The 68,966-nt window shown below is 49.6% G+C and overlaps 6 protein-coding genes and 1 pseudogene across 6 annotated transcripts; 4 read left to right on the forward strand and 3 right to left on the reverse strand.

Annotated features, from left to right (window-relative positions):
• Window positions 1-2,520: 2,520 nt before the first annotated feature.
• On the reverse strand, window positions 2,521-4,004 carry LOC129076701 (interferon lambda-3-like). The gene is made up of 6 exons (XM_054580855.1): window positions 3,995-4,004; window positions 3,709-3,890; window positions 3,324-3,401; window positions 2,915-3,058; window positions 2,727-2,810; window positions 2,521-2,639 (listed from the first exon to the last, which is right to left on the reverse strand). The coding sequence occupies exons 1-6, from the start codon at window positions 4,002-4,004 to the stop codon at window positions 2,541-2,543; spliced, it is 597 nt and encodes a 198-aa protein (XP_054436830.1). The 3' UTR covers window positions 2,521-2,540.
• Window positions 4,005-6,950: 2,946 nt separating this feature from the next.
• On the reverse strand, window positions 6,951-8,772 carry LOC129076666 (interferon lambda-4-like). The gene is made up of 6 exons (XM_054580817.1): window positions 8,745-8,772; window positions 8,303-8,478; window positions 7,762-7,833; window positions 7,543-7,686; window positions 7,254-7,328; window positions 6,951-7,049 (listed from the first exon to the last, which is right to left on the reverse strand). The coding sequence occupies exons 1-6, from the start codon at window positions 8,770-8,772 to the stop codon at window positions 6,951-6,953; spliced, it is 594 nt and encodes a 197-aa protein (XP_054436792.1).
• Window positions 8,773-26,003: 17,231 nt separating this feature from the next.
• LOC129076667 (interferon lambda-4-like) lies at window positions 26,004-27,828 on the forward strand. The gene is made up of 6 exons (XM_054580818.1): window positions 26,004-26,031; window positions 26,298-26,473; window positions 26,945-27,016; window positions 27,092-27,235; window positions 27,450-27,524; window positions 27,730-27,828. The coding sequence occupies exons 1-6, from the start codon at window positions 26,004-26,006 to the stop codon at window positions 27,826-27,828; spliced, it is 594 nt and encodes a 197-aa protein (XP_054436793.1).
• Window positions 27,829-30,775: 2,947 nt separating this feature from the next.
• On the forward strand, window positions 30,776-32,267 carry LOC129076702 (interferon lambda-3-like). The gene is made up of 6 exons (XM_054580856.1): window positions 30,776-30,785; window positions 30,890-31,071; window positions 31,379-31,456; window positions 31,721-31,864; window positions 31,978-32,061; window positions 32,149-32,267. The coding sequence occupies exons 1-6, from the start codon at window positions 30,776-30,778 to the stop codon at window positions 32,245-32,247; spliced, it is 597 nt and encodes a 198-aa protein (XP_054436831.1). The 3' UTR covers window positions 32,248-32,267.
• Window positions 32,268-45,083: 12,816 nt separating this feature from the next.
• On the forward strand, window positions 45,084-49,390 carry LOC129076669 (interferon lambda-1-like; annotated as a pseudogene).
• Window positions 49,391-62,125: 12,735 nt separating this feature from the next.
• On the forward strand, window positions 62,126-63,537 carry LOC129076703 (syncollin-like). Its single transcript, XM_054580857.1, is given in 3 exon segments — window positions 62,126-62,173; window positions 62,175-62,521; window positions 63,426-63,537. Coding segments are annotated over 3 exon segments (405 nt in total). The 3' UTR covers window positions 63,436-63,537.
• A 1,294-nt stretch (window positions 63,538-64,831) lies between these two features.
• LOC129076670 (F-box only protein 50-like) lies at window positions 64,832-67,571 on the reverse strand. The gene is given in 7 exon segments (XM_054580820.1): window positions 64,832-64,972; window positions 65,096-65,234; window positions 65,768-65,863; window positions 66,500-66,551; window positions 66,636-66,675; window positions 66,677-66,699; window positions 67,565-67,571. Coding segments are annotated over 7 exon segments (498 nt in total).
• Window positions 67,572-68,966: the final 1,395 nt, after the last annotated feature.

Consider the following 68,966-nt stretch of genomic DNA (forward strand, 5'->3'; position numbering starts at 1 on the left):
GTGCAGAGCCTTAGGCATTTGCCAGGGTGGGGCAACCCAGGTCACTGTGTTGTGATGCCATGTGTGGGTGAGGGGTCGGAGGGGGAACAATGCCTCTTGCTCTGCTCTCAGCCGGCTTTCAGTCACTTCCCCTGCTATTCACAAACAAATTGTGCCCTTCTGGTGTTGATTCCCAGGTGGGAGGGTTTGTGTAGATTCTAGGACCCCATGGGTCTCTCCAGTGAACTCTCTTGTGAGGCTGGGAGTTTCTCCTTCATTCACACTCCCCACAGGTTTTTACCTCTAGAGGTTTTGAGGCTTTCTTTTCCCACACTGGAACCCTGGATTGAGAGATCTATCTCTCCCTCTAGCTATTCCTCATGATTTATCCTCACGAAAATGTGGGACTGCCTGGTCCTCCAGCTGCCAGCTTGGTGTGTGTCCTCTCTGCCCTGGCTGCCCATCTCTGGCCCTCCTACCGGTTCGGATGAATGTTTCTTCTTTAGTTCCTTGGTTGTGGGACTTCCATACAGTTCTATTTTCTGGAAGTTCTGGTTATCATTTGTTTTTAAATTTGTTTTTGTCCTTGTTTTGGTTGTGCAAAGAGGAAAGTATATCTACCTATGCCTCCATCTTGGCCAGAAGTTCTTTTCTTTGCTTTTTTTTAAGCCTAACGTCCAAGGACCCTTTTTTTTTTTTTTTGTCTCTGAACTTGTTTCCTAAGCCTATGCAGCCCAGCTAGCTCACATCTTCCACAACTGACTTCTTCTACCTCTGTGATCTTATAAACAAACATTTGCTTGTATTTGAGTCTTGCCTCTGATTTCTTTCTTAGCCAGAACTCAAGTACTAAGGTTACTGACCTGAGGTCCAGTCTAACTGCCAGAAACATTCTGGTGCCCTTTGCAGCTGACCTCATCATGCAGACAGTTGAATGGATGGATGGATGAATAAATAAACAAACTCTTCAAAGGGCACTGTTAACAAGTTATTTGCAAATGGAGAAAACTAAAATTTAGAAAGAGGCAAGTATAGCACTAAAAGTCTATGGGTAGATAAATGTCCCATCATTTTAACTCTGACTTCAAAGTCGGACCTCCACCACTTCAGGCTACATCAAAATGATTGCTTGCACTACTAGATGTTGCACCATTATATAAATTAACACCAGGAGAAATAGAGTATTGACACAAGTATACAGGTCTTACAACAATAGGGACACATAAGTAACAGGATCCCAAAATGATTCTAATACAGTTATGAGTGGCATGATGATCTTTCATTTAACAACAGACCACATATGCAATGTGGTCCCATCAGGTGATAATGGAGCTGGAAAATTTCTACCGCCTAGTGACACTGTAGCTGTTGTGACCTCCTAATTCAATACATTGCTCACATGTTTATGGTAATACTATTGTAAACAACCTAATGGGTTGCCAGTCATATAAAGCATACCACATACAGTAGTGTATAGTACATAATACTTGATAATAAATGACTACATTACTGTTTGACATATTTATTATACATTTTATCATTATTTTAGAGTGCACTCTTTCTACCTATATAAGAAAGTTTGTTGTGAGACAGTATGTGTATTACGCCAGCAGCAGCCTCATACATATTGTGTTTACCGTGTCTCTTGATTGAACCATTTTCTCTTGTACTTGATTTAATATAATGTTGTTTTATAAATTTAATGTAGCCTAAATATAAAGGGTTTATAAAGTCCATAGTAGTGAACACAAAGTCCGAGGCCTTCACATTCATTCACCACTCATTCACTGACTCACCCAGAGCAACTTCTAGTTTGGCAAGTTCCATTCATGGTAAGTGTCCTATACAGGTGTACCATGTTTTATTTTTTATGCCATATTTTTACTGCACCTTTTCTATGTTTAGATACACAAATACTTATCATTGTGTTATAATTTCCAATGGTATATAATATAGTTAAACCTGCTATATAGCTTTGTAGTTGAGGAGCAATAGGCTATACCATATAGCCTACATGTGTAGTGGGCTGTACCATCTAGATTAGTGTAAGTGCACTTTATGATGTTCACACAAACACAAATTCACCCAATGATGCATTTCTCAGAACATGCCCCTCTGGTTCAGTGGCAAGTGACTGTAACTGAGAACTTGAATTGGTGTTCCGCAAATCTCTTAGAAATTGGATCTTCTTAAGAGAGGAGATCAAAAAATCACAGATTCACAGAATGTTGAAGGAGGCATTCAGGGAAAATAAGGATGGTCGATGGTCCACGGGGTCAGCACCAAAGTGGAGGCAGGAATCAAATCTCTTCCAACCAACCATTGAAGATTGAATCCCCACAAACACACATATTTCCGACAGCCCAAATAACATCATTATTTCACTGATTATTAGCACAATTTTACAAAAAGTAAAAAAAATAAACAATTTATTGGCCGTGAGTTTGACAATTCACACAGATAAATACATAAATAGAGGGTGGCTGGCAATATATCCAAAAAAAGGGGCACGTGCATAAATAAAATCTAATGATCGGGCAGGTTGCGGGTGGGCGTCGGGCTCAGACACACAGGTCTCCCCTGGAGACACATCGCAGGTCACGGGTGAGGAGGCGGAAGAGGTTGAATGTGACAGAGGCTTCGAGGCAGCCAGCGGACTCCTGGGGGGAAGGCGGGACAGGTCGGTGGCTGCCCGCCATGCGGGCTCCCAGCTGACCCCAGACGCTGGTCACTCCCTGGTCACTCACCTTCTCCGGAGCCTCCTGGAGGCGGCGCAGCCAGTGGCGGAGGAGGCCCCGGGGCCGGGGGCCTGCTGGGGCCTGAGCTGGGGCCTGCGGGCAGAGGAGGGCGGTGTGTGAGGCAGGGCCTGGGGACAGAGGGGGACACACAGGGGGTCCGCGCCCGCAGACACGGCCTGGGAGCCCAGAGCACTCACGCAGGCCTGAAGCTTGGCGTGGATGTGGCGCAGCGTGTGAAGGGGCTGGTCCAGGATGTCCCCCAGCGTCGAGTTAGCCATGGGCCCCAGGGCCTTCAGGGTCAGGGCCAGCTCAGCCTCCAAGGCCATGGGGCGCTCCCACACCTGAGGACGGGAGACAGACAGGTGCGGGCTGCACGTGAGGGAGGAACAGGTGAGGAGGACGGAGGAAGCAACAGTACAGGTAAAAGGTCAGGGCAGGGGAGGTGAGAAAGCCAATGTGGGTATGTGAGAAGAAGAGGTTGGGGGGGCGGCTGGGCAGGAGGGCAAGGAGATGGGGACACGTGGGAGGAAGAGGTGAAGACCCAAGGAGCCAGAGGAGCAGAGCCCTCTGGGGAGGGCGGGGCTCGGCCTGACTCTCCCAACTCACCTGCAGCTGCCTCAGGTCCCGGGTCCTGGGGAATGGGCGGGAGCGGCAGCTGCGGTTCTTCAGCAAGAGCGACTCCTCCTGGAGAGCAAAGACACAGGTCAGCCCACGGCTGCAGGGCTGAGGTTAGACCCCTGCCGTGGGACAGGCAGACTGACGACGGGACGGAGGGCGGTTAACTTCCAGAAGGATGGTGGAGGCATCTCCACCGCGGAAGAACATGAGTCAGCCCAGCGCAGCAAGAGCAGGAGTCTGCCCACTCTGCAAAAGTGGAGGCTCGCCCAGGGAAGGGGCGGCACCGGCCCGCCCCGAGCCAAATGGAGCGTGGTAGCCCACAGAGGCAGGGCGGCGGTGAGCCCACAGCAGGTGGGGCAGTGGGGAGGCTCACCAACGCGTCCTTGGCCCTCCTGAAGGCCTTCATGTCTTGTGGGGACAGCGACGTGAACGGGGCCATGGCGCAGCCCCTCGCACCCGGGAGGGCACTGAGGGGCGTGGGGGCAGGAGCCGCTCCCGTCCTGGTCAGCGCCGTGGTCATCAGCATCAGCACCAGCATGCAACCCACAGCCGAGTCTGTGTTCCGGAAGGAGAGACCGAGAGGGCCCCGACAGCGTCAGGGGCTGCGGGGGGGGGGGGCTGGGGGGGCGGGGGGCGTGGGCACTGATGTGGGGGCTCACCCAGCTTCATCCTCGTCTCTGGCCTCTGGTCTCTGTCTGAAGGGGGATGCAAATGTCCGCTGAGAGGCTGTCGCCAGGGTCTCTCCCTCAGCCTTGCTGTGTGTCGGTGACCTCAGCCTCCTCTTCTGGGCCTCAGCCCGCTGCTCTGTCTGTGCCTCTGAACTTCCAGCTCTGCTGCGGTGGAGCGCCTGCCTGAGCTCCATCCATGGTACAGCTTTTAGCCTGGACACACGGGCAACCCCAGCTGATGTAGGAAAAGTGAAAACGCACCTGCCACTAGGGGAGGCCCCAGGCTGGGGAAGCCCGCGCAGGGCGGGGCCTTGAGCCAGGTGAGTAGCAGGAGCGAAAGAGAAACTGACACAGGTTCGGGTTCACCTACAGGAAGGTGGTGAGTTCCTAAGATGAGTCTCACAGGGGCGGCCCCAGCCCCGCAAAGACGGGTCACAGCGTCCTGACAGGGAGGGGACACAAAGACTTGCCTTTCTGAAGGCTACCGCGATACTGGGAGAGGAGGGGAAAGGCGCCTCCAGGGTGTGGCCAGGAAGAACCTGGCACTTTCGAGAGAGAGGTTACTCCAGACAAGGGAGAAGAGAAAGGGAGAAGGCTGCTCGGGGGTGTAAGGGAGTCAGAAAGGGGGAGCCGCCCCAGTTTCAGAGGGGAGACCAGCTCTTCCCTCCCTTCCACACCCCCTACTGGGAGGCAAAGAACGGGGAGGAGGGGAACCTCACTAACATCTTTAACTGTCCAGGCACCGAGGGGCCCAGGAGTGGGAGGCTCTGCTAGTGAGTTGGGGCGTGGCCACGGGCTTTTGGGAGCCGGCTCAGTTTGTGACAAAGGCCTTCATTCACGCACCAAGTACTCTTCAGCCCCCACTTTGTGCCGGGCACGGCTCAAGGTGCCCGATATAGGGCATTGGATAAAGAGCCTATAAATCAATCCTTCGAGGACCTTTTACCAGAGAGGAGTGACAGAGAGTAGCGGGGAGGGGTTGAGCCCACGGCGTGCATCACCTCGGGGGACGGAAAATGACAGAACTCCAGGTGGGTGAGCGCAGAGTGTAAGAGGGTGTTGCACTGAACGAGGCGCTGAAAGACCCCACTCGAACAGAGACTGAAAGACGTGAGGGAGGGGGCTCGTGAAGATCTGAGGGGCGAGCTGTTCAGGCAAAAGGGAACCAGGGATGCCCCGTTCTGTCGAGTGCTTTCTATTTCCCCTTCACAAAGGCTTTGCCACCTGCAGTATTGAACCCACAGTAACACCAAGGATATACTGAACATTCCCTACACTTTCTGTATATGGAGTAACGGTGGCAGAAGGGACAGAGGCTTAGTGCTGTGGCCTGTTCTAGATATAAAGTATCTTGAAACGATCTTAAAAATACATAAAACCAAGTAAATACTGAGTAAAACGCAGGGAATCAGAGATGTCAGGAGACCTGCCCGAGGTCCCAAAAGAAACAAGTGGTGAGGGCGGGATTTTAACTAAGTCTTTTTTCCTGACACCCCGACAGTAACCACGACACTCTCCAGTTACTGTGCAGCTAGAGCTCCTGAACACCATGAAAGGGAAATTGTAGCACAGAGGTGCCCAGTGCTCTTTGGCAACCGGCTCGCACCCCAAACCCTTTTTCCGTTATTCAAAATTACAGGGAGAGAGTGGACAGAATCCTTAGTTGGAAAAATGGAGCCTGATACACAGAAGTGTTCAAAGACGAGAATAGGGGGGAGCCCAGGTCACCTTCCAGTGCATTGGTCAGCTTGCGTCCATTGCAGGGGCCTTCACCCAGGGGAGGAGACATTGCATCAACAAAACTCTGAAAGACGACAAAGGGTCTCAAAACCCCTAGACTTCCTACTTTGTTTTTCGTAGAGCGAAGGTCACTGAGGTGATTAAGGGCACAGGCTATGGAGCCAAAGGGCCTGCGGTGCCAACCGGGCCCTGACCCTCACAGCTGTGTGACCTTGGCAAAGAGGCCTGCAGTTAGCAGCAAAGATCGCCAGCCCGCAGGCTTGGGCACAGAACAAGTGCAATTGCCTGTGCATTTCCGCGCCTGCTTATTTGGCAGAGACCGTTTATTAAGACCACCCCGTGGCCTCAGCTGGAAGCTTGAGAAACGCTGTTTCAATGTACGCCCCTCATTTGCAAGAAAGGGATAAGAACGCCTTGTATGGAGGAGGAAACTGAGGCTCAGAGAGAAGTAGTTGGCCCCGTGAGAGCGCAGTTGAGTGGCAGGGTCAGAATTGAAACTCATGTCACCTGATTTCCCTGGCTCAGCAGTTTTGACTGAAGAGTGCCCCTCAGAATGATCACAGGGGAACAACCAATGAAAATACAAGAATATTTAATAATAGCAGTAAATTGCTACCGCAAGACGGAATAGCAAATTGCATGGGGATTGCACAAATACACAAGTCACGTGGGTAACAGAATCCGAGATGCAGCAGTAACCTAAGGACTTCGGGCCCTTTCACCGCCAAGTCCCTTATTGGATGAGGCCTCCCCAGTGGGGAGATCCGAGTCACAGATTCATAGAATCTCAAAGCGGATACCGAAGGCTCAGATCCGGGCGCGGGACCCGTCATGGGAGACGGGGCTCTGGGCTTCCGGTAGGCAGAGCAGTAGAAACTGGCCCGCGGCTCCGGGCGCCGGAGACCCATAGGCATCGCGGACTCAAGTCTCTTGGTGACAGACGCGACCCCTGGAAGATCTTAGGGGAAGGCTTCTGATCGAAACGTCCTGGCTTCCAGGCGAGACACGTTCTGGTCCTTGGAAAAGCACCCGCCCCTCCTCGTCCACCCAGCCCAAGTGATGGCGGTCTGGGTCTGGGCGACGGCGGAGGAGTCCCCTGCGCTGCAGCGGCCCCCGGCGGGAGGCCGGCCTCCAGGAAAGGGCAGCACAGCGGAGCTCGCAGCCATCCGCCTGCAGAGCCGCGGGTCCCCCTGGAGGCGTCCCGGGGTCAGAGACAAGGTCCCGAGTGCGCCACCAGCCTCAGGTCCCACGTGAGCAGGCGGAGAAGGTTGAAGATGACGCTGGCTTCGTGGCATCGAGGCGAGTCCTGGCACCCGGGAAGGAGGCGAAGCGGGACTGAGGCAGGAATTTCCTCCTGAAAAGCTCTCCTCCATCCGTTCTCAAACCATCCCTCGGCTGGGGACAGAGCCCCTCCACACACGGACCCTGCTCGGCCCGCGCCGCCCCTCCACCCCGCCCCGCCCCCGCCCCCGCCCCCGACGCCACCAGCTTAGCTGCTGTCTCCACGCACAGCTCTCCGTGCTTTGGGGCGCCTCCTGGGGGGCCGGAGGGACTTCCTCGAGGAACTCGGCCGCACCAGCTCGAGCTGAAGGAGGGGGGCGTGGGGGGCCGGATGTAAACGAAGGAGTCGAAGGACCGAGTCTCCTACCGACTCCACCTGCGAGCCTCCCAGACCCAGACCAAGGGCAAATCTGGGGACGCCCAGAGGACGTGACTCGTGCCCGGACGGGTTTGGGGCTCAGGGGAACGAGTCGCGAAACCGGCGTCCTAGCGGCGGGGCCGGGCGCGGGGACACTCACGCAGGCCACCACGTCCCTCCGCGCGGCCGCCAGCAGGTCCAGGGTCCGGGCGACGCCGGGAAACAGCTCGGGGCTGGGCAGGCTGCTCAACACGGCCTGGGCGTCCGAGAGGTCCCGGGCCACCCGGCGGAGTCTGGCGCAGGACTGCAGGGACGCGGTGGAGTGAGAGACGGCCGCGGCCCCGGCCCCGCCACCCGCCCTGCAACCCGTACACCTCACCAAGGGCCGCGCGGGATCCCTCCTTGGGCGGAAGGGGCAGTTGCGTGGCCTCCAGCTCAGGGTCTCTTCCTCCTGGGGGCGGGGGGAGACGAGGGAGGGGTCAGGTGGGCGTCTTCGCCAGGCCCCCCGCGCCGCCCCTCCACCTCCCCCCGCCCCCCGCAACAAGCGCTGGGCCGTCGGGGATTCCTGGACGTGGACCGGGACTGGCAGACGCGGTCTTGCGTACCGTGCGCCGAGCCGCGGAGCTCTCGGAGGGCGTGAGCACGGCCTGAAATGCACGCCCCCCGCCCCGCGGCGAAGCGCTACACTCCGACGTGATGCGAAGCAGCCGAGGGGGCGCCCTTTTGAGACTGGCATGAAGGCACCCCCTGAGCTTGAGGTGCCCGCAGCCGGCACGGTCTCGTGGTCAGGATTCCGGACCTTCGGCTCTGAGATGCACCTGCCGGCCGGCAGGATGCTCGGGTCTCTCGGGGCAGGGACCCGCATCCCCGGCCCCGGCAGGCCCAGCGTCTCCCAGGATGGGGGTCTGGGCATCACTCACGTAGTGGTCCCTCAGCGCCTTGACCGCCGCCAGAGCCCTGGGCTCCAGCCAGCGGTAGTGCGAGAGGTGGCAGCGCCGGGGCTCAGCCGCGCCGGGGTCCGCCGCCACGCTCGCCGTCACCAAGACCCACAGCCCCAAGGACGCCGCGGCGGCGCCGCTTGGCCTCATCTCTGCTCCTGCAAAAAGCGAGGGACGTCAGGGAGGCCGAGGGGAACGCCCCGAGTCCAGCCCCTGCCTCTGGTGAGACGGGCAGAGGGACCGACCTCAGATCGCTGGCGCTCAGCACCCGCACGGGAGAGACGCGGCGGGCCCCGAGACCCCTGCCACCCTGAGCCGCCGCCCCTCCCGCCTCACCTGCACCTGCCGTGCGCCTGCCGTGCCTCGTGCCTGAGCGGGGTCTGCCTTGTACTGTCCCCTGCGAGGTGTCCACACTGGTGTCCACCTTCGCCAGCGGTGCCTGCCCCCTCCATGGCGGCTTTTATGTGCCCGGCCGAGAAATGGTGAGCGCCTGGGCTTCCCCGGTCGGGTTAAGTTTTCGGAACATCAGCGCTGGCCGCTGGCCCAGTGGGATGCTGGCCTCGGCGGGAGGACTTTGCCCGCCTGCCCCACGGTGCCAGCCGTGGCTCTGCCCCAGCTCTCTGTCACCGTTTCTCGTTTTGACCCTCCCTGTATCCAGTGTTTTCATCACCCCCTTGGTGTTTTCCTTTGTCTAATATAGTGACAAGCCCTTCTTAGGGCTGCTGAGGAGTGGGTACTGCTCCTAGATACATTCAGCTCATAGTTCGCAAAGAAGGGCACTTCCAGGGATGTGCTGTGAGTATTCCTGTTTATGGCTGGCGAAACTGACGCATGGGCAAATGGAAGAAAGCTCCCAAAGTCCCACTTAGTGTCAGAGGGAGGATATGAACCTACATGCTGCCCAGCTGCAAAGCTTGTTCTTTGCTGCATTTCCCCCTCATTATCTGGTTCAATTATCTCCATCTCTGTCTTCATTTCATTCCCTTCTTCTCTCTTCCCTCTGTATATGCTGCCACTTTTGAATTGCGTCGTTTGTCTTTCTGTCCCCGCCGTTGTCTAACCCCACCTCTCTCATCCCTCTTCTAGCTAATATCCAGGCCATGGCCTCCGCGTCTCTCTCTGTTAGTCAGTCTCAATCGGTCTCTCATTTTAGTTTTAAAATGAGATCTACTGTTTCTTTCTATGATAAACTTAATGATGCAGGTTCATGACTAAAGTTGAAAAATACAGAAATGCATGAAGAAGACAAAAACCCACCTATAACTTCACCCACCTCTCTCCCTTCATGCCACATCTGGAACAATTTTACCAACGTGTTGAATACATATATTTGTTATAATATATATTTGTAACTATATTTGTTACTATATGTTACCATATATATTTGTAACATAGTAACATGTTCATTTTAATGATTTAGTCCGTGCAAAAACATACCAGATGGAGAACCAAAGGGATTTTTCAGTCCCACTTCTTGGGGTTAATCCTTTTTAACAGTTAGTAGCTAATACTCTCTTCTCCTCCTTCACCCCCCTTTTTAAGAGCAATCCCTCCCCAGTGGAACCAGGCTGTGCGAAGATTGGTAGCCTGCTTTTTATGCCTTACCATTATCTCTCATTTACGTTTCCCCCACATTTTTAACTATACTGTGTCAGTTAAGGCCCCAGCAGGAAACAGATGGCCCAATCAATTTAGGGCAATCTGAGGTGGGTTTCATACCAGGAGTATATACAAAGGGATTTGAGAGTGAAGGGAAAGGACAGGGGTAGTGCAAGGGGTGTGCAATGCCTTGGGTCCTTCCTGGGGGAGAATCTGTCATTCCTCGGCTTGAGAGAAGCAGAGCGAGGAGGGAGCACTTACCTGACCTGGGAAGGACAGTCCTGTGCACAGGGCAAGGAAGCAGACTGGCTGTGGTGATCCCTCTCCCTGGCCCCACTGCTAGGCCACCAGTGTGACTGCACCCAATGGAGAACAAGGCAGAGCCTCCTGGGGCCCAGAGCAGGGTGGCGAAGTGGGAAGTGTGGACCTGGAGGGGCAATGGACAGCACCCCATACAGATCGCTACTAAGGCTCCCATTCTACAGGGTCACTGAGTAACCAATGCCCTCTTGGTGAGCACTGATGTTACTTGTGGCATTTTGTTAAAGCCGTGGTTATCAAGGCTGGAGGAGACGGAGGGACCGATTTTTCCATTCTCCTAGCAATGTGTTTCACAGAGCTGAAGGTTGACATCTGAGTAAAGTCCAACTCATCAACTCTTTTTTTTTTTTTTTCAAGGATCATGATGTTCATGTATGTAAAAGTCACCACCAAGCCCAAGGTTCCCTAAATTTTTTCCTAAGCTATAGTCTGGAAGTTTTACAGTTTTGCACTTTATATTTGGGTCTATGATACATTTAGAGTTAATTGTTGTGAAAAGTGCAAATTCTGTATTCAGACTCATGGTTTTTCTGCAGGTGAATGTCCAGCTGCAATACCATTTGCTGAGAAAACTATCTTTCCTCCATTGAATTGCCTTTGTTTCTTTCTCAAACACCAGGTGGCTCTATTTGTGTGCTTCTATTCCTAAATCCTCCATTCTGCTCCATTGATTTGTCTATACTTTCCTTGGCACCTCATTGTCTCGATTACTGTAGCCATAGAGTAAGTCTTGATATCAGGTAATGTCAGTCCTCCAACTTGGGTCTTCTCCTTTAATATTGTGTTAGGTATCCTGGGTTATTTGAACACCTATATAAACTTTCAGTTTGTCAATATCCACAAAATGACTTGTTTGGACTTTGATTGGGTTGTATTGAATCCAAGATTAAACTGAAAAGAACGGACATCTTTACAGTATCGAGTCTTCCTATCCATATACATGGAATAGCTATTTACTTACTTACTTAAATTGTCTAATTTTAGCCCTGGCTGGTGTGGCTCAGTGGATTGAGTGCCGACCTTTGAACCAAAGGGTTGCCGGTTCGATTCCCAGTCAGGGCACATGCCTGGGTTGTGGGCCAGGTCCCCAGGAGGGGGCATGCAAGAGGCAACCACACAACGATATTTCTCTCCCTCTCCTTCCCTTCCCCTCTCTAAAAACAAATATATAAAATGTTTTAAAATTGTTCATTTTTACTAACTTCTGAACCAGTTTTCTCAAACTGGGTTCCTCAAGTCCTGTGACATTTATTAGAGTGGCTGGAGGAAAATGCTTTTTGGAGCAGAACTCTTGGAAAATGCCTGGTTTAACCATGCGGGGCAAGTTTCTCTGCAGCAGAACTTCTCAAGGCCTCTAACCTGCTCATATCCTGTGACTCTCCGAGAGTGGGATGGTTACTAGACCTTCGCACCCTTCCCCGAGAAACAACTAACGAGCGGCAAACACCAGTTTTCTAAGCTGTGCAGTCAGGAAAGGCTATTTTCCGGACCCTATTAGTTTTCAAGCAAAATCGTGAAAAAGTCAAAATGTCTCCAATAGTGAAAACGAAGACAGCTGTAATTAAAGATAATCATTGACAACTACAACATGATCCACTCTACCTTGGATGTCACTTTCTAGTTTTCCAAGTGAATTTTATGCATTTTTCTCAACATCACTCACCACTCCCAGGTGAGGAATGAATGATTGGCATTATTGGCCCTTTTTGCAAAGAACGTTGGTGTCTGGGGGGATGTCTCTATTTTTGCGACCTTTGATTCTTTCACAGATTTTTGTAGTTTTTCTCATATAGAGTTTGTTTATATTTTGTTAGATTTCTACCTAGGTATTTCGTCTTGGGGGTGCCAATGAAAATGGTGTTTTTAATTTCAAATTCAAATTGTTCATTGCTCTTACACGAGAAAGCAGTTGACTTTTGTACATTAGGGTTGTATCTTGCAACTTTGCTATAATCACTTATTGGCTCAGAGATGTTTTTAAATGAATAATATTCCATACACAGGACTATATAGAAAGCTGATTATATTGCAACACAGTTACCAAAACATAAAAACAACGTTGTGATAAGTAAGATACATGCCTCTTTATTACTACATGAAGTAGCAAGATGTAGTGACAGGTTCAGTAACTACTGTACTTTGGAGGTAGTAATGAGAGTAAATGATATTTCAAGATATGTGCCACATCTGTAATGTCCTATGAAAATATCTATGGCTTCTTTTAGTGGCAAAGTCACAGGTTCTGCTAATAACATCGTGGTATGATTGCTGTTATTGCTTACATTCCTAATGGAAGGAATGTGAAATTGTGGTGACAGGTTAATGAGGATGAAAATGCATCATTTTCCCAGGCATGTTCACTCTTTCCTGAAACATACGGGGAGGGCGATGGTTCACGTACCCCCAACTTAAGCTAGACCTACAGCAGCAGTTACCTGGGATGAAGTGGATCTATATGTGTGGAAATGGAAAAATCCTCCCGCTCTATTACAGAGTGAAAAAAGTAAATTGCTAAACAATACACTTGGTGTGACATACTTGTGTTTAGAAGTACGCACACACGCAAAAGTAATTCAATGGAGAACAGTAGCCTTTTCAACAAAAGGTGCTGGAGCAATTGGACATCCACAGGCCCAAAAAATCAACCTTGACTCGAACCTCACACCTAAAATAAAAAGCACCTCCCAATGGATCATGGACTTAGACGTAAAATATAAAGGTATAGAACTTTTAGGAAAAAATCACGAGAACATTTTCTGGATCCGCGGCTAGATAGAGTTCTTAGACTTGCCAACAAGGGCCCAATCCATAAAAAGAAAAATCGATCAACTGGGCTAACAAAGGACTGGTATCTCTAAGAGATTTAAAACTCTCAAAACCCAACAGTAAAAAATTAACTAATCCAATTGTAAGATGGACAAAAGACAAGAAGGCGAAAGCCTTCATTTCACCAAAGCGGATGCACAGAGGGTAAACAGCACACGAGGAAGTGTTCAATACCACTAGCCAGTAGAGGAACGCAAATTAAAACCACAATGAGATATCATTACCTACCCAGCAGGATGGCTAAAATTGTTTTAAAAAGTAGTGATAGCAAGCGCTTGTGAGGATGCGGAGAATCTGGACCACTCATACACTGTTGGTAAGAGTGCAAATGGTACAGCCACTGTGGAAAAACAGTTGGGCAGTTTCTTAGAAAACTGAACATGCAAATACCATATGACTTAGCAACTGCATTCCTAGATATTTGCCCCAGAGAAATGAAGGCTTATGGTCCCACAGAATCATACACGTGAATGTTTACAGCAGCTCTATTTGCAACAGTCAAAAACTGGGAAACAACCCAGATGTTGTTTAACAGGTGATAGTTAAACAAACTGTAGTATATCCACGCCATCAGCAATTAATAGGAGCAAAGTCTTGATACACACAGCTATCTGGGTAAGTCTCCAAAGAATTATGCTGAGTGAAAAAAGCCCATCCTCAAAGGTGACCTACTGCATGACTCCATTTATAGAGCATTCTGGAAATGACATCAGCGATGGCCAGGGGTTAAGGAGGGGAGGATGGGAGTCGGTGTGACTATTGAAAGGGCAACATGGGGGACCTTTGTGGTGATGGGATTTTCTGTTTCTTGACTGTATTAATGTCAATATCCAGAGTGTGATATTGGGCTATACAGAGTTTTGCAAGACGTTACCATGGGGCAGGGGGACTGGGTAAAAGGCACATAGAATCTCTGTATCATTTCTTACAATGGCATGTGAATCTACAATTATGTCAAAATAAACAGTTTAATCAACACAAGTATTACATATTTCCTTGGGAGCTATATCAGGTATGTCGAGATGTATAAAAAGGTATGCAAACATATGTCCCCCATTGATGCATAGTGAGGTGTCTGTGGCGAGGGCATTGGAATTGAAGGGATGATTATTGGAATGTGCCGTTTTATCAATAATATTTTCATTTCTCCCAAGGAGAAGAAATTCAACCTGAGTGATTAGAACAAGAAACTCATTGGCTATGAGGAATACTCTAGCACCTTGGTTGCTCAACTGATAGAATTGCTCCTGGTAGAATTTTTGAGAGCTTTCTCAGAGTTAGTCAGTCTGACCTCTAGACCTGAAGACAGTGGCTGAGTAGAACACTGGACTTGCTCTCCACCACTCTGCCACTGTGCTGGTAACCTCTGTTGACCCCTCCACATTGATCTGTGGCCCATACTGGGCCCTGGGGTACTACATCTGGGAGGCTCCTCAGCCCTCTGCTTTGTGGTTGGTTCCAGCCAATGGGAGGTGCTGGCAGGGGACTGAAGAAGAGCAAGGCTGGAGGATTTATTCGCAGCTCCCCTGGTTTCCTCCCTGCAGGGCTAAGGTCTGACAATGGCTGTGTTCTTCAATCTACAGCTACACTGTCTGCATCACCTCACCCAGGATGGCACCTGCTGTCCGTGAAGCTAGCCCCTGGGTGCATCACCAGCCCTGGTTGATTCCCTTAACCATGCCCACTTTTTCCCAGGTTAACTATTTCAGCTTTCTGCAGGTATCATTTTTTTTCCTGAGGCTTTTCATTGAAATCTTTGTAAGGTATAGTAGTGTTGTATGCTTTATAAGAAATAATACAGATAGCTCCTGTGCACTGTGTACCCAGTTTCCCCCAGTAGTTATAGTGTACAAAATAGACAGCAGTATGCTAAGAACAGTATAGGAAGTGGAGTAGCCAAAGAACTTAAATGCATGATCCATGGACGAGAGCTAAGGGAGGGGATTGCTGGAGGGAATGGGGGTGCTGGGCAGAGGTGGTCCGAGGGCGAAATTGGGACAGTTGTAATAGGAAAATCAATAAAATATATTTAAAAAATAAAACAATTATAGTACAATATCACAAGGGAGATATTGACCTGGATGCAATCCATCCATCTTATTCAGATAACCCCAGCTTTACTTGTATTCAGTGTGTGTGTGTGTATGTGTGTGTGTGTGTGTGTGTGTGTGTGTGTGTTTAGTTCTACACAATTTTATCACATGTGTAGGTTCATGTATTTACCACCACAGTCAAGACAGAACAATTCCATCAGCACAAGGAACCTTGGGATTGTCCTATTTATGACCACACCGATCTCTGTCCCTCCATCACCCACCCTGTCTCTAACCCCTTCCAATCACTAATCTATTCTCTGCTTGTAAAACTTTGTCTCTTCAAAAATGTTGTATAAATAGGGCCGTGTAGTATGTAGTAACCTTATGGGATGGGTTTTTTCACTCAGTATAATTCCCTGGATATTCACCCCAGGTTGTTGTGTGTACCCATTGTTCATTCCTGTTTCATGGTGCAGAAGCACCAGAGTTTGTTAACTCTGAGCTTTAACTTTGAGTTTGTTTAACTATTTACTTTCTGAATATCATTTCTGGATTTTGGGCTATTGCTAATAATGCCTCTATGAACACTGCATTCAGATTATCAGGTAGTCATAAGTTTTGATTTCTCTGGAATAAATGTCCAGGGGTGGAATTTCTGGGTTGACCAGCGGTTACATGTTTGGTTTTATAAGAAACTGCCAAACTGTTTTTTAGGGTGGCTGTACCCATTTTACATTTCTACCAGTAGAGTAGAGTGATCCAGTTCCTAGAGTTTTGAGTTATACACACACGAAAGTTCACCAGAGGTTCATTGTTGTTCAATTCTGGGAGCATTTTTGTAATCGAAAAGGCATCTCTCTCCAGCCAAGATGGAGGCATAGGTAGATACACTTTGCCTCCTTGCACAACCAAGAGAAGGACAACGACAAATTTAAGAACAAAAAATAACCAGAACTGCCAGAAAATTGAACTGTATGGAAGTCCAACAACCAAGGAGTTAAAGAAGGGACATTCATCCAGACCGGTAGGAGGGGCAGAGACGGGCAGCCGGGGCACGGAGGACGCGCGGCAAAGTGGTGGCCGGCCGACTGGGCGGTCCCGCATTTGCTTGCAGATAAACCGTGAGGAACAGCTGGCGAGCAAGACAGACTGTGCAATCCAGGGTTCCAGTACAGGAAAAGAAAGCCTCAAAACCTCTGGAGGTAAAATCCTGTGGGGTTGTGGCAGCAGGAAAAACACCCCGCCTCACAGGAGAGTTCATTGGAGAGGCCCATGGGGTGTTAGAATGCACACAACCCCACCCACCTGGGAATCTGCACAAAAGGGCCCAATTTGCTTGTGGGTAGAGGGGGTTGGGGGGGGTCGGATGTGACTGAAAGCTGGCAGAGAGCCGAGCAAGTGGCATTGTTCCCTCTTGGACCCCTCACGCACACACAACATCACAACACAGCGACCTGGTAGCCCCGCCCTGGCAAATACCTAAGGCTTGACCCCTCCCAACGAAACAGGCACGCTGAGATGAAGAGAATATGGCCCAAATGAAAGAACAGATCAAAACTCCAAAAATAGAATTAAGCAGTGAACAGATAGCCAACCTACCAGACGCACACTTTCAAAACACTGGTGATCTGGATGCTCTCTGAATTGGTTGAGTGTGGTTGCAAAATGGAGAAAAAGTGAAGGCTACACGGAGTGAAATAAAGAAAAATATACAGGGAACCAACAGTAAAGGGAGGGAAGCTGGGCCTCAGATCAATGATTGGGACCAGAAGGAAGGGATAAACATTCAACCAGAACAGAATGAAGAAACGAGAATTCAAAAAAGTGAGGAGAGGCTTAGGAGCCTCTGGGAGAACTTTAAAACATTCCAACATCCGAATCAAAGGGGTGCCAGGAGGAGGAGGAGAAGAAGAGCAAGAAATTGAAAACTTATTTGAACAAATAATGAAGGAGAACTTCCCCAGTCTGGCCAAGGAAACAGACTACTAGGGGATCCAGGAAGCTCAGAGGGTCCCAAAGAGCTTGGACCCAAGGAAGCACACACCAAGGCACATCATAATTCAGTTGCCCGAGGTTAAAGATAAGGAGAGAATCTTAAAAACAGCAAGAGAAAAGGAGACAGTTACCTACAAAGAAATGCCCATGAGACTATTATCAGCTTAGTCCTTCAAAGAAACCTTGCAGACAAGAAGGGGCTGGCAAGAAGTATTCAAAGTCATGAAAAGCAAGGATCTACACTCAAGACTGCTCTATCCAGCAAAGCTATCATTAGAATGGAAGGGCAGATAAAGTGCTTCCCAGATAAGGTCAAGTTAAAGGAGTTCATCATCCTGCAGAGTAGAGAAGGCAAAGCATCACTGATCATAATCCAGATAGCCTGGGATCAACACCGGAAGCCATATCAATGAGCTGCATGAGCAGCACTCATAGCCTCTCCGTGCTTCAGTTTCTGCATCTGTAAGACATCAGCCAGTGAGAAGACCTATGTCATGGTGTTGATGAGGAGAATAAAACAACCACCACAAGAGAAGGGCTTCAACTGGAGCCTAGCATATGGGCAGTGCTCAGTATATATGAGCCATAACTATTATTATCAGTGATCGAGAAAAACATGTCTGTACTTCCAGTGTTCAACAGCAAACTTACAACACTGTTTTATACAGTCATGAGCCGCGTAACAACATTTCAGTCAATAAATGACAGACTGCACACACATCAGTGGTCCTGTAAGATTATTATGGAGCTGGGAAGTTCCTATCACTGGTGATGCCATAGCCTTGTCATAGTGCAACACATTAGTCACATGTTTATGGTGACGTTGCTGGAAACAAGTCTCCCGCGCTGCCAGCTGCATGAAAGTACAGCAGATACAATTATGTGTAGTACAAAATACTTGATGAGGGTAATGAACAAGCATGTTACTAGTTTATGTATTTACCATACTTTTAATCACTATTTTAGAGAGCACTTTTCCCACATGTAAGAAATGTTTTCTGCCATAGGACCTCCGGTCAAGATGGAGGCATAGGTGGATGCATTTCCCCTCCTCCTACAACCACAAGAAGAACTACAACTAACCTCAAAACAAATAACACCCAGAACTGCCAGAAAATCAAACTGTATGGAAGTCTGACAACCAACGATTTAAGGAAGCCACATTCATCCAGACTGGTAAGAGGGCTGGAGATGTGGCATTGGGACAGAGAGGTGAGGAGACGTGGTGTGGTATGGTGAGGCAGTGGCTGCAGAATGGCTGGTCCCACGTTTTCGTGTGGTGGATGAAAATCAGGAGGGATACCTTGGGAGTAGGCGATCCCAGCCCTAGGCCAGACCACACAGCCCAGAGCTCCAGCGCTGGGAAGATAAAGCAGCATAACATCTGGCTATAAAAATCAGTGGGGGCTGGCGCAGCAGAAGAAACTGCCGGTTTCTCAGGAGAGTCTCTTTAAAGTGCCCGCATGGACTTAGAATGTAGGCAATCCCACCCACTCGGGGAATCACCACCAGGCAACAGCTGGAAGGGCACCAGTCGCATAGGGGAAATGGGTTAAGTGACTGGAAATGGGGTGAGTGCCGCCCAAACCTCCAGAAACCGGACAGCGGCGTTGTCCCCTCTCCGACCCCTCCCCCAACACAGAGCCACAAAGCAGTGAAGCGGGTTGCCCCACCCTGGCAAATACCTAAGGCTCCTCTCCATACAACTTAACAGATGCACTAAGACAGGGAGTCAAAGCAGCTCTAACTAATACACAGAAATAAACACAGGGAGGCTGCCAAATTGAGGAGACAAAAAAAATGGCCCCAATGAAGGAACAGAACAAGACGCCAGAAAAAGAAGTAAATGAAACGGAGATGGACAACCTATCAAATGCGGAGTTCAAAACCCTGGTGATCAGGATGTTCAGAGAAATCATTGAGTATGGCAGAAACATAAAGGAAGAAATGAAGTTACACTAAGTGAAATAAAGAAAAATCCACAGGCAACCAACAGTAAAGGGAAGAAAGGTGGGATCCAAATCAATGATTTGGGACATGAAGAAGAAATAAACATTTAACAAGATCAGGAAGAAGAAACAAGAATTAAAAAAAAACAAACAAAAACAAAACCAAGGACAGTATAAGACCCTGGGACAGTATAAGATCCAGAAGTGCCCATCCAAATCATAGGGGTGCCAAAAGGAAAAGAGGAAGAGCAAGAAATCAAAACCTTATTTGAAAAGATAAGGAAAGAAAAATTCCATAATTTGGCAAAGGAAATAGACACACGAGTCCAGGAAGCACAGAGAGTCCCAAGCAAGTTGGACCCAAAGAGGACCACACCAAGACACATCGTAATTAAAATGCCAAAGGTTAAAGATAAAGAGAGAATCTTAAAAGGAGCAAGAAAAAAAAGCAGAGAGTGTGTACAAAGGAGTTCCCGTAAGACTATCAGCTGATTTCTCAAAAAACAAAACAGAACAAAAAACCCAAAATCTTTGCAGACAAGAAGGACCTGGCAAGAAGTATTCAAGTGATGAAAAGCAAAGACCTGCAACCTAGATTACTCTATCCAGCAAAGCTATCATTTAGAATGGACAGGCCGATAAAGTGCTTCCCAGACAAGGTAAACTAAAGTTCATCATCACCAAGCCATTATTACAAGAAATGTTAAAGGGACTTTTTTAAGAAGAAGAGGGTCGAAACACTGAATATTAAAATGACACCAAACTCCCAACTATCAACAACGGAATGTAAAAAAAAAAAAACAAAAACAAAAACAAAGCAAACAACTAAAACAGGAACAGAATCATAGATATGGAGATCACTTGGAGGGTCATCAGTTGGGAGGGGGAAGGGAGAGAATGGGGGAAAAGGTGCAGGGATTAAGAAGCATAATCGGAAGGTACAAAATAGACAGGGGCGGGGGGGGGGTGTTAATAATAGTACAGGAAATGGAGAAGCCAAAGAACTTCTAAGCACAGCCCTAGACATGAACGAAGGCAGAGGGGATTGCTGGGGCGAAGGGGCAATGGGCAGAGAGGGCAAAGGAGGAAAAATTAGGGAAAATATAATAGCAAAATCAATCAAATATACTTAAAGATAAAGAAATGCTTGCTGCTGTACAGTATGGGGTGTTATGCCAGCAGTAGCCTCATACATCCCCTGTTTACCCTGTCTCTTGATAGCACCATTTTCTCTTGTGCTTGATTTAGTCTCATGTTGTTTTGTGCACTGAGGCCCCAAGTGTATGAAATCTACTGCTAATGCTGCTCAAAAGAGGCCACGATGAGAGGCAGAGCAGGAAATAACATTAAAAGTGATTAAGGACTATGAAGGTCAAAAATCACTGACGGCTACTGCTCGCCAGTTAGGTAGGTCCTGCTTCACCACAGACATGATCTTGAGGAATGAGAGCCAAGTGATGGGAGCTATTAAAAGATCAGCTTCACCTGGCTGGTATGGCTCAGTGGACTGAGCACTGGCCAGAGAACCAAAGTGTCGCTGGTTCTTTTCTGGTTCTTTTCCCAGTCAGGGCACGTGCCTGGGTTGCAGGCCAGGTCCCCGGTATGGGGCGCACGAGAGACAACCACACACTGATGTTTCTCTCCCTCTCTCCCTCCCTTCCCCTCTCTCTAAAAATAAATAAGTAAAACCTGTTTTAAAAAATCAGCTTCATTGATGGCATTGAGGCTAACAGAAATTCGAGAAGGGCCTATGTCAGACATGGAGAAATTGCAAATGACCTGGATTGAAGGCAAGGCAGAGAGGTGTACGTATCCCTCTTGGCACCACGGGGGTCACAGCCAAAGCAAAAACTTTGCGATGCTGAAAGAAAAGACCCGACCTGACTATGATCTTGAATTTACTGCTATCTCTAGGTGACTTGAACTAGTCAAGAACCGCTATGCATTACATACTGTGAATGGAGTGGTGAGTCTGCAGATGTGAAAGCAGCTGAAGAATTTTTGGAAAGTCTAGATAAGCTGATTGGAGGAAAATTACTTGCCAGAGCAAATATGCCATATGGATGAAACCTCTGTATGCAGGAAATGGATGCCTGAAAGGACCTGCACCTACAAGGAGGCCAGGGCAGTGCCAGGTTTCAAGCCTCTTAAGGACAAGAGAACAGTCGTTCTTGGGGGCAATGCTGCAGGCTACAAACGGGAACCCTCTGTGATCTGGCACAGTGAGAACCCCAGGACCTTCAAGCATATCGATAAACACACACAGCCAGGGTACAACAGGAGCAATAAAAAGTCATGGATGACCCAGCTCCTCTTCTAAGATGCCCTGCTGAATTGCTATGCAGGTGGAGTGCGGAAGTATGTTTGGAGAATAACATACCTTTCAAGATTTTGCTTATTGTTAATAATGCTCCCAGACATCCTCCTTTTATTGGTGATCTTCATCCCAATATCAAGTAGCGTTTCTCTCTCCAAACACCACCTCTTTGGTCCAAACAACAGGTCAAGGCTTATAGCAGCTCTTGAGGTGTACTGCCTGAGGAGGACCTTTGCCCAGGCCACTGCTGCAACGGAGGAAGACACCGATGCCACACCTATGACTGTTTCAAGAACTTGGCTTGCGCTTGCGGTGATGTCAGCATGGGCTGTTCGACGGGCATCTGGAAGAAGACTCTCAAGAGGTTCATCCATGACTTGCAAGGACTTGTCAAGGATGAAACGGTTGTACCACAACCTCATCCTGAAGGCTGAGATTAGATCGCAAACAACTTCCAGTCAAGATGGCAGCATAGGCGAACATGGCTCGCCTCTTCGCACTTAGTTGTAATCAAAGTTACAACTAAGATATAGAACAACCATCACTCAGAATCACCAGAAATCAAGGTGAATGGAAGCCTGGCAGCTACCGAATTAAAGAAACCACATCCATCCAGACTAGCAGGAGGGGCGCAGACGTGGAACGGGCTGGCCCCTCACCCACGTGGGGTGGATAAAAATTTGGGAGGGATACCTTGGTAGTGAGGAGTCCCAGCCCCTCACCAGACCCCCAACGCAGGGTTCCAGTGCCAGGAAGATAAGTCCCCTCTACTTCTGGCTGCAAAAACCAGCAGGGATTGAAGTTGGTGGAAGAATATTCTGGAGCCCCAAGCAGTTCTTCTTAAAGAACCCACACATGGACTTACCTCCTGAGACTCACTCCCTCTGAGCTCCTGCACTGAGGTAGCAGCTTGAAAGATGCCAGTGGCACACAGGGAAGAACTGAAGTGTCTGGCATCAAGGCGGGCAGAGGCTGTGGTCCCTTTTCTAAGCCCTGCCCCAACAGAGCCGGCAAGCTGCTGTCATGTCTGAGACTCCATCAACCTGGCTAACACTGTTTGACCTGCCTTGGAGATCCCCAGAGACTCCGCCCCACGCCATTTACGGGCCCACCAAAGCTGCTTTTCCATAGGAATGGCTGGTCTTGGCTTATGTGTCACAACTTCCTAAATCCTCTCAAAGGAGCCACAGCTGGCCTCAGTGAGCCGCAAGCCCGGCACTAGCAGCAGCCAGCCTAGACTCACAGTTTGGCTTCGCCTGGGAATCTCCAAGCACAGCTCAAGTAGCAGCCATCTCAGAATGCTTTATAGCTCGCGCAGGGTGGCTCTGGACAAAACACAGGTGGGGGCTGACCTTGGCCTGCACCACCCGGGAAACCCCAGGGCCAGTGCACCCAGTGGACAGCTACAGTACCACCACCTCGCCCCCGCACAGTTGATCCTCCATGGAGGGCGGAGGTTGGTGGTCCGTGGTCACAGCCAATCCTTGCACATGACTGGCTGTGAATCCCTCCCATTGACCTGCTCAACTACAAGAGGAGGGTGTACTCAGCCCACACAAAGGGCGCACCTTGAGTGCTCGGCTTGGGTGCCACTGGATCCTATAGGACACTTACCATATTAGGCCACACTACCCAACACATGGAGCCAAACAGCTCTACCTAATACATAGAAACAAACACAGGGAGGCTGCCAAAATGAGGAGACAAAGACACATAGCCCAAATGAAAGAACAGATCAAAACTCCAGAAAAAAAGCTAAACAAAATGGAGATAAGCAATCTATCAGATGCAGAGTTCAAAACACTGCTTATAAGGATGCTCAAGGAACTTAGCGAGGACCTCAACAGCATAGAAAAGATGCAGTCAGAAACAAAGGATACAGTAATTGAAATAAAGAACAATTTACAGGAAAACAGCAGTAGAGTGGATGAAGCCAAGAATCAAATCAATGGTTTGGAACATAAGAAAGGAAAACACAACCAATCAGAACAACGAGGAGAAAAAGGAATCCAAAAGAGTGAGGATAGTGTAAGCAGCCTCTGGGACAACTTGAAAAGTCCAACATTCACATCATAGGGGTACCAGGAGGAGAAGAGAAAGAGCAAGAAATTGGAAATCTACTTGAAAAGATAATGAAATAAAAATTCCTTAATATGGTAAAGGTAACAGACATCCAATCCAGGAAGCACAGAGAGCCCCAAACAAAATGGACGCAAAGAGGCCCCGCCAAAACATATCATAATTAAAATGCCAAAGATATAAGACAAAAAGAATCTTAGAAGCAGCAAGAAAAAATAAGTTAGTTACCTACAGGAGAATTCCCATAAGACTATCATCTGATTTCTCAGAAAAAAAGACTTCACAGGCTAGAGGAGATTGGCCAAAAAATAGTCAGAGTCATGAAAAGCAGAGACCTACAGCCACGATTGCTCTACCCAGCAAAGCTATCATTTAGAATCAAAGGGCAGATAAAGAGCTTCTCATACGGGGAAAAAAACTAAAGGGGTTCATCATCACCAGACCATTTTGATATGAAATGTTAAAGGGACTTATTTAAGATACAGAAGATCAAAACGATGAACAGTAGAATGCCAATAAATACATATCTATCAATGATTGAATCTAAGAAAGCAAACTAAGCAAACAAGAAGAACAGAGACAGCGTCATGGATACAGAGAGAGTTTTGATGGTTGCCAGATGGCATGGGGGCATAGGGGAATGTGTGAAGAGGTGAGGGATTAAGAAGTACAAATAGGTAGGTACAGAAGCACCGTGGGGATGTAAAGTACAGCATAGGAAATGGAGTAGCCAACGAACTTACACACATGACCCATGGACATGAACAAGGGTGGGGGGTTGCCTGAGGGAGTGGGGGTGCTGGGTGGGGGGGGGAAGGGGGGAAAATCAGGACAACTCTAATAGCATAATCAATGACATGTAATTTTTCTTTAAAAAACAGCAACCAACCTTAACGTGCATGTGAGTGGGGATGATGTCCTGATTACTAAGGAGATGTTGGAATGGAACAGGAACTCATGGCTGAAGAAGAGGCAAGAGAAAGGGAGACTGTAGGAAAAGGGGGGAAAAAGATGAACCCCAAGAAATTCACAGTGAAGGATTTAGCAGAAGCTTTTGCAGACCTCAACAAGCTCCTTAAAAAGTTTCAAAACGTGGGCCCCCACACCAAAAGGTTTTCATTAATAGAGAGGAATGTTCATGGTGCATTATCGATTACAAGGAAATCTATGATGAAGAAAAACAAGCCAAGCAAAGCCCCAGGGATATATTTATGACCAGGCTCACACTTCCTCAAGAAGAGCCTCCGACAGGTCCTTCAGAGGTTATTCCAGAAGAAAGCGTTGTCATCTTAGGACGTGACAGCTCCATGGGCATTACTGTCCTTGAAGGCCCTCCGGAGGCACCGAGGTGCGGAGGTGGGGAAAAGTGATATTGATGATCCTGACTCTATGTTAGGCCTGGGGTAGTGTGTGTTTGTGCCTTCCCTTTCAGCAAAAAAAAAAAAAAAAAAAAAAAAAAAAAAAAAAAAAAAAAGTGTAAAAAGGAAAAAAGTAAATAAATAGAAAAAGTTTATGGAATTAGGATATAAAGGAATATTTTTCTACAGCTAAACAATATTTGTTTGAAGCTAAGAGTTGTTACTAAAGAGCAGAAAAGTTAAAATTTTTTAAAGTTTATAAAGCAAATGTTACAGAAAGCTAAGAGTAATGTATGATTTCAGAAAGAAAAATATTCCTAATCAGCTCAGTGTAGCCTCAGTGTGCAGTGTGCGTAAGTGTGTGGTGGTGAGCGGTTCTGTCCTAGGCCTTCACACTCACCCACTGCTCGCTCACTGATTCTCCCAGAGCAACTTGCGGTCCCGCAAGTTCCGTTCGTGGTAAGTGTCCTATACAAGTGTAACATTTTTAGATTCTTCTCGTATCATATTTTTTACTGCACATTCTATGTTTAGAAAACAGAAACCATTGTAGCCACTGTATCACAGCTGGTACAGTATTCAACATAGTAACATGCTATACACTTTGTGGCCTGGGAGCCACTGGCTATACCATACAGCCTAGGTGTTGCCGGGCTGTCCCGGCCGCGTTTGTGTAAGTGCACTCAGTGACGCTCACAGACAGCGGATCGCCTAAGGACGAGTTTCTCAGATGTGTCCGAAAAAGCAGGTCCAGATGAGGGAAAACCAGAGAGAAGAGAAGGGAGAACACTCAAGCAAAGAAAGCAAGATAAAAAACGGAAAAAGACAGACATAATAAAAGAGACAGCCCTGGAAAGCTCCAGTATGGACTCCCCAGGCAAACGGTTGCGCGGATACCTCTGTCAATTCCGTACCTTCCGAGAGAAGGAAATGGTGTGTTTTCAGTTTTTTCCTACAGTGCAAAAGAAAGACCAGCAAGGGAGAAAAGACAAACACCTGTCCAGAAAACAGAAACAAGCAGTTGCCTAAGTCCAGAGGGCTGGGGCAGAGCCACGGCTGGCACCGTGGGGCAGGCGGGCAAAGTCCTCCCGCCGAGGCCAGCATCCCACTGGGCCAGCGGCCAGCGCTGATGTTCCGAAAACTTAACCCGACCGGGGAAGCCCAGGCGCTCACCATTTCTCGGCCGGGCACATAAAAGCCGCCATGGAGGGGGCAGGCACCGCTGGCGAAGGTGGACACCAGTGTGGACACCTCGCAGGGGACAGTACAAGGCAGACCCCGCTCAGGCACGAGGCACGGCAGGCGCACGGCAGGTGCAGGTGAGGCGGGAGGGGCGGCGGCTCAGGGTGGCAGGGGTCTCGGGGCCCGCCGCGTCTCTCCCGTGCGGGTGCTGAGCGCCAGCGATCTGAGGTCGGTCCCTCTGCCCGTCTCACCAGAGGCAGGGGCTGGACTCGGGGCGTTCCCCTCGGCCTCCCTGACGTCCCTCGCTTTTTGCAGGAGCAGAGATGAGGCCAAGCGGCGCCGCCGCGGCGTCCTTGGGGCTGTGGGTCTTGGTGACGGCGAGCGTGGCGGCGGACCCCGGCGCGGCTGAGCCCCGGCGCTGCCACCTCTCGCACTACCGCTGGCTGGAGCCCAGGGCTCTGGCGGCGGTCAAGGCGCTGAGGGACCACTACGTGAGTGATGCCCAGACCCCCATCCTGGGAGACGCTGGGCCTGCCGGGGCCGGGGATGCGGGTCCCTGCCCCGAGAGACCCGAGCATCCTGCCGGCCGGCAGGTGCATCTCAGAGCCGAAGGTCCGGAATCCTGACCACGAGACCGTGCCGGCTGCGGGCACCTCAAGCTCAGGGGGTGCCTTCATGCCAGTCTCAAAAGGGCGCCCCCCTCGGCTGCTTCGCATCACCTCGGAGTGTAGCGCTTCGCCGCGGGGCGGGGGGCGTGCATTTCAGGCCGTGCTCACGCCCTCCGAGAGCTCCGCGGCTCGGCGCACGGTACGCAAGACCGCGTCTGCCAGTCCCGGTCCACGTCCAGGAATCCCCGACGGCCCAGCGCTTGTTGCGGGGGCGGGGGGGAGGTGGAGGGGCGGCGCGGGGGGCCTGGCGAAGACGCCCACCTGACCCCTCCCTCGTCTCCCCCACGCCCCCAGGAGGAAGAGACCCTGAGCTGGAGGCCACGCAACTGCCCCTTCCGCCCAAGGAGGGATCCCGCGCGGCCCTTGGTGAGGTGTACGGGTTGCAGGGCGGGTGGCGGGGCCGGGGCCGCGGCCGTCTCTCACTCCACCGCGTCCCTGCAGTCCTGCGCCAGACTCCGCCGGGTGGCCCGGGACCTCTCGGACGCCCAGGCCGTGTTGAGCAGCCTGCCCAGCCCCGAGCTGTTTCCCGGCGTCGCCCGGACCCTGGACCTGCTGGCGGCCGCGCGGAGGGACGTGGTGGCCTGCGTGAGTGTCCCCGCGCCCGGCCCCGCCGCTAGGACGCCGGTTTCGCGACTCGTTCCCCTGAGCCCCAAACCCGTCCGGGCACGAGTCACGTCCTCTGGGCGTCCCCAGATTTGCCCTTGGTCTGGGTCTGGGAGGCTCGCAGGTGGAGTCGGTAGGAGACTCGGTCCTTCGACTCCTTCGTTTACATCCGGCCCCCCACGCCCCCCTCCTTCAGCTCGAGCTGGTGCGGCCGAGTTCCTCGAGGAAGTCCCTCCGGCCCCCCAGGAGGCGCCCCAAAGCACGGAGAGCTGTGCGTGGAGACAGCAGCTAAGCTGGTGGCGTCGGGGGGCGGGGGCGGGGGCGGGGCGGGGTGGAGGGGCGGCGCGGGCCGAGCAGGGTCCGTGTGTGGAGGGGCTCTGTCCCCAGCCGAGGGATGGTTTGAGAACGGATGGAGGAGAGCTTTTCAGGAGGAAATTCCTGCCTCAGTCCCGCTTCGCCTCCTTCCCGGGTGCCAGGACTCGCCTCGATGCCACGAAGCCAGCGTCATCTTCAACCTTCTCCGCCTGCTCACGTGGGACCTGAGGCTGGTGGCGCACTCGGGACCTTGTCTCTGACCCCGGGACGCCTCCAGGGGGACCCGCGGCTCTGCAGGCGGATGGCTGCGAGCTCCGCTGTGCTGCCCTTTCCTGGAGGCCGGCCTCCCGCCGGGGGCCGCTGCAGCGCAGGGGACTCCTCCGCCGTCGCCCAGACCCAGACCGCCATCACTTGGGCTGGGTGGACGAGGAGGGGCGGGTGCTTTTCCAAGGACCAGAACGTGTCTCGCCTGGAAGCCAGGACGTTTCGATCAGAAGCCTTCCCCTAAGATCTTCCAGGGGTCGCGTCTGTCACCAAGAGACTTGAGTCCGCGATGCCTATGGGTCTCCGGCGCCCGGAGCCGCGGGCCAGTTTCTACTGCTCTGCCTACCGGAAGCCCAGAGCCCCGTCTCCCATGACGGGTCCCGCGCCCGGATCTGAGCCTTCGGTATCCGCTTTGAGATTCTATGAATCTGTGACTCGGATCTCCCCACTGGGGAGGCCTCATCCAATAAGGGACTTGGCGGTGAAAGGGCCCGAAGTCCTTAGGTTACTGCTGCATCTCGGATTCTGTTACCCACGTGACTTGTGTATTTGTGCAATCCCCATGCAATTTGCTATTCCGTCTTGCGGTAGCAATTTACTGCTATTATTAAATATTCTTGTATTTTCATTGGTTGTTCCCCTGTGATCATTCTGAGGGGCACTCTTCAGTCAAAACTGCTGAGCCAGGGAAATCAGGTGACATGAGTTTCAATTCTGACCCTGCCACTCAACTGCGCTCTCACGGGGCCAACTACTTCTCTCTGAGCCTCAGTTTCCTCCTCCATACAAGGCGTTCTTATCCCTTTCTTGCAAATGAGGGGCGTACATTGAAACAGCGTTTCTCAAGCTTCCAGCTGAGGCCACGGGGTGGTCTTAATAAACGGTCTCTGCCAAATAAGCAGGCGCGGAAATGCACAGGCAATTGCACTTGTTCTGTGCCCAAGCCTGCGGGCTGGCGATCTTTGCTGCTAACTGCAGGCCTCTTTGCCAAGGTCACACAGCTGTGAGGGTCAGGGCCCGGTTGGCACCGCAGGCCCTTTGGCTCCATAGCCTGTGCCCTTAATCACCTCAGTGACCTTCGCTCTACGAAAAACAAAGTAGGAAGTCTAGGGGTTTTGAGACCCTTTGTCGTCTTTCAGAGTTTTGTTGATGCAATGTCTCCTCCCCTGGGTGAAGGCCCCTGCAATGGACGCAAGCTGACCAATGCACTGGAAGGTGACCTGGGCTCCCCCCCTATTCTCGTCTTTGAACACTTCTGTGTATCAGGCTCCATTTTTCCAACTAAGGATTCTGTCCACTCTCTCCCTGTAATTTTGAATAACGGAAAAAGGGTTTGGGGTGCGAGCCGGTTGCCAAAGAGCACTGGGCACCTCTGTGCTACAATTTCCCTTTCATGGTGTTCAGGAGCTCTAGCTGCACAGTAACTGGAGAGTGTCGTGGTTACTGTCGGGGTGTCAGGAAAAAAGACTTAGTTAAAATCCCGCCCTCACCACTTGTTTCTTTTGGGACCTCGGGCAGGTCTCCTGACATCTCTGATTCCCTGCGTTTTACTCAGTATTTACTTGGTTTTATGTATTTTTAAGATCGTTTCAAGATACTTTATATCTAGAACAGGCCACAGCACTAAGCCTCTGTCCCTTCTGCCACCGTTACTCCATATACAGAAAGTGTAGGGAATGTTCAGTATATCCTTGGTGTTACTGTGGGTTCAATACTGCAGGTGGCAAAGCCTTTGTGAAGGGGAAATAGAAAGCACTCGACAGAACGGGGCATCCCTGGTTCCCTTTTGCCTGAACAGCTCGCCCCTCAGATCTTCACGAGCCCCCTCCCTCACGTCTTTCAGTCTCTGTTCGAGTGGGGTCTTTCAGCGCCTCGTTCAGTGCAACACCCTCTTACACTCTGCGCTCACCCACCTGGAGTTCTGTCATTTTCCGTCCCCCGAGGTGATGCACGCCGTGGGCTCAACCCCTCCCCGCTACTCTCTGTCACTCCTCTCTGGTAAAAGGTCCTCGAAGGATTGATTTATAGGCTCTTTATCCAATGCCCTATATCGGGCACCTTGAGCCGTGCCCGGCACAAAGTGGGGGCTGAAGAGTACTTGGTGCGTGAATGAAGGCCTTTGTCACAAACTGAGCCGGCTCCCAAAAGCCCGTGGCCACGCCCCAACTCACTAGCAGAGCCTCCCACTCCTGGGCCCCTCGGTGCCTGGACAGTTAAAGATGTTAGTGAGGTTCCCCTCCTCCCCGTTCTTTGCCTCCCAGTAGGGGGTGTGGAAGGGAGGGAAGAGCTGGTCTCCCCTCTGAAACTGGGGCGGCTCCCCCTTTCTGACTCCCTTACACCCCCGAGCAGCCTTCTCCCTTTCTCTTCTCCCTTGTCTGGAGTAACCTCTCTCTCGAAAGTGCCAGGTTCTTCCTGGCCACACCCTGGAGGCGCCTTTCCCCTCCTCTCCCAGTATCGCGGTAGCCTTCAGAAAGGCAAGTCTTTGTGTCCCCTCCCTGTCAGGACGCTGTGACCCGTCTTTGCGGGGCTGGGGCCGCCGCTGTGAGACTCATCTTAGGAACTCACCACCTTCCTGTAGGTGAACCCGAACCTGTGTCAGTTTCTCTTTCGCTCCTGCTACTCACCTGGCTCAAGGCCCCGCCCTGCGCGGGCTTCCCCAGCCTGGGGCCTCCCCTAGTGGCAGGTGCGTTTTCACTTTTCCTACATCAGCTGGGGTTGCCCGTGTGTCCAGGCTAAAAGCTGTACCATGGATGGAGCTCAGGCAGGCGCTCCACCGCAGCAGAGCTGGAAGTTCAGAGGCACAGACAGAGCAGCGGGCTGAGGCCCAGAAGAGGAGGCTGAGGTCACCGACACACAGCAAGGCTGAGGGAGAGACCCTGGCGACAGCCTCTCAGCGGACATTTGGATCCCCCTTCAGACAGAGACCAGAGGCCAGAGACGAGGATGAAGCTGGGTGAGCCCCCACATCAGTGCCCACGCCCCCCCCCCCCCCCAGCCCCCCCCCCCGCAGCCCCTGACGCTGTCGGGGCCCTCTCGGTCTCTCCTTCCGGAACACAGACTCGGCTGTGGGTTGCATGCTGGTGCTGATGCTGATGACCACGGCGCTGACCAGGACGGGAGCGGCTCCTGCCCCCACGCCCCTCAGTGCCCTCCCGGGTGCGAGGGGCTGCGCCATGGCCCCGTTCACGTCGCTGTCCCCACAAGACATGAAGGCCTTCAGGAGGGCCAAGGACGCGTTGGTGAGCCTCCCCACTGCCCCACCTGCTGTGGGCTCACCGCCGCCCTGCCTCTGTGGGCTACCACGCTCCATTTGGCTCGGGGCGGGCCGGTGCCGCCCCTTCCCTGGGCGAGCCTCCACTTTTGCAGAGTGGGCAGACTCCTGCTCTTGCTGCGCTGGGCTGACTCGTGTTCTTCCGCGGTGGAGATGCCTCCACCATCCTTCTGGAAGTTAACCGCCCTCCGTCCCGTCGTCAGTCTGCCTGTCCCACGGCAGGGGTCTAACCTCAGCCCTGCAGCCGTGGGCTGACCTGTGTCTTTGCTCTCCAGGAGGAGTCGCTCTTGCTGAAGAACCGCAGCTGCCGCTCCCGCCCATTCCCCAGGACCCGGGACCTGAGGCAGCTGCAGGTGAGTTGGGAGAGTCAGGCCGAGCCCCGCCCTCCCCAGAGGGCTCTGCTCCTCTGGCTCCTTGGGTCTTCACCTCTTCCTCCCACGTGTCCCCATCTCCTTGCCCTCCTGCCCAGCCGCCCCCCAACCTCTTCTTCTCACATACCCACATTGGCTTTCTCACCTCCCCTGCCCTGACCTTTTACCTGTACTGTTGCTTCCTCCGTCCTCCTCACCTGTTCCTCCCTCACGTGCAGCCCGCACCTGTCTGTCTCCCGTCCTCAGGTGTGGGAGCGCCCCGTGGCCTTGGAGGCTGAGCTGGCCCTGACCCTGAAGGCCCTGGGGCCCATGGCTAACTCGACGCTGGGGGACATCCTGGACCAGCCCCTTCACACGCTGCGCCACATCCACGCCAAGCTTCAGGCCTGCGTGAGTGCTCTGGGCTCCCAGGCCGTGTCTGCGGGCGCGGACCCCCTGTGTGTCCCCCTCTGTCCCCCTCTGTCCCAGGCCCTGCCTCACACACCGCCCTCCTCTGCCCGCAGGCCCCAGCTCAGGCCCCAGCAGGCCCCCGGCCCCGGGGCCTCCTCCGCCACTGGCTGCGCCGCCTCCAGGAGGCTCCGGAGAAGGTGAGTGACCAGGGAGTGACCAGCGTCTGGGGTCAGCTGGGAGCCCGCATGGCGGGCAGCCACCGACCTGTCCCGCCTTCCCCCCAGGAGTCCGCTGGCTGCCTCGAAGCCTCTGTCACATTCAACCTCTTCCGCCTCCTCACCCGTGACCTGCGATGTGTCTCCAGGGGAGACCTGTGTGTCTGAGCCCGACGCCCACCCGCAACCTGCCCGATCATTAGATTTTATTTATGCACGTGCCCCTTTTTTTGGATATATTGCCAGCCACCCCCTATTTATGTATTTATCTGTGTGAATCGTCAAACTCATGGCCAATAAATTGTTTATTTTTCTACTTTTTGTAAGAATTTTTCTAATAAATGATAAGAAAAAGATGTTTTCTGTGCTATGAACTGTGCATGTGTGTGCAAGGACTAGTTTCCTCTTGCTCCCATAAGAAGGTACCCCAAACTTAGCCCGTTAAAACAGCCTAAGTCACCCTGGCTGGTTTGGCTCGGTGGACTGAACGCCGGCCTGCGAACCCAAGGGTCGCCGGTTTGATTCCCAGTCAGGGCACATGCCGGGTTCTGGGCCCAGTCCCCAGCAGGTGGTGTGCGAGAGGCGACCACACATTGATGTGTCTCGCCCTCTCTTTCTCCCTCCCTCCACCCTCTCCAAAAATACATAAATAAAACCTTAAAAAATGGAATATAACAATAAAGAAGGGTGCTTTTTTAAACAAACAAACAAACAAACAAAAACGAAATGAAAACAACAACCCAGTTTTATTGTCCCACAGCTTCCTGAGTCAGAGCTCTGGGTACGCTAGCCCGCCTCTCTGATACGAGCCTCGCGGGACTGAAATCCAGGTGTGGCCAGTGGGGTTCCTCCAGCGACGCCTAGAGAGGGTGCACCTCCAGCTCAGGCCGGCTATTGGCAGAATCCTGTTCCGTGCACTCGTAACCCTGACGTCCCTTTCTCCCGCCGGACGTGCGGCCCCTTCTCAGCTCTGCCAGCCTCTCTCTGGTCCTTGCACGTGGACCCTACATCTCAAAGCCGGCAGCAGTGTGTCAACGCCTTCTCGTGCTAGGAACCCCTCTGCCTTCTTCTCCTGCCACCTTCCTCTTCTGCCTCCAGCTGGAGGAAGCCCGCTGCTTTTCAGGACTCATGTGCTTGGATTAGGCCCACTGGGATAATCCAGGACAATCTCCCTATTTTAGCATCTATACATCTTAGTTACATCTACAAAGTCCCTTTGCCACGTCACGTAGGATAGTCACAGGTTCCTGGGATTGGGTTGGGCATCTCGGGGCCATGATTCGTCCTACCCCAACACGTGTGTGACTGTGTCCGTGTCTGCTCCCTTCGAGGGTATGTGAATGGATCGCCTAGATGCGTTCTGCTATAAGACTAACATGAAGTAAACATGCCTTGGTAATAACATTTATTGTTGTATGTCATGGGAAGCCTAGACAGCAAGGTGCATTTAAAACTGCGTTGTTTCATATGGTCCACATGCCACATATAGCTGAGCACTTGAAATGAGGCTGGTGCAAGTTGATCTGCGCTTCAAAATGTGAAATACACCCTAGAGCTGGAAAAAAGGTATTAAACAATTTTCCTTTGGATGGTGCCTGCAAAGTGTCTCCACTGTAATATTACTCTTTTTCTCTTCGAAATAAGTACCTGGAGAGTCTTTGAGACTATGCAAATACCTGTTACTTCTCAAACTTTGATCCAATCATTTTAGCATGCATTGATGGTGTTTGTCAGTTATCAGAAAATTTCATCATTCTTTTTACATTTATTCATTGACACTCTAGTCTTTTTTTCCGCTCGTATATTCTTTGTATTAGTTAGCAATTGCTTCACGACAAAGTGTTATAATCCGTAGCGTTTAAACAAACAACATCATGTCACAGCTTCTGCGGCGTGGGAATCCGAGCGTGGTTTACCTGCATCCTCTGACTGTGTCTCACAGGCTGCAATGGAGGCGTTCGCCGAGGCTGAAAAGGTCTTAGGCTCATTGCAGGTGAATGTGCTTCCAAGCCCGCTCAAGTGGTCGTTGACTGAATCCAGTTTGCCGTGGGCTGCAAATTCCCAATGGCAGCAGCTGCAGGGGTCGAGAGAACCCAACCTGGTCTCAGCTCTGTGACCACTGGTATTGGAGACATCGGCAGGTCCTTCCGTCATGCCACAGTTGTTCATAGTTATCTCCCAGGGCCAAAGGGTCCCCAGGAAAGGCTGTCCTATTCTTGCCTCAGGGCTTTACACAGTTGGTCACTAGCTTTGGTCCCCTGGTGCCAACTTGTCTCCTTCTAGTCTAGAGCAGAGCCCAGGACCTTGCTCACATCGGGATGGTGCATACGAAGAGACGCTGGGCGCTCAGGCTGGCACTAGCCAGAGAAGGGCAGCAGGCATGCATTCAGAATGCTGGGGCAGTCCTCCATGAACCGTCCTCTCTGTTTGTCATTTTAACAAATGAATGTAACATACCTACTTTGGCTCTGTCTTCATAAAGTGTTTCTGTTAATCTCATTTGAAGATTCTGGCAGAGAGAGAGAAGAGGCGCTGGAGGAAGCTGACGAGCTGGACTGGCGGGTGACAGGAAAGACCAAGCCGGTGTAGCATGACCACAAGCAACCCCACAATCACAATGACCACCTTCTGTGGCCTGGAGCTGTCGGGGGCCTGGCTGCTCGGACTGTCCCCACCTGAGCAAGGAGCTAAGAGCACTCCCGGGCGGTGTCATCCATGGCATTGTACGGTTAGGAAGAGCTCTGCTCCCCTCCCTCCTTTGTGTATTTACCAATCGATTCATAACAGCATGGAATGCTGAATTCTCATCTATCTTATTCAGTGGATCATAATTCTTTGCTACAATTCTGTTAATGCTCAAATTGTCCATGGTTAGGCCAATGGCAACCCTTTCGAGATGGCTCCTCTGCCCTTTCGATGTGTCCCCATCATTCTTTGTGCAGCTCCTTGCTTTCTGGAATAAGATGTTCCAGACTCATCTTGTATTTTACCCGCCTCATCTCTGTAACCAGCCATTTCTCCAAGTAGTTCTGGTTCCTTTAAGTGGAGAACAGTATTAAGAAAGCAAGGTCTGAATGCTACGTAGGCTGAGTGTGACAGGGATATTGTTGCTTCCTACTCCCTCTCAATGGACAAAGCTAGGAAATAGATGGATGTACGTACAGAATTTTTACTTTTACTGTAAAAAGTAAAATCTCATTAATACCTTTATGCTGATTATCTGTTGTGATAGTATTTTGGATATATTGGATCAAATAAGGTATATGTAAAAGTAACTTCACATATTTCTTGTGAATTTCTTGGGAGTCCAGCCGCGGGCAGTGACCCGAGCATCCACAAGTGGCTTCTCCACGTGACTCGGGCTTTTCACAGCTGTGGCTGAACTTTTTACATGGGGGCTGGAGTCCTTGAGAGTAGCGTTTAAGGACAGGAAGTGCAATCTGAAGGCTTGTTAAGGCCTATGCCCAGAAACGACACTGTATTCTGTTTATTGGTCCAAGCAGCTTTGGCCCTGCCCAGATTTGAGGGGCTGGGGAAAATAAAACTTACTTTTTTAAAGTAAGATCTTATTTATTCTTAGAGAGAGGGGAAGGGAGGGAAGGGGAGAGAGAAACATCGGTGTGTGGTTGACTCTCACGTGGCTTGCACTGGGGACCCGGCCCGCAACCCAGGCATGTGCCCTGACTGGGAATTGGACTGGTGACCCTTTGGTTCACCACTCAATCTGCTGAGCCGGCACTCAATCCACTGAGCCACACCAGCCGGGGCCAAAACTTACACTTGGTGGTGGCGTGCCAGCGTCCCAAGGCAGCAGGGCATGTGAGATGGCGGTCTGGCTGTGATCATCAGTGGGAAATACAATTTGGCCACAAAAGACACAGCTCTTTCCCTCCACATCGTACTCAGTACTCTAAGAGTGCACGATGCTGTGTGAGTGAGTGTGTTTGCTGGGGTCCCGGGTTTCCAGGTGCCCAGAGGAATCCCAAATCCTGACACCTGAGGAGGGTTTGCTAGCTTCAGGGATGGGGGTCAGGGGTTCAGTGGGGTCATTTTCCGTGGTCCTGAATCTTCTGCTACAGCATGATTTCTCCCTGCCAAAGACATGCAAGACAAGAGCCCAACTCCATCAACATGCATGTGCAAGCACTTGCGCACACACATCACACATGTTATACATTCTTTGTATTGTCAACATTGATGAAAATATTCATGAAATATGATCACATGGAACTTCCAGTCAATTTGGTGACATAGGAGAAATCATTCACCTCTTCACACAACCACATCAAAATTACAATTAAAATATAGAGCAACCATCATCTAGAACCATCGGAAAATGAGTTGAATGGAAGTCTGACAACTATGGAATTAAAGAAAACACATCCATCTAGATTGGTAGGAGGGGCACAGATTTGGAATGTGCTGGTCCCACAGCCATGTGTTTTAGAAATAAATTCAGGAGGGATATCTTAAGAGTGAGGAGTCCCAGCCCCACACCAGGTTCCCACCCCAGGGTTTCTGTGCCAGGAAGGTAAGTCCCCATAACTTCTAGCTGCAAAAATCAGTGGGGATTGAGATGGTGGAAGAAACCTCTGGAGCCCCAAGCAGTCCCTCTTAAAGAAGGTGTGGATTCACCTGCTCAGACTCACTCCCTCTCAGCTCCAGCAATGGGGTAGCAGCTTGAAAGATGCCAGTGGCATACAGGGAAGAACTGAAGTATCTGGCATCAAGGTCAGCAGAGGTTATTGTCCCTTTTCTAAACCCTACCCCAACAGAGCTGGTCAGCCGGTGTCATATCTGAGACTCCATCAACCTAGACTCACAGCTTGGCTTCACCTTGGACTCTCCATGCCCAGAAGAAATAGCAGCCATCTCAGAATGCTTCATAGATCCAGCAGGGTGGCCCTGGATGAAACACAGGTTGGGACTGACCTTGGCCTGCACCACCCAGGAAACCCCAGGACCTCTACACCCAGTGGGCAGCTACAGACTACCTCAGAGTACCACCACCACATCCTACACCAATGATTCTCCACAGAAGGCCAAGGTTGGTGGTCAGTGGTCACAGCCAGTCCTTGTAGCTGACTGGCCAGGGTAAATACCTTCCAGTTACCTGACAAGAACAATCAAATCTCTACGACAAGAGAAGGATGTGCTCAGCCCACACAAATGGCACACCTTGAGTACTCAGCTTGAGTGACAGGGGAGGCTATGCCACAGGGCCCTACAGGACACCTACTACATTGGGCCACACAACAAAGACACAGAGACAAAGAAGCTCTATCTAATACACAGAAGCAAACACAGAGAGGCAAAATGAGGAGACAAAGAAACATGGCCCAAATAAAAGAACAGATCAAAACTCCAGGGGAAAAAAGCTAAACAACATGAACAAGGGTGGGGGATTGCCTGAGGGAGTGGGGGTGCTGGGTGGAGGGGGACAAAGGGGGAAAAATCAGGACCACTGTAATAGCATAATCAATAAAATATAATTTTTAAAAAATGAAATAATATGATCACATGATACCTGGAATGTGATAACTGAGCGATAAAAACTATCCCCTTTTACAAAAATAACTAAAAAATTTAGTGAAAGATCCCAGTGTATCTTCATATTCTAAGTGCTCCCAGTGGTTTGGGGGATATATAACTCTTTGAACTCACACAATAACCCTATGATGTAGGTACTGTTATCAACACACATTTTAGGACCAGCAGAAATGAAAAACAGAGAGGCAAATCTCCCACCCAATGTCACACAGCTAATACGTTAGGATTTAAAACAAATTATTCTTTGCATCAGAGTCCATACTGTTCATCACTATGATATGTGAACTCTAAAAGCAAACAGAAAACAAAAATGAATGTAAAAAGTAAGATAACTTTTTTTTGATAACTGAAATTTGACCTATTCCCAATAAAACAGTCCCGCAATAGACAAATATTTCTAGGAGGTAATGGAACTCATGCCTCTTTCTGGTTCTTCGACACTCTTGTACACCAGAGTCCAATGATTTCTCCATACCCTGGAACATTTCCAACTCCTGTCCAGTCTCTCCCTGGAGTTATGAATGAGGGTAGAAGGAAGGAGAGTAGGGGACAATGGAGTAGAAGAGAAAAAGACCATATTGAAACAAAAAGACAGACTTTTAAAAAAAGATTTTTTTTATTTATTTTTTTAGAGAGAGGCAAAGGGAGGGAGAAAGAGGGATAGAAACATCAACGTGTGGTTGCCTCTTGTGTCCCCTCTACTGGAGACCTGTCCTGCAACCCAGGCATGTGCCCTGACTGGGAATTGAACTGTCAACCCTTTGGTTTGCTGGTCAGCACTCAATCCACTGAGCCACACCAGCCAGGGCCAAAATCACAGACTTTAGTGGGGAAGGGGATGATGGTGGAAAGGAGGGGAAAAGACTATACAAAGAATATGTATGAACAATCCACAGACATGAACAACAGTGTGAGAATTAACAGTGGGAGCAGGGGGCGGGGTGGGCAGAGGAGGACAAAGGTGGAAAAATTGGGACAACTGTAATAGAATAACAATAAAAAGATTAAAAATAATTAAAATAATAATAAAGAAAGAAGTAATAAAATGCTCAAATTCTTTGTTTTCCCTTCTCTCTTGATGGAAAATTGGCAAAAGAAAGAAGGCCGCACAGTTTTACATTTAATTTACATTGTTCATGTACTAAAGATAGTTTTAGCATATTTCCTAGAGACTTTTTTTTTCCTTTATGATTTTTGTGGTTTAATGGGGAGGGTGGCCATGTGCTCACCTCATAAAGTTCCTGATATTTCATCATCTCACATCAGCCAGCTCAGGCTGATGATAATGTGGATGAGAGAAAGAAGGGAGAGTCCTGGTGAAAAGAAATAGGGAAGAGACCCTAGTGAGCTGAACCAGATTTGCCATAAAACTTATCTTTAGATTTGGCTTCCTGGAAACAGATTATGAGATGAGCACTTCCAAGCAGAAGTTTTGCTGGAGAAGACTCTTGGGGTCTAGACATATAAGGACATATGCAAGGCAAAGTTGAGTAGATGGGGAAGCTAAGCCACAACACAACTGAAGACAAGGTCTTACCTTATCTCATACAGGGCTCTGAAGCTGGAAAGACCCTTCAGAATTGTTCCAAATTGACTCAAGGGGTTCAGGCCTCTGTATCTCCACATCAGTCAGTTACTGGTTGTGGGCTTTCCTCTGGGCATGGGGCATAAACGTGGGCAAGGCAGTTCCCTGTGGATCAAAGAAATTCCCATGAAGGGACATGACTGCGTGCTCTCAGAAGTTTGGCTGTGATCAGCACAGTATCTACCACAGTCCACTCCTTGCATCACTTTGATCCATTTGCTCCATGTGTTCAGTTTGTCCCATCTGGGAACAGCTTTTCCAGGACTCTTGTTGGTCTGATCTTCTGGAGGAACTTACAACAGAAGGATTATTAGAATGGTCTACATCACCACTTCTGCAGCTGGTCACATTACTCCTTCCTTTACCACATATTCTAGGTTCCCCTCACCCTCAACTAGTACTTCTACTGGTTTAGGTGGCTGACCTAATGTGGTGACCCAGACCCTTATCCCTGAGTACTGGGAGGCCCTCCTTAGCATGATCTACTCAGGCTATGGCTGCTGCCTACCTACCTGTTCATTGTGGGGGGTTTTTTCCACTAAAACTAGTCAATGGAATAACTGAAGATATCCCAGTGAATCAGCTGAACACTAAACACATTCTTCCTTGTCCCCGCCATGTAGCAACAGACCTCCCTCTTCCTGACACTCTTCCTGACAACCAAATCAATGGCCCCTGCCATGACATTGCCCCCTTTCTTGGAAAGAGAGCACAGTGACTGGATGAAAATCAGGCCTTAATGGTATTCTTTCTGTGTTCCAGGTGGAAAAGACCCTTCTTGGGAACCAGGACTTCCAAATTTGCAGAGCCTAAACTTTTTCTGGTAGGAAGCATTGATTTCTAAGGAGAGGGTATCAGAGTGAATGATGGTAAGCAATACTATTTGGCATTCACCTCCTGGTTCTCAGACTCATTTTTCTACTTATCAGGGACCCAACACTGTATAGAGATGGTTGACCTAAGGTGTATACTGCATGCCCAATAATGTACTTTCTCCATAAAGGGTTTTAATTCCAAGCTGTGTCCCAAGCTGCATCTTTAAAAGGCCATTTCACTGCTCTATTAGGCCAGAAGCTTCGGGTCAGGGATTTGTAATGAAACAAGTAGATTCCATGTTTGTAAGCCCTCTGCTGCATATCCTATGCTGTGAAGTCCCTTGATACATGATGTTATGCAGAATTCTCTGTTGGTGGGTCAGAGTTCTGAAATCCCTTGGCAGGTTGCCCAAGGTCTTGAGGCCAGAAGAGGCAAAGCCATGGCTGGATTATCCCAGTCAAGATGAAACACTGTCCCATCCAGGGTGGAAGGAATCCAGTGAAGTCAACTTGCCACCAGGCAGCATATTGGTCTTCTTGGAGGATGATGCATCCAGCTGGCAGGGTTGACACTCAGCAATAGCAGTAGCTATATCAGCTTTGGTGAATGTTGGGTCCCATTCTGTGGCCTTCATCCAGCTGCTCTGGCTGCTCCATTCATGTGCCCATGGTACCAGAGCTGGGGAGGCTGACACTAGAGGCTTTCTGAGGGCAACTGGGCAAGCCATTATTTCTCCGTGGCTGATGAGTTGCCACTTTAGTAGTTGATGCTTTCTGGTGACCATTGACATGCAAAAAAAAAAATCTTCACATTGTGTGTCCACTCACATAGGTCCACCATACACATTTATCCCAAACATCCTCATCTGTAATCATCTCATATTTTTCAGACTAACTTCAGTCTGCTGACCAAGCATCAGGGCCTTTTTCCACTGCTCATAAATTTCTGTATAGTCACCTTGGGCTACTTCTCCTTCCACACAATGGGTGATCAGTTTTACCACCTGGAACTCCGACCATTGGGATGATTTTCTCTCATCACCGATTTCTTGGGGTCTCTGTTAAATTGGTCTGTAGTGAAACAAAAGTCTATTTTCTTCTTATATCCACATACTGAACCAACACATCCATGGACCAAGCTTAACCACTTTCTTTCATCATCAGCCAATCATAAATGCCCCCTTACCATGGGACCTAGGGACAGGCAGTGATGCGACAGCAACAAATGACATGGAAGCTTGGGCCACCTGTTCATGTAGCTGATTTGTTCGCTGGTTCTTCCTGTGAAAGATCCTATCAGCACTACTTCCATCTTCCAGTGAGCAGCTGCCTATTATCTGGTGGGCCAAACAGCTCATTACTGGTCACTTGATGCCTTGTGGCCCTGTGCTTCCTCTCTACCATGACACAGAAGCATGCCAGGCACCGTTCAATGAATGGTATATGCTTTGCTGTAGATGCCCCAATCTTGAATCCTGGTAGGCTGAATTGTGATTATCTTATTGAGGTTTGTGTAAACTCCACAGAGGGTATTTCCTTAATGCAGATACCTCTAGTTCCATAGGGTCTATAAGATTATATGCTTCAAGTGACAAGCGGCTCACACCTCACCTAGACCTGTTGCAGTGTGCTTTTTGGTTCTGTACCCCATTCAAAGCTGACACCTTTCCATGCTTAAGGCTTGGACTATTATTCCCAAGTGCAGAATAATGCTGTCTGCTGACCCCAAAGAGGCCTAACAAACCTTGTGCCTTTTTCTTCATGGTGCAAGCTGTGAGTTGCAATAAGTTTATTCTGGAGGGTATGTCCTGACATGGCCCACACCATTGGATCCCTAAAAGCTTCACTTAAGGGGCTGGTGCCTAAGTGTTTGAAACATTTATCTCCTTCCCTCTGGAGGATGTCTTTCAATGTACTTATCACTTCCTCTTCATGCCATCTGATTACCATGTTGACACTGAGGAGTGGGCCAATGTAAAGATCTGCAGAAGGTTCAAATGGTCCAGGTCTTTGCAGTTAATATGGCAGAGGGCAGCACTGTTAACATATCCCAGTGGCCAGTTTCTAAATGTGATTCTCAGCATCCTGAATGTATGTGAACTGCTTCTGAACCTCCTTTCTGGTGGGAATGGAAAGATTGCATTCTCCAGATCAACAGCCACATATCACATAGTGAGTCTGTGTGAATCCTCCCTGGCAAGGTTACCACATCCAGCTCAGCAGCTGCAATTTGGGCTACTACTTGGTTAAATTTGCACATCCACTGTCATCCACCATGATCCATGGTATTTGAAGAGGCCAAACAGTAAACTAAATGGAGATGTGACAAGGACCACCGCCTCTGCCTCCTTCACAGCTTTGAGGGTGTCACTAATCTCTGCCAGCTATGGAAGGTGATGATTTTTTAAAATATTTTATATATTTTTAGAAAGATGGTGTGGGAGGAAGAAAGATAGGGACAGAAACATTGATGTGAGAGAGAAACATCAATCATCTATCAGTTGCCTTCAGTATGCACCTTGCAACCCTGACTGAGAATCGGACCAGTGACCTTTTGTTTTGCAGGATGCCACCGAACCAACTGAGCCACACCAGTCAGGGCTGGAAGGAGATGATTTTTTTAAATCATGATGGCCAGGATGGGAAGAGACTAGTTTCAGAAGCTTCCATTTGGGCTGTCCCCACTACAACAGCTTTGGGAGCGAGACCTGGCTCACAACTCCATTTATTACCTGCCTCCATGTTCCCCCCAAACAGAAAGGCTGGGATGGCCCTCTGGGTCCCCAGCATCGATATTAATCCAGACCCTGTGTTCAACAGTTATCCAGAGGTCTACGTTTTTACCTTTCATCAGTGTGCTGTTCGTTACCCAAGGAAATTGCCCACACAATGAGCAGAAGGACATTGTTATATAGTATTTCTGTACAGACATAATAGACAAAATGTTTTGCCTTCCTGGCACTGTCATAAGGGCCACAAACTGGGTACTTTAAAACAACAGAAGTTTATTACCTCAGAGTTTTGGAGGCCAGAAGTCCAAAATCAAGGTATCAGCAGGGCCAGGGAGGTTTTCCTCTGATACCTATAGGGAGAATCCTTCGTTGCTTGTTTCAGCTTCTGGTGTTGGTCCACAATCCTCAGTTTCCTTGGATGCATCACTCCAGCCTCTGCCTCAGTTGTCACATAGCCATCTTTCCTTGTGTGTCTCCCATTTTGTGTGTCTTCTTCCTCTTTTAAAGCACACCAGTCTATTGGATTGGGACCCACCCAATGTCTTCGTCTTAACTGGCTACATTTGTCATGACCCTATTTCCAAATAATGTCATGTTCTGAGTACTGGGGATTAGAACTTCAGTGTATCTTTTTAAAAATTGATTTGAGAAAGAGAGAGGGGGGGAGGGAGAGAGAGACACAGAGAGATAGAGAGAGAGAAAATAATTTATTGTCCTACGTTTTGATGCATTCCTTGGTTGCTTCTTGTTTGTACCCTGACCGGGGATTGAACCCACAACCTTGGTCTATTGGGAAGATGTTCTAACTGAGCTACTCAGCCAGGGCAGAGCTTCAATGTATCTTTTGGGGAGAACACAATTAACCCATAATACATAAGTAACCTCAAGAACATAGAAAATAAGAAGATGTAGTAAAATAACCAGGAAGTGACTTATGAGTATTTATTATTTTTGTTTTAATATAATTTTCCATTGTGTTTCTGTAATTCAGTTTTTAATGGCTTTAACAATCAACTTACAAAATTCCCAACAATTTAACAATTGGTTCTCTTGCATTGGTACAAGCCAGCTGTAGCACACCAAGGGTCATGGGTCCCTCTGGGAAAGGACCTGGGAAATCACTAATGAACACATTTGCTGTGGCATTGCAGGGTCATTCTTCACAGGGATCCAGCCTCCCCCTATAGTTTGGGATCTAAAAATGGACTGATGAACAGGCAAGGAACCATGATTTTTCCTTAAGACATCTGCCCTCAGGCTCTGGATCATTCACATAGAGGACAAGGTGATGTGCAGATGAGCAGGGAGAGATTTGGAGATAGAGTGATGCAGCCACAAGCCACAGAATGCCAGCAGCCACCAGACACTGGGAGAGACAAGGTATGGATCCTCCAGAGGAAGTAAGGCCCTGCTGACACCTTGATTTCTGTTGTTTAAGCCATGAAGTTAGTAGTAATTCGCAAAAGCAACCACAGAAAATTAATCCAGTTGTCTTGTAAGCACTTGTTTCACTTGAGGTCTTTGCTTCTCTGTGCATCTGCTCAGATATCCCCATTGTAAGTCTCCTGGTCTCACATTGGCACAGGGGACTTGCAGGGCTGGGTATCCAACATTCCCTGAAATCCCATACTCTTAGGAAGATATCCTGAATCTGTCCTTCTGTTTTATCTGCCACCAAGGTGGACTCTGGCCTTCAAGTTCTCCTTTGAATTGGTGACTAATTATCTGAGCCTGTCTTCTTTCTTCTCAGCAAGAGCCATTTGATTCCATGGTCCCTGTTTTCATTTCCCTTGTGTTGCTTCAGTGCCATGGGTATTGCATTAGTCCAGGCTTCCTGTTTCACCAGTACCTCATCCCATTCACCTCAGGTGCAAATTTTAACTACTGCACCCCTAAGAATGGAGGTACTTCACCTGCCAGCAAGAATGGGGTCCCCATTGCCAGCCAACTGGAAAGTGATTCCATACCAAAAGCCCATTGCAGTGTTGGCTTGCTAACACCACTTTTGATACAAATGGCCTTAGATTAAATTTGCTGTAAACCCTCTGAGACGGGGTTGAAGGCAGAAGGCTTACTGGGGAGGGTTCTCAGGAAATGCTCTTATGAGAACATAAGGAAGGCAGGATCGTGGGAGCAACGCAGTTGCAACAAAAATGTTAGCTCATCTATGGTGAGTTCAGCCAGTTGGGATGGCTCTTCAGAGGGACCCACGCTTTTGAGCTCTATGTTAGGCAACCACTGGCCAAGGGTAGTATCCTGGAAGCCGTACTAATTTTGAAGCAGGGCAGTTCCCTGCAGCTGACAGCACTTCCTCCATGAGGGATGGAGCTGGAAGCCTTCAGCGGCCAGCATTCTCAGCAGCTGGCTCATGGGTGTGAGGGTCCTCAGCACGTGATTTGGGTGGCACACCCCCACGTCCAATACACAGCTTAAGCTTCAGAGTCTCACCTTTGGAGGTCTGAGACCGGGACATCTCAATGTCTACACAGTCATATCTTTTTCTAAAATAAGAAAAATAAAATATTTTTTCATTCCATTACTTAAATGAGCCCCTAAATTGTGTAAGGTTCAAGCCAAACTAATCCTGGATTTGCCCCTGAAAGTGAACAACTCAAATCAATCAATCGATGCTGGGTCAGTTCCCATCAAGGCTGAGCTGCTGTAACAAAGAGACCCTTAAACAGTGGATTAAAAACCAAAATTGTAATTCTCTACCTCCTTACAGTCCTAAGGGGAGTGGTCCAGTTAGCAGGATGACTCTACTCAGTCAGCCTGGGGCCCAGTTTTTTGCTCCACAATCTCCTGGGGCAGGCATTCTTAATCATTTTCATGCATTGGACCCCATGAGAGCCTGGCAAAACTTCTCAGAATAAAAGAAAATACACAGGGCAAAGGAATCAAATTTTTACTGTAAGGCAGTTATCAAAATATTTTTAAAACTGATATATCAATTTATGTGCTTCTTCATTAATGTGTTAAATAAAAAATAACACATAGATGCTTTAAAAGCTGAGTTAGAGATGAGCATAAATGATATTTTAAGATGCTTGCTAGAAAATAGCCCAATATGAAAGTGTCTGTGATTCCTTTCAGTGACAAAGTCACAAGTTCTGTTAACACTATTGTTGTGTGTTGCCTATATTTGTAGCAGACATGTGGTAGACTGAATAATGGCACCCCCAAAGATGTTCCTGATCCCTGTAACCTGTGAATATGTTCCCTTATATGGTAAAAGAGACTTTGTGATTGTGACTTGAGATGGGAAGGTTGCCCTATGTTGGCCAGGGGGACCAATGTAATCACAGGGGTCCTTGTAAGAGAGGCAAAATGGTCAGAGCCAGTGGTGGGAGGTGACACTGGAAGCAGGAAATTGGATATTGGGGTGATAGAAGGAAGGAAACACAAGCCAAGGAATGCAGGTGACTTCTGGAAGCTCAAAAAGGCAAGTAAATGGATTGTCCTCTGAAATTTCCAGGAGAAACAAGCCCTGCTGACGCCTTGATTTTAGACTTCAAAACTGTAAGAGTATAAATTTGTGGAGTGTTTTTGTTTCATTCTTTTTGTTAGGTGATTTTTTATTTTTAATTTTTTAGTCATTTCTAAATGTACAGTTTAGTAATGCTAAGTGTATTCCATTGTTGTGCACCTCATCTCCAGAACATGTTTATCCTGTTAATATGAAAGTTAATACCCATTAAACCCCATTCTCTCTGCCCCTGCCGCTAGCAAGCACCATTCTACTTTATGTCTTTCTGAATTTGCCTACTCTAAGTATCTCAGATAAGTGGAATCATGCAGTTTTTGTCTTTTTGTGACATACTTATTTCACTTAGAATAATGTTTAAAGTATTATTTATGTTGTATGTTCCATGTGTCAGAATTTCCTTTTTCAAAGGTGAATAATATTCCAATTTTGGATATACCAATTTTGTTTATCTAGTCATTGGGTGATGGAAAACTTGTGTTGTTTTAAGTCACGAAGTTTGTGGTAATTTATTGTAGTAGCCAGAAGTATCTAATATAGGAAGGAAATGTCAATTTTCAGATAGAGGTTAATGAAAATAAAGATGTTTTTTCTGCCCTTCCATGTTCACAAGTCCACCCTGAATTCTTATGCCAGGTTAGAACCCTTGACCCAGGCACTGTCCTCATCCGCACTGCAGAGTCTGACCCTCAGACATGCCCAGGTTCCATCCAGGCCATGGGAAGGGGAAAGAGAGCAAGACCACCTGCCCTGGGTTTGAAGACCCAGATTCTGGTGAAGATGCAGTCACGTGGCCACACCTAGTTGAAGAGGATGCAGAAAATGTCATCTTATATTTGGTGGTCTACACCAGCCTGCATCTCTAGTCTTGAGAAAGGAAAGATGAGAGGATTTTGGTGGACAAAGCAAAGTCAGCTCCCAGGTCCCCTCAAGGGACTCCCCAGGTGGGAGGAGTCAGATGACAGGCAACACAGACTGATTTCCTAAATAAACTCAATATCTCTGAGGCAGGATGTGCTGGGGTTAGACCTGGGTGCCAGGCAAAGCTGTCTTCCTTAGGGCTCACTTCTGCTGTATAAACTTGGCAAGTCTCTTGACCTCTCTGAGCATCAGCTTTCTCATTTTCAAGGTGCAGAAAGCACTGTACCTGCCTGAGAGGGGTTGTAAGATCAGTGCTCTCCTGTGTGGAAAGAGAGAAACACTTCATTGTACTGACTTTGCACTGGTTGTTTCCACTGCTTGGGATGTTGTTCCTCCAGATGTCCTCATGGTTCCCTCCCTCTCCTTTAGGTCATCAATCAGATGTCACTTTCTCTGACTGTCTTATAGACAACTGCTTCTCTGTACACCTGGTTCCATACCCCAGCTTAATTTTTCTCCAAAGTACTTCTTAACAGCTGACATCATATATACTTAGTTTATTATGTTGTTATTATCTGACTGGAATATCAGCTCCATAAAAGGCAGGAAGGTTTTTAGGTTTTGTTCACTGCTGAATCTTCAGTACCTAGCTGACCTATAGTAGTTGCTCAATAAATAAGTTCTTGAATCAATGATTGACTGAATGAATGAATAAAGGGATGAGTTGGTCACAATCGATTGATTGAAGACCTCAGCTGTACCAGAAATCCTGAGCAGACCTTTTCATATTGGTGGCAGGTGGGGAGGGGTGAGGAGACCTGTTGTTTTCTTTATACTCTGCTGCCTCAGCCTTATTGACTTTCTCTTCCCACCCCACAGCTCCTCTCCCTGGTTATCTCCCCTCCCCTAAGCAGCTTCTTCGTGGAAATACTTTCTGGGTATCCCCTCACCACCCCGTCCACACTTGGGCACCTACAGAGAGATGAGCCCTCCCCCATACCACCCCCACCTTATCTGGGCACCTATAACCTCTTTCTGTGGGACTGGTTCTGCCCAACCCTGAGATTGTCTTGCTCAGAAGTCACCTTCCCTGCTCCCTCTTCCAAGCTCCCCTGGTCCTGCCCTGCTCTCTGCCTCCCAGACCACCTGTCAGTCCAGGCTAAACGTTGCAATTTGGAGCTAAGACAAGAATTACATCCAGACATAGTCAGAGACAGAGCATCGGGGAAGCTGAGGCCAGAGATCCAGACCAGACAAAGCCCCCACAGTGAATGGTGAAAGGAGCCAGGAAAGAAGCTGGTTGAGGGGCCTTATAATGTGAAGGACACCTTTGTGAGTCTCCCCACCATCCCTCTGCCCTTGCTCTCCAGGAGGAGTTGCTCTTGCTGAAGAACCGGAGCTGCAGCTCACTCCCATTCCCCAGGTCCCAGGACCTGAGGCAGCTGCAGGTGAATTGGAAGAGCCAGGCCCAGCCCTGCACTCACTTGGCCCCACTCCTCTGGCTCCTTAGGTGGCCCTTCACCTCTTCTTCTCACTTGTCCCGATTTCCTTGCTCTCCTTGTCAGTCCCCCTTACCTGTTCCCCTCACCTGCCCACATTGGCTGTCCTCTCACCTGTTCCCTGATGTTTTTACCTTCATTGCTTCCTCAGTCCTCCTCACCTGTTCCTCCCTCACATGCAGCCCGCACCTGTCTGTCTCCCATCCTCAGGTGTGGGAGCGCCCCGTGGCCTTGGAGGCTGAGCTGGCCCTGACCCTGAAGGCCCTGGGGCCCATGGCTAACTCGACGCTGGGGAACATCCTGGACAAGCCCCTTCACACGCTGCACCACATCCACGCCAAGCTTCAGGCCTGCGTGAGTGCTCTGAGCTCCCAGGCTGTGTCTGGGGGCTCTGATACCCCACATGTCTCCCTCCATCTCATGTCCTGCCTCACACACTACCCTTTTCTGCCCACAGGTCCCACCTCAGGCCCCAGCAGGCCCCAGCAGGCCTCAGACCCCGGGACCTCCTCTGCCACTGGTTGTAATGCCTCCAGGAGGCCCCAAAAAGGCAAGTGACCAGGGAGGAGAAACTAATGTCTGGAGGTAGCTGGCAGTCCAGACCTGGGAGCCACTGACCTGTCCCTTTTTCCTCACAGGGGTCCTGTGGCTACCTCAAGACCTCTGTCACTTTCAACCTCTTCCACCTCCTCACCTGTGACCTGAAATATGTTTCACCCTTGAGACCCACCTGCAACTTGTCCCAGAATCTTAGATATTATTTATGCACCAATTACCTCACCTAGAATACTGCTTCCAGCTCCTTACTTGTTTATGAAGCTCCCCAAAGAGGTTTATTCTTGCCCTTCCATGGAAGGAGGAGGAGAGGGAACGAGTGGGCAGCAGGGAGAGTGGAAAAATTATACACTATGACCAAATGGGGTTCATTCCAAGAATGCAAGACTGATTTAATAGTTAAAAACTAATCAGTATAATGTACTAAAATGAGCTAAAGAAGAAAAATCACATGATTATAACAATCAATGCAGAAAAGAGGGGGAGGGGAGAGAGAAAGGGAGAGAACATGAAGGATGAATGAGGAGTGAAAACATTGCTAAGGATGTTTTTAGCTACAAGTAATGGAATATTTAATTGTAAATGACTTAAGTATTACAAGTGATACTTACACCAAGTAGTAAGATGTCTAGAGGAGGCTGTGGCTGGGTCAGATCAACAGGACAATAGCTTTATCATGAGCCTAAGGTCTGTATCTGTATTTCAAAGAACATGTGTCAACCATATGTTTATGGTTCATTCATCTAAACCTCCTGTGGCTCTAAACCTGGGGTTATTGTCAGGGTGAAGATCTGCTGGGAGGAATGTCACAAAAAGTGTTGACACCAAAATGTCATTTAAGTTTCATCGCAGGCATTGTTATACATAGACAATTGTGTCATCTACTGTTTTATTTCTTCTTTTCCACTCTATATGCCTTTTATTTCCTATTCTTACCTTATTGCACTGGGTAGAATTGCAGTACTGTGTTAAGTAAGAATGGTAAGAGAAGACACCTTCTTCCTGATCTTAGGAGAAAAGCATTCATTTTCATCATTTAGTATAATGTTAATTGTAGGTTTTCTGTGGATGTTTTTTTAAAAATCAATTTGAGAAACTTTTCCATTCTTTTTCTAAGAGTTTTATATTTTTTTTAGTTGTGAATGACTAAATGCTTTTTTCTTCTTTTTTAATATATATTTTATTGATTATGCTATTACAGTTGTCCCATGTTTTTTCTTCCCTTTATTCCCTCTACCATGCACCATCCCTCCCCCTAGCATTCCCCCTGCACCTTAGTCCATGTCAATGGGTCGTACATATGTACATATAAGTTCCTTGGCTTCTCCATTTCCTATACTATTCTTAATCTCCCCCTGCCTATTTTGTGCCTACTATTTATGCTGCTTATTCCCTGTACTTTTCCCCCTTTCTCCCCCTCCCCCTCCCTCTGATTTCCATTTCTGCGATTCTGTTCCTGTTCTAGTTGTTTGCTTAGTTTGTTTTTGTTTCTTTTTTTAAGGTTCAGTTGTTACAGTTGTGAGTTTGTTGTCATTTCACTGTTCATAGTTTTTGATCTTCTTTTTCTTAGATAAATCCCTTTAACATTTCATATAATAATGGCTTGGTGATGATGAACTCCTTCAGCTTTACATTCTCTGGGTCATCTGCCCTTCCATTGTAAATGGTAGCTTTGCTGGAGAGAGTAATCTTGAGTGTAGGTCCTTGCCTTTCATGACTTTGAATACTTCTTGCCAGCCCCTTCTTGCCTGCAAGGTTCCTTTGGAGAAATCAGCTGATGGTCTTATGGGAACTCCTCTGTAGGTAACTGTCTCCCTTTCTCTTGCTGCTGTTAAGATTCTTTCGTTATCTTTAATCTTGGGTAATGTAATTATGATGTGCCCTGGTGTGTGTTTCCTTGGGTCCAACTTCTTTGGGACTCTCTGAGCTTCCTGGACTTCCTGGATGTCTATTTCCTTGGCCAGACTGGGGAAGTTCTCCTTCATTATTTGTTCAAGTAAGTATTCAATTTTTCGCTCTTCCTCTTCTCCTTCTGGCACCCCTATGATTCAGATGCTGGAATGCTTAATGTTGTCCCGGAGGTTCCTAAGCTTCTCCTCAGTTTCTTGAATTCTTGTGTCTTCATTCTGTTCTGGTTGAATGTTTATCCCTTCCTTCTGTTCCCATTCGTTGATCTGAGTCCTGGCTTCCTTCCCTTTACTGTTGGTTCCCTGTATATTTTTATTTATTTCACTTTGCATAGCCTTCACTTTTTCTCCATTTTGTGACCACACTCAACCAATTCAGTGAGCATCCAGATTACCAGTGTTTTGAACTGTGCATCTGATAGGTTGGCTATCTGTTCATCGCTTAGTTCTATTTTTGGAGCTTTGATCGGTTCTTTCATTTGGGCCATATTTCTTTGTCTCAGCACAGCTGTTATGTTGGACGGGGCAGAGCCTTAGAGATTCACCAGGGTGGGGCAATCCACTTGGCTGCATTGCGATGCTGTGTATGGGTGAGGGTTCCACGAGGGAACAATGCCACTTACTCGACTCTCCGCCAGCTTTCAGTCGCTTCCCCCACTGCCCACAAGCAAATTGGGCCCTTCTAGTGCTGATTCTCAAGTGGGTGGGTTAGTGTATGTTCTAAGTCCCCGTGGGGTCTCTACAACAGACTCTCATGTGAGGCTGGGAGTTTCTCTGGCCGCCACAACCCCCACAGGTTTTTACCTCCAGAGGTTTTGAGGCTTTCTTTTCCGGCACTGGAACTCTGGATTGCGTGGACCCCAGTTGTTCCTCATGGTTTATCCACATGCAAATGTGGGACCTCCAGTCGCTGTCTGGCCGTGTGTCCTCTCCGCTTTGGCTGCCTATCTCTGCTCCTCCTACCGGTCTGGATGAACGTTTCTTCTTTAGCTCCTTGGTTGTCGGACTTTTGTATAGTTCAATTTTCTGGCAGTTCTGGTTATTTTTTTTCTTTCTAAATTTGTTGTTGTCCTTCTTTTGGTTGTGCAAGGAGGCAAGGTGTCTCTACCTATACCTCCATCTTGGCTGGAAGTCTGTCTCCTCTCTCATTAAACCTCCAACTCCCCCTCCCCCATTCTCACTGTCATAGATGGTTTTGCTTCTTCCACCGAAAACACAGAAGCAATAGAAGAAAAATCCCATGTGCCCCTATTACCACATCTGCTTACCCACCAATATCTGGGCCTAGATACTCTGCTGTCCTCTACTTGGACCCTGGATCCCACCCTTTGTCACTCAACGGCACCCTTCACAATTCATCCCCCTTATCCTCTATCATCAGCTTTCCTCTGTGTATTTTTATAATTTCTATTAAATAAATTTTAGCTCATCCACATAACCCCTCCAACTACTACCCCATTTCTCTGTCTCCCTGTATTAGTCAGGGTTCTCCAGAGAAACAGAATCACCAGGAGTTATATCTGTCTATCTGTATCTATTTACATATCTTTAATCTATCTATATGAGAGAGGGGGGAGGGTGTGTGTGTGTGTGTGTGTGTGTGTGTGTGTGTGTGAGAGAGAGAGAGAGAGAGAGAGAGAGAGAGAGAGAGAGAGGGATTATGAGGAGTCTGCAAGCTGGAGACCAGGAAAGCCGATGTGTAGTTCCAGTCTAAGTTCAGGGCCTGAGAACCAGGGGAGCCTACAGTGTAAGTTCCTGTCCAAAGCCAGGAGGCCCAAGACCCAAGAAGCCATGTTTCCATTCAAGTGCACAGACCATAAAAGACTGATGGCCCTGCTCAAAGCTGTCAGGCAGGTAGAGTTCCCTCTTATTCAGCTTTTTTCTTCTCTTCAGATCTTCAAGTATATGCTGAATCTGATCGTTTTTCACTCTGTCCACTGCACCCACCCTGGTCCTGTCCACCCTTTTCCACTTGGACCATGGCAGCAGCCTCCTCTCTGGGTTCCCCACTCTGGCCCCAACCCCCCAATCTGTTCCTCACACACAGCTAGAGGGCGCACGCACACCTGAGTCAGGTCAGGTCCCTCTCCTGCTCAGGCACCTCTCCTGGCTCCATCACACTCAGAGTAAATCACAAAGCCCTTATGAAAGGTCCCACATGACCTCCCCTTGTGACCACTCTGACTCCATCTCTTCCCTTCTTCTCCCATCTCTCCATTCTAACCACACATACTCCTTGCCATTCCTCAAATATTCCTCTGCACTGGGTGTTTCCTCTGCCTGGAATCCTCTCCCCCGAGTATCACCATAGCTCCCCTCCCTTCCTCTCCTCAACTTTTCATTCAAATGGTTCTTCTTGTGGCCCCTCTGAGCCCTCCTTTCAAAATTCTCCTACCCACCTCCACCCTCCTTACCTGCTTCACTTCTCTCCATAGCATGTACCGCTATGTGGCATTTAATCATTTGATTTATTTTATTTTGTTTATTGCTTGTCTTCCCAACTGAATGTAATCTTTATAAGGGTTATATTTTAAATCCATTATGTAAAGTTTGCATTTGTCTCCCCCTCTATCCCACACACTATATGAATGGTATAATGTGTCACTTCTGGGTCAAAGCTTTAAAGGCCAGTGCAGGCTTCACCTGCTTTTTCCCCACAACCAGAGATCTGTATTTTATAGCAAGTTACAAGTCATGCAATGCTGCCTATGCATGGGCCACATTGTAAGGAGCAAAGCTTAACAGTAGTGCCTGAACTATAAAGGCAGTTTAAGGTTCCTACAAAATAGCCTTGTGGTCGCTGTTACCACTACTATGTTTAGGTGTTTTGACACCAGTCAATCTAATCCATCCCTTCCCTCCTGCTCGCCTCTTTTTCTCTTTCTCTTCCCCTTCCCCTCTCTCTAAAAATAAATAAATAAAATATTTAAAAAGAAAGAATTTTTTTTTTTTTGCCAGGCACATGGCTAACCTGAGTCAAGACTCAGCTTCTTGTGGCATCATGTGCCCACCTGCAGCTAAGTTCTGACAGCACAATATAGACAGCAGTATCTTATAGCACTTCTGGGAAGGGATATTAAAGGGCAAGCATTCTCTTCTTCACCCCTACCTCCCACACTTCACCCATTGTCTGGGATATGAATGTGAAGGATGGAACTCAAGCAATCATCCTAGACCGCGAAGAGGAAGCCACTTATTGATGAAGGAGCAACAATATAGAAGGAGCTCGGGCCCTGACACTGGAGCCCCTGACACCTTGGGTGGCTACCTTCTTCATATAAGAGAGATGAATATCCCTCATTTATGGTAAACCTCAATACTAATCTGTGGTAGGCAGAATAATGTCCATGACTTAATCTCCAGTCCCCATGAATATGTTATGTTACATGGCAAGGGGAGTTAAGGTTGCAGATGAAATTCTTAAAAAGTTGTTAATCAGCTGACCTTAAATAAGGAAACCATTCTAGATTATCTGGGTAAGTCCAATGTAATTGCAAAGATCCTTTAACATGGACGAGGGGGCAGAAGAGAAGGTCAGAGGCAAAGAGAGATTTGAAGATGCTACATTGCTGGCTTTGAAGAAGGAAGGACCCACAAGCCATAGAATACAAAAAGCCTTTAGAAATTAGAAAATGCCAGGAAATGGATTCTCCCCTGGAGCCTCCAGACGGAATGCAGCCCTGGCCCTGCTGACACCCTAGCTGTAGCCCTATGAGACCCATTTTGAATTTCTGTCCTCTGGACTTGTCAAATAATAAGTCTGGGTTGTTTTAAACCACTGTTTGTAATTATTTTTTCCAGCAGCAATAGAAAACCAATGCATAATCAATCCAAGCTTCTTCCCCCAAACCTTCTCCTGTCTTCAAGACCCGTGATGAATAATAATCAAAACCAATACCAACATGAACAGTTAACATACTGAGCACTTTCTATGTGCCTGACACAGTCTTAGCATGCTACACTTATTATCTTGTGTAAGCCACACAACACCCCTATAAAGGAAATAGAAAGCCTTAAAGACAAATGAGGGAAAAGAAAAAAAGCCTGAAAAAATAACAAGCTAAACACCATCTCAAATGTTACAACAAGAGAGCAAAAAACTCAAAGAAAATAAAATGGAAAAAAGAATAAAAACCAAATGCACAATAGAAACTAATGCTAATTATTATTATTAATTAAATAAGGTCAAATTAAAGAAAAAACAAATATACAGTCGAGAGGACCTGCAAAGCTACATATCAGTTATCATTGGTAATTAGAAAAGAATGATAAAACTGAAAAAATAAAAACTGATTATATATATATAATCAATGACCAACATAAGCAATCAAAAGGAAGCCAGTGTTTCTTACAAGCCTCCAAAAAAGGGGATATAACTAGCTTTTGCATTTATTACCTCCACACAGGAAAGAGCTGAAGTTCATAGATATTGAATAACAGAAGCAGCAGAACGGGACTTGAACCCAGAATCCAGCACTCCTGTGTCTGCTTGCTGAATCCCTGTGCTATGGTGCCACCTCATGAACACTTCCAGCCTCCCTGAACCCCTCCTGCTACCAGTGAAATCACCCCTTGCCCCTGGGCTTAGGTTAGGGTTCCCACCACCCACCCCCGCAGGGACACTTGAGCCAAACGTGTTCCCACCCTTAAAAGTTTCAGACTCGGCTTCCTCTGCAGGCTTCCCTCAGAAATTTCACTTGCATTTTTCTTTCAGTCTCAACCATCTCCTATGTCCCACTTGGGATTTCTCACCTCTGAATTCCTGCCAAGCCCTCCTGGTAGCAGGTTTGGATTTGGAGCTGTATCTGTCTGGGATGGCATGCTAGTCTGTGGATAGTAGCTTACTCAACAGCCCCCATAGGCCTGGCATCACCTGAGAGCTTGCAAGAAATACAGAAACTGAATATTACCCTAGACCGGCTAGATCAGGACCTGTATTTTAACAGGCCCTCAACACCACACCAAAGTTATCTGTGGTGCAGTGAAGGTTGGGTAGCTCTGGCCTAGACCACAATGGGGCACCACGAGACCCAGGGAAACTTGGAAACAAGAATCCTCACCTGGAGCAGGTATATCTGAGAAAATGGTTTTCAGCCCTGCCCTGAAGTTAGATGATTAGTGACCTGTCTATGTTAGAGAAGTTCAAGTTCATTCTGGGGATTTGGGTTCCAGGAAATCTTATGAGCTTCCTGGTGTGGTACTCCTAGAGGTATTTCTCTTTCTTTGGCTTATGGAATTTTTTTTAATCAGGAAAATTATATGAAATAAACTTTATAGGAAATGAGCAAATTGAGGTATCAAAGACAAAAGCCCTAACCCAGTGGTTCTCAAACTCCATTGTGCATCAGGATCACTAGGAAGGCATGTGAAAACAGATTGTTGGGATTTCACCCCTAGAATTTCTGATTCTCTACGACTGGGGTGGAGCTGAGAATCTGCATTTCTAAGGAGTTCCCAGGTGCTGCTGATGCTACTGGTACAGATACCCGACTTTGTTCCAAACCAAGCAGTTTTGGCTAGGTTGGAGTGTCATGATAGCCCTTAAAAAAAAAAAACATTTGGTGACATCATGATAGAAATGTAATTAATAAGTCTGATGAAGTTAAGTACTGATCTGAATATTTTCCTGTATTTATGCAACAAACAGCATTTTCATTTAAATCATGTGCCACCTATAATGTTGTTAATGTTCAGGTACTACCTTGGTTGAAAGTAATACTTTCTTTTTTCTCCTATTGGCAATTTCACATGAATACCAATCTCTTTTTTTATGGTTGATATATCAGTGGAGTAAAAAAAAAAAACAAAAACTGACTTCTGGCCAAAGTGGAGGCATAGGAAGAGACACCTTGTCTCCTCGCACAACAAAGAACGGCAACAAGAAAATTTAAAAACAAAAAAACCCAGAACTGCCAGAAAATTGAATTGTGTGGAAGTCCGACAACCGAGGAGTTAAAGAAGGAACATTCATCCAGACCAGCAGAAGGCACAGAGACAGGCAGCTGGGGCGAGAGGCCGTGCAAGAAGGTGGGGGCTAGAGGACGAGGGGGACGAGCCGCAGGCTGGCAGACCAGGCAGTCCCACATTTGCGTGCAGATAAACTGGGAGGAACAGCTGGAGAGCAAGACAGACCATGCAATCCAGGGTTCCAGTGCCGGAAAAGAAAGCCTCAAAACCTCTGGAGGTAAAAACCTGTGGGGGTTGTGGCGGCCAGAGAAACTCCCAGCCTCACATGAGAGTCTGTTGTAGAGACCCCACGGGGACTTAGAACATACACTAACCCACCCACTTGAGAATCAGCACTAGAAGGGCCCAATTTGCTTGTGGGCAGTGGGGGAAGCGACTGAAAGCTGGCGGAGAGTCGAGTAAGTGGCATTGTTCCCTCGTGGAACCCTCACCCATACACAGCATCGCAATGCAGCCAAGTGGATTGCCCCACCCTGGTGAATCTCTAAGGTTCTGCCCCGTCCAACATAACAGCTGTGCTGAGACAAAGAAATATGGCCCAAATGAAAGAACCGATCAAAGCTCCAAAAATAGAACTAAGCGATGAACAGATAGCCAACCTATCAGATGCACAGTTCAAAACACTGGTAATCTGGATGCTCACTGAATTGGTTGAGTGTGGTCACAAAATGGAGAAAAAGTGAAGGCTATGCAAAGTGAAATAAATAAAAATATACAGGGAACCAACAGTAAAGGGAAGGAAGCCAGGACTCAGATCAACGAATGGGAACAGAAGGAAGGGATAAACATTCAACCAGAACAGAATGAAGACACAAGAATTCAAGAAACTGAGGAGAAGCTTAGGAACCTCCGGGACAACATTAAGCATTCCAGCATCTGAATCATAGGGGTGCCAGAAGGAGAAGAGGAAGAGCGAAAAATTGAATACTTACTTGAACAAATAATGAAGGAGAACTTCCCCAGTCTGGCCAAGGAAATAGACATCCAGGAAGTCCAGGAAGCTCAGAGAGTCCCAAAGAAGTTGGACCCAAGGAAACACACACCAGGGCACATCATAATTACATTACCCAAGATTAAAGATAACGAAAGAATCTTAACAGCAGCAAGAGAAAGGGAGACAGTTACCTACAGAGGAGTTCCCATAAGACCATCAGCTGATTTCTCCAAAGGAACCTTGCAGGCAAGAAGGGGCTGGCAAGAAGTATTCAAAGTCATGAAAGGCAAGGACCTACACTCAAGATTACTCTCTCCAGCAAAGCTACCATTTACAATGGAAGGGCAGATGACCCAGAGAATGTAAAGCTGAAGGAGTTCATCATCACCAAGCCATTATTATATGAAATGTTAAAGGGATTTATCTAAGAAAAAGAAGATCAAAAACTATGAACAGTGAAATGACAACAAACTCACAACTGTAACAACTGAACCTTAAAAAAAGAAACAAAACAAACTAAGCAAACAACTAGAACAGGAACAGAATCGCAGAAATGGAGATCACATGGAGGGTTATGAGCAGTGCAGGGGAAGGGGGAGAAAGAGGCAAATAGTACAGGGAATAAGCAGCATAAATAGTAGGCACAAAATAGGCAGGGGGAGATTAAGAATAGTATAGGAAATGGAGAAGCCAAAGAACTTATATGTACGACCCATGGACAGGAACTAAGGAGGGGGAGGGGAATATCGGTGGAAGGGGGGATGCAGGACAGAGGGAAGTAAAGGGGGAAAAAAAATGGGACAACCGTAACAGCACAATCAATGAAATATACTTTAAAAGAAAACCTCTGCTATTCTTCCCACTGCATTCCCAGAGTCCTTTGCAATACCTCTTTTATAACTCTTCTTTTTTAAATTTTATTTTAATTTATTTTTTCAAATACATTTGTCTCTGCCTACCCCCTACCTATAACTCTTCTTGTATTATGTTCAAATTGATCTACCACCTGACTTTCTCAAGGGCTCATGGGTTCCTCAAAGGCAGGCATTCTTCTGTTTGAAGAAAAAAATGTGTGATAAGGAAGTGTTTATTTTCTACTATTGTCTAGTTTGTGTTAATAAACAGCAAGGAAATGGTTCCTGGATGAAGATGCTATGTATGTCCTCACATGGGCATGTCAGGGTGTTCTCGAGTTTGAGATTTTGTGGGGTACAGTGTGTGAGGGGTTGGGTGGAGGGCTTGTCGGTGATGGCGGGTGTGTGCTTCTGCTGGAGGGACATTGCCGGCAGCTGTGTTTTGCTGGGGCTGTGTGTCAAGCATATGTCTACACCCAGTGTGTATAGACAGCAGTGAGATTCAGTGACCACCTGTGGCAGACTGAGTGAAGGATTGTCCTTCGCCCGGTGCCCATGTGTGTGTCTTGGATTAGGGATGCTGTGATCTCTGTGGGGTCTCTGTGATGCTGACTGCGCGCTACGGCACAACAGATCCTGTGTTCCTGTCCCTGGGATCTGCCTCCCTCTCCGGGTCTCCTTGCTCTCTCATGTCGCCATGTGTGCGTGAAGCTCATGGCCCAACTGGGCAGGCGGAGCTCCAGGTGACTGCATCCAGGCCTGCTACCCTTACCGCGTCTCCATTCCTGAGTCCGGGCCCTTGCCCAGCTGTGGGTGCGGGGGAGGTTCCATTCCCTCGAGGTCACAGAGGCCCCCTGGGAAGTCAGCGGCTGGAGATTAGATTTCAGGTGGTCATGGAAGGAAAGCGGGGAGAAGGATCCCGGTCTGGTCTGGAGCAGCGCCAGGCTGAGGCCCGGCGTCTCAGGATCATTACAGGGATAGTCGCAATAGTTCCTATTTTTTTTTCATTGTTTTTCAAGTACAGTTGTCTCCATTATCCCTCCACCGCTCTGGCCCACCCCACCGACCGCCACCTCCCACCCTCAATCCTACCCCCTCTTTGGTTTGTCCAATCATCCCTCATACATGTTCCTTGACGACCCTTCCCCTTCTTCCCCCACCCCGTTATCCCTCTCCCCCAACCCCTCCTTTCTGGTTACTGTCAGTTTTCTCTTTATTTCAATGTCTCTGGTCAATGTCTTATATTTTCTTGCTTGTTTGTTTTGTTCATTAGGTTCTACTTATAGGTGAGACCTGAACCCTGGTTCCTATTTTTTGAGCACCTACCACGTGCCGGGCACTATACTTCATGCTTTATATGCTTATACTTATGCCGTTGTCTTATTCAATATTACATACAAAGTACTTATGTTACATTTGTAAATAACAAGTACGTGGAGTATTCATGTTTATGAATATTTCATTATATTAGTTAGAAAATACTTTCTAATATGAAGTGATTTTATATGATATTCTATTTCTATCATTGTGTTCTGTTATCCCATTGAACGTAGGAGGAAACTGAAGCTCGGAGAGGTGAGTCCACTTGCCCAAATCACACAGCAAGCAAGGTCACTGGGCAAGGTGACAGAGTCAAAATTTGAACCCACTTCCGCGTTTCCAGCCTTTGGCTCCTCATCACCGCATTACCCCGGCCAAAGCGGCAGAGAGCGTCTGAGGGGACAAGTAGGGAGCGGGCGAGCTGAGTGACTAGGTAACAGCTGTGCTGGTGGACATTTGTGGAGCCCTGCTGTGTGCCAGGCACAAAGCTAAGGGCTCTCATAACAATAACGATGGCGCATGGTCCTGGGACACTTGGCGAGGGTCCTGCTGCGAGCGGTCATGCGTGGACTGACCCTTTTACCCCTCACCCCAGCGCTCTGAGGCGGGTGCCGCCTCTGTCTGCATGAGGCCTGGAGGTGGAAGCGCGTTGGAAAGCTCACGGAGGAGCTGGCATCTGGTGTCCCTCGCACCCTCAAACTCTCTATTATCCCTTATCATCTTCACAGCAATCCTATAGCGTAGGAAGAAATAGCACCCATTTGACAGATGAGGAAGCTGAGGCCCAGGCTTGGACTCACCACAGGACCACAGACTTCAACTATACTGTCTGTCTGAGCAGCTCACCCCCTCTTGACCCTGTTCATGACCCCCAGGAGACCAGGAACGCCAAAGAGGCTGTGCGGGGGCCCTTGGCCAGGCTCCCAGATGCCCAGGGCCCTGTCCCACCCTGGCTTTCAGGATTTCAGGCTCCTCCCCTGCCCATCCTGCTCCCCAAGTTTCCTTCGGTTTCTGTCAGTTCTGCCTGCTGTCACTCCTCGTGTGTCACAAGAATTGTCCCATGTGCCCCAGATTGGGTTTTGGCTTGGGTTGTTATTAGATTGCGTTTTGCTATACAAAAGTTTTAAAGTTTTACGCATTTCAATTGATCCTGTTTATTTTTTAGATCAAGATCTCCAACCTCAGGGAAAATCTGGCTCCTAGGAGGGGCAGCACGGGCCGCAGCTGCCTCCTCCCTCCCTCTCCCCCTCCTCTGCTTAGCTTTCTAGGGGTTGGGGGCTTGTGATACCTTCTTGACAGGTTGTCCGCCCTCTGTTTTTACAGCTCTTTCCCGCAGCCTTTGCCCATTGCCATGCAATGGTTTTTAAGTGGGTCGCCAATGGTCCATCTCAAATTTCACAGGTTCTGGTTTGGATCGTGAGTGGGGAGACCTCCCGCTCCTGGGCAGAAGGAGCTCCTCCTCTCTCCCCTCCGGGCCCGCTGCCCACCCCCCTCGGGGCCTCGGCCTCCTTATCTGCAGCTTCCACTTTCCCAAGATCTCGGGACCTGCCCAGCCGGACGGCCCAGGCGCCTCCTCTTCCCCTCCCCCAGCCTCTCCCCCTGTGGAAGGGGGGCGCCCGGAGAGGGGCGCTCCGTTCTTTGCCGAGTTTTAAGAGTTCTTCCGGCCTATACTTACTAACCCCGTGACCCTCTCTGTTGCAAGTCACCGGTCCTCAAGTCCTGTTTATTGACTCCCTTTACGATGCCGTTCGCCACAGAAAATCTAAAGCTGCTTCTTTCATACAAACACGACCATCTTGGATTTCTCGGATGTGGGTTTGCGACCTGGGTTAGGGAGGCCTCCGGCTCCTGGGGCGAGCGGCGCCCCCCGACCCCGCCCCCCGCTTCCCTCCCCTCCCGGAGTCCTAATCTCGCAGCTTCTCCCTTCCCACGGGTCGGGTCGGAGCATAAAAGCCAGCAGGGGACGCGCCCCGCAGTGTCACCATGTCCCCGCTGGGCCCACTGCTGCTGGTCCTCGCCCTGGTGGCCGTCCCCCGGCGTCCGAGGCGCCTGCCCAGTGGCTGCCGACCTCAAGAACCCCGATGGGACGCGGACGTGCGCCAAGCTCTACGACAAGAGCGACCCTTACTACGAGAACTGCTGCGGAGGCGCCGAGCTGGCCATAGAGCCGGGCACCGACCTGCCCTTCCTGCCTTCGGACTGGAGGAACGTCGTCTCCTCACTCGTGGTGGCCCCGCGCTGCGAGCTCACCGTGTGGTCCCGCCGCGGCAAGGGCGGCAAGTCTCACAGGTTCACCGCTGGCGCCTACCCGCGCCTTGAAGAGTACCGCCGGGGCATCTTCGGCCACTGGTCCAACGCCATCTCCTCCATCTACTGCAGGTGCGGCCCTGCCCGCGCCCGGTGCGCACCTCCGCGCCCGCAGCTCCGGACCCAGCACCCAGGCCATGCCCCACCACCGCGGCTCGGCTCGGCTCGCGGCCTTGTCCAGACGCCTGAGGCCCTGACCCAAACTGGGAGTCCCTAGACCCAGTCGTGCATGGCCCCCTTCTCGCTCGCACGCCCTCCCCGAAGCCCATGCCTTTTGGATCTCTCAGACCCTGTCCTGGAGTTCCCAGGCTCAGAAGCTGACCCAACGCCCCCTCTGATCTTCCTGAACCCCCACCTGCCTTCCCACCACACCTGCACTCTCCAGGGAAGGCCACTCTCTCTGGGGCGGCCAAACCTAGCTTGGGAATGGGGAGTTGCCAACCCCCTCACCTTGGCCCCCTCTCCGCCCCCCCCCACCCCGACCAAATCCAGTCCTCTCCCCCGAATCATCAGGTCCCAGAGCTTCCTGGGGTCTCCCAGACTCAGTGTCTGACCCAGACCTCAGGACCCCAGACCCAATGCTAGGAGCACCTTACCTAGCCCTTATGCTCCCCACCCATCTAGACCCTCTAGGACAGCTTCAACCACAGGCGCCAGTGCCAGAGCGCCTGATAAGGCTCTGGAACCCAGACCCAGTTTGGAGGCCCCCCAAGCCCACCCCGCACTCGTATATCCAAACTCCCAGGCTCTGGGACCCTTATTCTAGCCATAGCACCCTCCAGAACCACCCGCCTGCCCCACCACCCCAAGAGCTCCAGGAGCTCCCAGCCCCTGCTTCCCAGGCCAGGACACCGAGCTCTTGGAGTCGGAGCCCAGCCCCAGCTGCCCACCTCTTGTCAGGCCTCCAGAACTCCCCACGCCCTGGATCTCGGAGGCCCTGGCACTCCCTGAAGATATTTTTTGTATTCTGTTGCAGGTGTTACTGAAGCCTTAGAAGTTCCTCATCTCCAGCCCCCACAGAGCGCTGAGCCCTTCACCTGGCCTTGTTGCTGGGGCCCGCTGAAGGTCCCAAGCCCCAAACGGACAGAGCTTCCTGCCTGCTCCCGGACCCTGCCTTCCCTGCAATACAGCCCTTATGAAGTTGTCCCTGTCTGCCATCTGCTTGTGCTTGGGACCCGAGCCCACACAGGACGGGGGTGGGATGGGAGGCAGCAGGGTGGTCATGCCAGGATCAGCCCATACCTGCAACAATGCTGTGGGTGGGGGTGCACCCAGAGAGTCCCACATGGATTTAGGTGCGCACGAAGACACAGCCACAGGACACATGTACGCACGCAGCAGTACCGCCGGCCGAGGGTTAAACACTGATATGCTTCCCACTCTATTGGTAGACACCCCTTCCCTGAGTGCCCCCCCAGCTGTCTGGCCTGTCAGGGACCTCCAGACTCAGCATTCATGTGTGAGAAGGAAGGCAGCAGGCAGCCTTCAAGGGCCTGCCCCAGGCGAGGGCCAGGGTCTGTTGTGGGGTCTGGCCAGAGCCTAGGACTTACGGGTTGTTAAATATGTTCAACCCTCCTCTCCCTAACACACGGAGGACACTTTAGTTCAAATTTCCGTATTTTCTGCAAATTTGAGTTTGCAACCTATTCCCACCTCCACCCCCAGGGATAAGGGTGCTTGATGAGTACCTGGGTCTGGGGGCCCTTAAGAGAAACTAAAGGAAAGAACTGAAATCTTGGGGTAAGGAAAGGTATGGGGACAGCTCTGGGGGATGACAACTTGGGTTTGGACGGAGAAGGGAAATACAGGGAGATTCTGAGAGTTAAGAAATACGGGGAAAGCGGTAGGTGGAGAGGCTAAGAGCCCATAAATTGGGGATATGTGACAAGATCAGAGGTGAAGGCAGGTGCAGAAGGGAGAGGAGTTGTGAGGTGCTGGAGGATCACGGATTGGAGGATGTGGGAGTGGGAAAGGAACTCCGTGAAGTTCTAAGGAGCAAAGATTGGGGACATACTCAGCACCCTTGGGCACGTGTATTTATTCATTTAGTCACCAAGGACTTATTGGGCACCTGCTGTCTGTCAAGCACCGACTCAGGAAGAAGGGGCCCTGCCCTCATGGAGCCCAGAGAGTGCAGGGGAAATGCCAAAGAGCCAGACATTCAGGGATGCGGGGAGAGGAGGGATGAGAAGCCAAAGACCCGGCAGTAGCCAGGAGCCTAGGGAGCGGTAAGTGGTCAGGGGGGAAGCGCAGAGTCCCGAAGGTGTTAAGGGATCAGCATCAGGGCGGTGCTAAGAGAACAGGGCGATGCTACAGCGGCAGGGAGGTGTCATGGGGTAGATGGATGAGACAAGGGGGCAGAGCGGGCCCAGAACCAGCCGGTCACTCCCTGAACTGCACAGACACGGAGGAGTCAGTCACCCTTGTCCGCCGCAGCCCACCAGGCTCCAGCCGGTTCTTTGTCTTGTGCAGGAAATGGACAAAGCGCACACCAGGGCCGTACTGGCGGAACACGTGCGACACCTGTGGCAGCACCGGGGTCGGAAAGAAGTCCTCATTAGCGACCCACAAGCCCTGCTCTCCTCCCGCCTCCCTCCGTGAGGCCTTGGGACACGAGTGGGTGGCACCTGGGGCAGGGCGTCTCACCTGGACCCAGCAGCCAGGAGGGCCCCTCCCAGAGGTCCGGGGGGCCACATGGTGCTGCGCAATGGTGGTGTGGCGGTCAGCTGCCAGCAGCCAGACGTGCAGCTCGTAGACACACACGTCCAGCCGGCTGTCCTCATACCTGGGGGTGGGGTCCAGGCCTTCAGCTGCCACCGCAGCCCCGACACCCCGACCCCCACCTCTGGCCCCAGTCGTCATTTAACACACACTCACTGGCACCCGCTGTGCGCACCGAGGCTGGGTGGTGCTGGCAGCGCAGCAGTGACCAAGGCAGCCCCACGCCCCTGCCCCCGTGGGATTCACAGCTCAGTGGGGGCGGCCGACCAGACCCGTCACCAGGCAGCGACAAGCAAGAATGACCAGGGCCAGGACGGGCCGGCCAGGGGAGGCTTCCTGGTGGCGCCGTGTTAAACTGACTCCTCAAGGATAAGGAGGAATTTGCCTTGAGAAAGATAAGCGTCTACGGAGGAAGGCACAGCCTTGGGCCTGGCACATTTCAAGAACTGAAAGTGTCAGAGAGAAGGGGCCGTGGGCAGGGCTGGATCCTGAAGGGGCAGAAGGGTTCTGGTGGGGGGCTCGGCCAGAGGGCGCGAGGGGGCGAGGCTTGCACTGCGGGAGCCCCCGGGTGCAACCCGGCAGCGCAGGGGCACGTACCAGTCCATGACCGTGATGTCCGGCTGCTCGTCGTCGAGCAGCTCCTCCCACAGCCCCTCGGCCAGCAGATCCACACACTGCTGCTTCACCGTCCAGCTGTGAGAGGGGGCACAGGGAGGCCGGCTCTGGGGCCCGCTGGCACTCTTGGGCCCAGCTGGGCCTGACCCCAGGGAGCAGGAAACCCTGATCATCGCACCCTCATATTGAGGGTGCTCGTGTGTGGGCGCTGAGTGCTCACTCGGCCCCTTACAGCCTCACTTCCCATCATTTCCTCAGTGGGTGATGCGCTCTGAACCCTATGTTAGAGACGGGGAAACCGAGGCTCAAGAAGGGACATGACTTGCCCAGGGTCAAGCAGCAAAGAAGTGCAGAGCCGGCATCCCAACCCTGGGCATCTGTGAGCCCCTCAGTTACACCTTCTCGCCCAACGTCCAGAAGCAGGGCTCGGTTTCACGTGGAGAGATGGAGGCCTGGGGGGCTCTCCCCCTCCCAGCAAAAGAGGCTCAGCAGAGGAGCAATAATAGCTGCTACTTATTGAACACCTACTACGCGTAAGGCAGACCTGGCCAGAGCCTGTGTTGTGAGTTTTACGAGAGTTTTCTCTGGTGACTGCCTGTGTTCACAGAGCAAGAAACTGAGGCCCAGAGAGGCAAAATCATTTTCTCCAGGCCCCACAGCAAGGAAGGCTGGAGGAGGCAGTGAAGCGCAGGCCACCGGCTCCTGGCCACTCACCTGCAGTTACGCTGGACCTTCTCAGTCCTAATGTGCCACCCGCGGAAGTTGCCTGCCACGTGGAGGAGCGAAGGGTTAGAACGTGCCTGGTCTGCAGACCGGGCCCTCCCCCGGGGCCCAGCCACCAGGCACTCACCCAGAGTCTCCAGGGGCTGCTGTGTGGGCCCAGTAGGGGGGTGCTGGCTCATAAATGTTGATGCCTGAAATGAGTAGTGAGAGAGCCTCAGGCCTGCTGAGGCTGTCCCTCCCCACTCTCCTCCAGGGCCCCCTGCCCCAGGGCTGCTCTGGAAGGGCAGGAAGTTGTGCCCCACCCACCAGGCCAGACCAGCCTGGCAGGGAGGGAGTGAGTCAGGGCCCAGGGAGAGCGCTGAGGATGTGCTGAGGGAGAGGGACGATGTGCCTTGCGGTGAGACAGACAGAGGGACAGAGAGGCACCAAGAAAAAAGACTTAGAATATAGGCAGAGGGAGGGAAGGAGAGAAAGAGCAGGAGGGGAGGACTGACTGAGGGTGAAAAAGAGACTCAGGGAAAGAGAGACAGATGCAAGGTGGGGACAGAGAGCCTCAGGGAGAGAGAGGCACAGATGACAGTTTGAGACAAAGAAACAGAAAAAGAGATAAAGAGGCAAGGAAACAGATGGAAAGAAGACAGGTCAAGGCGTCTGGGTAAGCCACACTAGGGAAAGAAAATAGAGCCAGTGGAAGCCCACCTGCTCCAGCTATGGCCCAATCGCCTCACACCGTTCCGCACCTTCAGAGTAGGGGAACTGCAGTAGGTTCCGTTAGAGTAAATGACTCCTGAAGAGTGGCAACAACGTGTCTGTGTAAGTGTGCATATGGAGAGATGCAAGATCTGGCACATGCATGTTGACGGAGCTGGGCTCTTGTCTTGCATGTCTTTGGCAGGGAGAAATCATGCTGTAGCAGAAGATTCAGGACCACGGAAAATGACCCCACTGAACCCCTGACCCCCATCCCTGAAGCTAGCAAACCCTCCTCAGGTGTCAGGATTTGGGATTCCTCTGGGCACCTGGAAACCCGGGACCCCAGCAAACACACTCACTCACACAGCATCGTGCACTCTTAGAGTACTGAGTACGATGTGGAGGGAAAGAGCTGTGTCTTTTGTGGCCAAATTGTATTTCCCACTGATGATCACAGCCAGACCGCCATCTCACATGCCCTGCTGCCTTGGGACGCTGGCACGCCACCACCAAGTGTAAGTTTTGGCCCCGGCTGGTGTGGCTCAGTGGATTGAGTGCCGGCTCAGCAGATTGAGTGGTGAACCAAAGGGTCACCAGTCCAATTCCCAGTCAGGGCACATGCCTGGGTTGCGGGCCGGGTCCCCAGTGCAGGCCACGTGAGAGTCAACCACACACCGATGTTTCTCTCTCCCCCTCCCTCCCTTCCCCTCTCTCTAAGAATAAATAAGATCTTACTTTAAAAAAGTAAGTTTTATTTTCCCCAGCCCCTCAAATCTGGGCAGGGCCAAAGCTGCTTGGACCAATAAACAGAATACAGTGTCGTTTCTGGGCATAGGCCTTAACAAGCCTTCAGATTGCACTTCCTGTCCTTAAACGCTACTCTCAAGGACTCCAGCCCCCATGTAAAAAGTTCAGCCACAGCTGTGAAAAGCCCGAGTCACGTGGAGAAGCCACTTGTGGATGCTCGGGTCACCGCCCGCGGCTGGACTCCCAAGAAATTCACAAGAAATATGTGAAGTTACTTTTACATATACCTTATTTGATCCAATATATCCAAAATACTATCACAACAGATAATCAGCATAAAGGTATTAATGAGATTTTACTTTTTACAGTAAAAGTAAAAATTCTGTACGTACATCCATCTATTTCCTAGCTTTGTCCATTGAGAGGGAGTAGGAAGCAACAATATCCCTGTCACACTCAGCCTACGTAGCATTCAGACCTTGCTTTCTTAATACTGTTCTCCACTTAAAGGAACCAGAACTACTTGGAGAAATGGCTGGTTACAGAGATGAGGCGGGTAAAATACAAGATGAGTCTGGAACATCTTATTCCAGAAAGCAAGGAGCTGCACAAAGAATGATGGGGACACATCGAAAGGGCAGAGGAGCCATCTCGAAAGGGTTGCCATTGGCCTAACCATGGACAATTTGAGCATTAACAGAATTGTAGCAAAGAATTATGATCCACTGAATAAGATAGATGAGAATTCAGCATTCCATGCTGTTATGAATCGATTGGTAAATACACAAAGGAGGGAGGGGAGCAGAGCTCTTCCTAACCGTACAATGCCATGGATGACACCGCCCGGGAGTGCTCTTAGCTCCTTGCTCAGGTGGGGACAGTCCGAGCAGCCAGGCCCCCGACAGCTCCAGGCCACAGAAGGTGGTCATTGTGATTGTGGGGTTGCTTGTGGTCATGCTACACCGGCTTGGTCTTTCCTGTCACCCGCCAGTCCAGCTCGTCAGCTTCCTCCAGCGCC

The sequence above is a fragment of the Pteronotus mesoamericanus genome, unplaced genomic scaffold (genome assembly GCF_021234165.1).
Source record: "Pteronotus mesoamericanus isolate MK-2021 breed Mesoamerican mustached bat unplaced genomic scaffold, CSHL_Meso_final contig_639, whole genome shotgun sequence".
In the NCBI taxonomy this organism is placed as follows: Eukaryota; Metazoa; Chordata; class Mammalia; order Chiroptera; family Mormoopidae; genus Pteronotus; species Pteronotus mesoamericanus.

Excerpts from the sequence above, each read along its gene's own strand:
- LOC129076701 (XM_054580855.1), bottom strand. Across the intron at positions 3,059-3,323 it reads GGGACCTGAGGCAGCTGCAG|GTGTGGGAGCGCCCCATGGC; the intron begins GTGAGTTGGGAG and ends TCCCGTCCTCAG. Across the intron at positions 2,811-2,914 it reads ACGCCAAGCTTCAGGCCTGC|GCCCCAGCTCAGGCCCCAGC; the intron begins GTGAGTGCTCTG and ends CTCTGCCCGCAG.
- LOC129076666 (XM_054580817.1), bottom strand. The coding sequence starts at position 8,772 with ATGGAGGGGGCAGGCACCGCTGGCGAAG. Across the intron at positions 7,687-7,761 it reads GGGATCCCGCGCGGCCCTTG|TCCTGCGCCAGACTCCGCCG; the intron begins GTGAGGTGTACG and ends GCGTCCCTGCAG. Across the intron at positions 7,050-7,253 it reads GCCCCAAAGCACGGAGAGCT|GACTCGCCTCGATGCCACGA; the intron begins GTGCGTGGAGAC and ends CCCGGGTGCCAG.
- LOC129076667 (XM_054580818.1), top strand. The coding sequence starts at position 26,004 with ATGGAGGGGGCAGGCACCGCTGGCGAAG. Across the intron at positions 26,032-26,297 it reads GGCAGGCACCGCTGGCGAAG|GAGCAGAGATGAGGCCAAGC; the intron begins GTGGACACCAGT and ends CGCTTTTTGCAG. Across the intron at positions 27,236-27,449 it reads GGAGGGACGTGGTGGCCTGC|CTCGAGCTGGTGCGGCCGAG; the intron begins GTGAGTGTCCCC and ends CCCCTCCTTCAG.
- LOC129076702 (XM_054580856.1), top strand. Across the intron at positions 31,457-31,720 it reads GGGACCTGAGGCAGCTGCAG|GTGTGGGAGCGCCCCGTGGC; the intron begins GTGAGTTGGGAG and ends TCCCGTCCTCAG. Across the intron at positions 31,865-31,977 it reads ACGCCAAGCTTCAGGCCTGC|GCCCCAGCTCAGGCCCCAGC; the intron begins GTGAGTGCTCTG and ends CTCTGCCCGCAG.